General features: G+C 38.1%; 1 protein-coding gene across 1 annotated transcript; it reads right to left on the bottom strand.

Annotated features, from left to right (window-relative positions):
- Positions 1 to 35,246: 35,246 nt before the first annotated feature.
- On the bottom strand, positions 35,247 to 36,669 carry LOC149248403 (expansin-A10-like). The gene is made up of 3 exons (XM_089456040.1): positions 36,537 to 36,669; positions 35,692 to 36,016; positions 35,247 to 35,559 (listed from the first exon to the last, which is right to left on the bottom strand). The coding sequence occupies exons 1-3, from the start codon at positions 36,667 to 36,669 to the stop codon at positions 35,247 to 35,249; spliced, it is 771 nt and encodes a 256-aa protein (XP_089312166.1).
- Positions 36,670 to 72,089: the final 35,420 nt, after the last annotated feature.

Genomic DNA, 72,089 nt, shown 5'->3' with positions numbered 1-72,089 from the left:
TGTGGAGGAAGGTTTTGTTGATGAAGTTGCGGCACCATTTTCTAGTGGATTCATAACAGAAAGTCATGGCAGGAATCAGGCAAGGAATGGAGTAGTTTCGCCAGGTCCACCACTGGATTCTGTTCCATCAATTCCTCCCAAAAGCCCAATTTCTCGTGTCGTCTGTAGAATCCCTCTGGAACAAATCAAGGTGATTCTCTAGCCATCTCTTAGCACAACATGAAACAAAGTGACATTGGTGTGGCACTGTCACCATCTTCGTGAATGTGCAAACATTTCTCAATCTTTTTTGTTCCTCTGTTCCTTGCATAAACCCTCTCTGTTCCTTAAAACCCTCTATGTTCATGTATATACTTTTGAATACAAATTGGCAAAACCAAAGTAATTAAGGTATCAAACCGATGAGTCATGATCCTTATATGAAAAAAAAGAATGGCTCCAATCTTAAACCAATTCCACGAGCTAAGCATCAAATCTACATAACATACCAAATCCTGGTAACCCCACACGTAGCCCAGAACTCTAGTTTATAGCCAAACCACAAAGGGAAGAGCCTACAAGGGGTGTAAGTGTATGCGTGAACTAAAAAGAAACCATGATTGTCGTCCTCCAGCTCTGAAGAAACCAGAAAATCTGAATACCACTTTCTTCCAAGGAACTCTTCAAACCACTGTTACAAGGCTGGCAGATAGAGGAATTCTCCAAAGCTTGAGATTTCGATAGACACGAAACTGCTTGCAAAAATAAAAGCAACTTTCAAACTGCAGAGCTACCCAAACCCTAAGCTGCGAATAAGCATCAATGAAAACATAAAATCCACCGAGATCTTGAAAATTGGAAATCCACTGAGATCATGGGGAGGCCACCTCTTATAGAATAAAGATTATGGTCTTAACCAGATGTCTAGTGAGGCCAGGGGCTCGTTTTCCTTGTAACCGCTTTAGAGGCCAGAAAAGAAATCCAAATGCCTTGACTGTATGTTTTCCAAAAGCCAATGAGGATAAGGAAACGTCAACATTAAATGCTTTATCCTACTTCTATATGATATTTTCCTGGGGAGCTTACACTTTCATAATAAATTTTATTGCAATACATGTTTTGCTATGTATCGTCACTTGTTGTTCAGGTTGTGGCGTTGGGGAATTACATAATTCATATTGTGCTAACTAATATTTTCTACGTGGAAATAATCCTTATACCCTCTCTTGGAGTGTTGTGTTTATTACATTGGTGAAAACATTGGTTGCATTAGTGGCAAATATTCACTTATGAAGGCAAATCTAGTTAATCCTCCTCCATATGCTTAAAGCAATCAACGGTGAACGTTGTTGCATCCTCAAGATCGACAAAACCTCAGAAGCATCATATACATGATGTGTATGCTAAGACGATCCCCAAAATGTGATTTAGTCAAAGTCTAGAGTACTTCCAAAATCTGAATCAAAACCACGTCAACAATCCCATGAAAAGCTCGAATAAAATTTGCCAAAATTTTCAAATGAATTTGGTGTCTAAAACTCCTAAGCCTGTAAGTAAATTGAGTTAGCTCCATAAATTAAAAAAACAAATCAATTTTGAAGCTATAAATCAACTTTAAAACCCTCTCAGCCTCCTCAAAATATATTTTGATTCAAGCTTAGGCCCAAAATCCAAACAAAATATTAGACGGGTCTTAATAGAATCTCATTTTAAAATAGAGGTTGATACTTCAAACCCTAGCCATTTGTGTGAAGGAGGAAATGGCTAAAGATGAATTCAATTTTCTTAAAATATGGCTTAGATCTACCTGCAACAAATAGATTAGATGATTGAATTCGAAATCACATCCTTTCCTCTTTAGATATGTAAAGTGAAACAAAAGATATGACGACCCATGGTGTTCCACAATTTTTTAGGGGTGACAAGGTTTTAATGTTGAGATAAAGGAGTCCTCCCCATGATACTCTCATGCCAAATGTTGATATGCTCATTATTTATTGGAAATAAAGTTAGTTAATATTAAGGAGGGAAAACAACATTGATAATCCTCTAGACTTGTGAACCTTTTCTAACTTTTATGACCTGATCAAGGAAATGACGTCACACTCCTAGATTCTTCTTATGAATGACTCGATTCCACCAATCATACATACTTGAAATAAGCTATCAAAACAATTTATATTCCATTTCTAGATAAGGGATTCTACCATGATGATATACATGAAAGTTGATAAGGGCCAACCCTAAAAAAGTCCTAACACAAAAAAATGCATATAGAACCCATTGCATAAAGGATAAACCAACAAATTGTTGATACATGTGGATATCCAAGCAATGAATCCTGTATTAAACCCAAATTTCTAAAGGAACCCAAACATGAAGCTATGCTTGACACAATTAAAGACATTTTCCATATCCAACTTAAGGATCATCTAGGTTTCCTCATTATTCATACTAAAGGGGATAAATTCATGTATAAGGATGATATTTTCCATAATTTGTCTCTTCCTCACAAAATCACCTCGGGATTCTAAGATAATCTTAGGGAGTATACTTTTTGATATATTAGCAATGATTTTAGACACAAATGGATTATTTTCATGCATAATATTTGTACTCAAGATATCTTGGCTCCTAGTTTCAATATATAGGGTGGCATAGGGGTTATATGCTACTTCTTTGATCTTTTCATTTGGACTTAGTGTCTCTCCTTCATTGGTGCTGATTTCCTTGAGTTTCTTTTTCTTCAATCATTAAAGAAGGAGTGACTTATTCCTACTCCATGAGAATTTGATTTCCCCATAGTTTATATTTGAGGTAGTTGATCTCTTTACTCACTAATTGATATGAACCAACCAACCACCAATGAACCAACCACCGACTTGCTCTAAATTGAAGAAACAAGGTGAAGAAGGAGGGATCTTAGAGCTAAAAATTATTGAAATGAATAAAAAAGAAAAGTACCATAACCATATTGTTTAATCATATAAAAAGTGATTTTTTAGTGATCTAATCCAACATAAGATATAATTTGAGAAGACAAAGAGGTGTTGCTTTCTACGAAGGAACTATGTACCAATAACTGATCTAGTTTAATGCATCTAGGGCTGAGACATCTATTGGTCCATGTAAGTTTCCCTTTTTTGACCAAGATATTATATAAATAAAGCAAAGGAATGTGGTTCTCCATTCTCTATATGATTGGATCCCAAAAATCCCCCCTCACGTCCCTCCACTTTACTCATAGTGATGAAGAATGGTGTTAAAGTCTCTTTCTACAATGTAATTTGAACCAAAATCTTAATCCCTCAACTCCATCATGCATTTCCAACATTCTACTTTCTCATGATAAATTAAAGGCACATAAATATTAATTACATTGAAATAGTGTTAAATGATAGATGCGAGAGGCTTTTCACTAACCAATGATGAAAATAGCTAACTCGATATAATTTAAAAGGGAATAATTCCAAAGGGTATAAATTGTTGGCATGTCTATGTTGCCTTTGATGTCACTTGTTGAAGTCACACACTCATGTGTCTATATGTCAAGTCTTGAATCTATTGTATACCTATTAAAGGTGGCCATACTAATGTAAAATGATGTCATAAGTATCCACAAGATTCTTAGAACTAGTGGTATAGTGATTGGCAATGAATGAATAAGCAAGAAAATTGGGAAAGTATCTAACAAATATGGTTAGAGTACGCATCAAATTCCCCATCCTTGAATGAAATGGTGGTTTACATAGGGCTCATGAGAGAATATGGGATGGAGGGTAGATTGGCATGGTCAGAAAATGAGAGAAGGGTTTTATCTACTAAAGGAATATGGGATGGAGGTTATATCTAAGTTCAGGGAGGCTTTTAGGTTTTTTGACAAGGATGGAGGTGGATGTATCACAAAAAAGGAGCTCAACACAATAATGCAATCTTTGGTTCGAAACCCCAATGTATATTGGAAGTGTTCCAAATGTTTTATATTCAATAATCAAGTCTCGAATACAATCAACCACAAAAGAGTAGTTATAATCTGCCTGTAAATGCAACATATTAAATACACCATTCCAAAATGATTTTTCTGAGGAGAATCAAAGAAATAGATGAGTCTGGCTATCCATCACCTCCATACATAGTAAACAACAACTAGGCCCACTCTTTCCTTTACGACACATTGTCTCATGCCAAGATGAAGCAAAAAATATACATTTACTGATATTCTTAAGCATAGCGAAAATATGAAGCCAATATACATAGATTCTCTGAAGGACTACTTGAACTAGAGTCAACTTGCCTCCTAGGGAGAGCCACCTCTATGCCCATGATAAAAGTTTATAGTGGATTTTCTCTATAAGTAAACTCCAATCCTTAATTCCATAACAATTAGGTTGGAGCATAAATCTAAGATTTTCAAAATCTGCATCCAATGCAGTGGAGATAACACCAAAATTATGATAAATCTCTAGTACTAATGCATCATCTCGGTAAGAAGAAATCATATGAGATTTATTATTATTAATAAGGAGTGAAAATACCGATCAAAAGAGGTCAATCTACCAAATAGTAACACATCATCGACAAATATCAAAGGATTAGTTGTGACTTGTCTACTACACAATTACATTTAATCCATCTACCTCCACACCTGCAACCAAAATTATTACCCTTGTGAATTTTGTGACTAATTCTTACACAATCCAATATTTTATCCTCAACGTCTTCTTCTCGCAAAAGTTGTCATAGATACTTTTAAGTAGGGATATTGTCTACTAACAAATATTCTGTAATTTGCCTCCACCATCCTTGTAGAAATTATGGTGTAGAGTTGCAACTACTTATGAACTTTTAATCAAAATCACAAGACACAAACCTACTCTGTTTCTCTCTTGAAGTTAGTTCACACAAGTTAACATCATCCAAGTTGTCTGTTGATGTGGAAATTTGAATTTTTCCAATTTAATCAAGGAAAAATCAAATTGAGAATTTCTTGCTGCATTTTTGAACACATAGTTCGTTGGAATATATTACTTTCACTATGAACTTGGCATAGTTCCCATGTTACGTTCATCAGGTTTTGGGCTGATGTGGTTCTATGTGTTGTGTATATAAATAATATGTGTCCAACTCTTGCTATTAGAAACAAGACTCCCTATGAAATGTGGTATTGCCACATTCCTTCGATGAGGCATCTCAGGGTTTTTGGTTCCTCATATTATGCCTTCATACCTAAGGAACAGATAAAAAAAATCAGTGCAAGGAATCACAAATGTATCTTCTTTGGGTACTCATACCTCCAAAGCATACCATCTCTATGATGAAGTGAATAAGAAGTTTATAATATCTAGAGATGTGATCTTTCTTGAGTCTTCCATGATTGACAATGTTGTTGAGTGGTAGCTTAATTGTTTGGATATATTTGAACATGCAAAGTATTTTCAAGAGTTTGATAGTGATATTCCACATCTCCTTCTCTTAGATCTATAATTTCTAAGAAGAACCTTGAAGAAATCAGGTTCAAGGAAATTCCTTCACCTGCTTTGTCAGGAAAGAGCTAAGAGACTATTGGCAGCAGGTAGCCAAATCTGACAAGTGGTGAGGGTACATGCAAGATACAAAGCAAGGATTAATGCAAAGGAGTAATGCAGAGGAGTGTAATGACTACATACATATCATCAAACATCTTTCATCCCACTTAGGATGCCTTGCATCATGCCTGGTTAGTCATAAGATCATGTTGGTCACAACCTCAATAGCTTAAATAAACAAGTGGTAATACTCTTCATTTTCTAAGCTATGTAATAAACAAGTGAAAGGGAGCAAGACACGTAGATCAAACACATGGAATGACTTTCAGTTCTTGCAACCATGAATGTCATTGAAGACGGAATGATACGACAATGATAAGCAAACTTTTAAGCTACATTAAGAGGTGTATTTCAAAAGACACACTTTGTTTTCCATACCTAGCCTCCAAAGGGTTATGCATCAGATGGAGTATTCATGCGGTCTTAATATTCTATCATACGTTGGGTTTCTTGGTCAGCTTATTTTTCTCCTCAGCTCCTTGAGAGTCATCTATCATGTCATCTTTCTTCGTGGCCCATGAGAGACATAATTATGTAGTTTCAATGCGCAGTGACTGTTGCGGGATGAGGCCTTGGGAGGACACATTTACACAATTTTAGGATGTAAGAAACTACTTGGGATGAGGCCCTGGGAGGACACATCTATGCAATTTTAGGATGCAAGGCAGACTTGGTAGTCAAGGGACAAAACTGCACAGTTTTTGGAGACAGTGGGTTCCAGCTGAGGGAAGGACACTAGAGTAAACCACTGTGCATTTTTGAATGGTAAGGGAGGTTGGGATTTCTGCACATTTCACAGTTCGAACAAGTAATGGAAAAGCTTAAGGGTTACATATGTGAAGTGTGTAGTTCAGGAAAGTTGGATGAGGCTAGGTTGCTAAGGAAACTTCGAAATTTAGCTAAGTGTGGGATCAGTGGAACTTATGTGAATAGTGATAAAATTTCACTATGATCACACACTTGAAAACTTATCGATACAACATAGACCATCCAGAACATATAACACATACTTCACTTAATGAAACAACCTTTGTGGCAGCTTATGGCAAGTGCGGCTTCGATTATAGACTTTGGGAGGATAAAGGTGACACTTGTGTAAGAGTGTGTGAAATGAGTGTTAAACATGTCTCATTCTCATAAATATTTCCCCTTGAAGCAACTCTTCGAATGGCTTCCTGAGTGCTTTTTCTATCACCTTCTGCATCTAGGATGGAGCTAACATTATTCCTTATCTTTCTGGCTGTCGTTTGCTTGTGAAAAAAAACTGAGTTCTTGTCACCCCCTTGTAACCATAATTGTCTCGACTTGAGCCTCCATTTTGTTTCCTCTTCTCTGTTAACTCGGTATAGCTGTAAGTAGAGTTCATTTTCCTGCTATTTGTTCTCTTGGGAAAGGCCATTATCCTCTATTTCTCTTTGGATACTCTCCAGATTGTTCTTAATTTCTTTTTTTACCTTCTCTGGTTGTTGATACTTTGTTTTAGCCCATTCTTTGATGGCTTGTTTTGTTTTCCGTAGTTTTGTTTCCCAAATGAAACCAGGAGAGCCTTCCACGTGTTGGATCCAAGAGCTGTAAACAATTCCTGCAACTGTTGGTATATCATTCCAGAGAGAACTGTATCTGAATGGAATGGGCTAAGTGCCCTATGATTTTCCAGCGTTAGGGTTATTGGGAAGTGGTGGAGCAGAGCACGTTAGAATGTTAGCATATCTGACAGAGAAAGCAGAGGGAAGTGTAATATTGATGAGAATTCTGTACAACTGCTCCATGATGTTACCAACACCCATCCTGCGGTTGTTCCAGGTGTATCTAAACTTTTTTGGAGGGACATCGAGAACATCATGCTCCTGCATGATATTTTCCAACTGTATTCTATATGGATCAGGCATAAAACTGCCTCCCCTTTTCTCATTGGTGTGGAGGATTAAATTAAAGTCACCTCTTAGAATAATTTTAGTGTTCTCTTCTGCATCCAGACTGTCTTTTAGATCATGCCAACAACTATCCTTATCTCTGTAGTGATTCGGCACATAGATGTTGTAGATGATAATGGCTTGTTGATCTGCTTTATTTTCCAGAGTTGTTTTGATCCAGTGTTCATTTATTGTTTCCGAAATACAATTCCATATACCTTGATTCCAAATTGTATCTATTCCTCCTTAGGCTCCTCTTTCCTCACTAATGCTTCCTCTATACTGTCTCTGCTGCTCAATGAATTTATTCATTTCCTTGTGGTTTTGTTTTGTTTCTTGTAACATAATAATTCCTGGCTTCTTAGAAATGATAAGATCCCTTAGGGCTGCTACCTTAGAGGGGTACCCAAGTCCCCTGATGTTCCAAGATAATATTTTCATCATTGGATATGCAGTATGCGAGGAGGAGCTCGCCCCCCTTGGTCCTTGTTGATTGCTTTTTTGTCACGCTGCCCCAAGATATAAGTTTCTATGGGTGTCTGCATTCCCATTGCTATGTCCTTTTGGGTGTTCTCATCCTTGTGTTGCTTAGCATATTTTGCCTGGGCCAGGTTTCTTGGAGGGTTCACTAGAACCCCTGTGATCTTTAGATGAGCTTCTGGTGATTCTGTTGAGGGGAGGATCAAGAAGAGGCTGAGAGGAAATAGTAAGAGGCAATGAGGATTCGATAGTGTCTTGGGGTTGGCTTTCAGGGAGAGGTGGATCCTGGGGATTAGGAGGTGAGTGGGGGGATGAGGGGTCTTCTTCCTCCAAAGATTTGAAGGGGTTTGATGTAGAGGGTAATGGCTCAGTCAAGATGGGAGGGGGGAGAAGGATGCAGCTTGGATTTCTGGGGGAGGCTTTGGTTTTGGGCCAGACTATTTGGGGTTTGCTTTCCTTTTTTTGACTTGTTCCCATGTGTCTTCACTAGCTTCAGCATTTTCATTCATTTCATTTTATTTTAGTTTACTACACCTATTAGAAAAATGACCATATTCATGGCATACCTTACATTTGAATAAGATTTTTTCATAGTCCAGTTGCTAAATCTGGGTCCACTGGTCCACGTTGATCTTGATTGCTTATGAAAGGCCCTTTCCTAAGTTGACTTCAACACAGATCCTTGCACATGCGTGCATGTTTTCTTTTGGTTCACATCTGTCAATGTATTTTTCGACAGCATTCCCAATGGCTTTAACTGGTTCATCTCCCCAGCAATGAAGAGGGAGATGGGGCAAGCGAACCCAAACCGAGACTACATTAGGTATATCCATTTCTGGGTTGAAGTCAGGGGACCATCTGTTCAGATAGAGACCTCTCAAATCCATGAAGTAGGGACCATTTCTAAAGATGAGATTCCAGTCTTCTTTGGTTTCAAATAGGAATGTGTAGTAACCCCTTCCACAGAATCTCATTGCGATTTTTCCTTAGATGCTCGCGTTCCAGATGTGCTCCACCCATTTTTGTACAACTCTGGGAGAGCGCCACAGGCCAGTAAATTGTCCAACTAGACCTCTCTCTACTAGAGAGATCGCTACCTTCCTTGGGAGACAAGGGGGGAGGGAGATTTCTGGGATGTCAACCAGTTTCTTGATGAAATTTGAAGCTGTGGGTTTGTTTCGGATGGTAGCATTTTCAAAAATGAGAGAGGCAAAGATCTCAGCATGGTCTTCATTTTCTTGCATCTTGGAGGGGTCAATCCCAGCCATGGAAAGGCTAGAAGGGAGCCAGTCCCAGCACTAGCTGGAGGAGGAGGGTAGAGCCTGACTGCGGGGGTGCCAAGGAGGAAGATTGGAGGCTCAGTAGCAGGGGCTGCCAGGCAGGAGGCCCGCAAAGAGATGCAGGAGGCGAGGTTGCAGGGGCGCGGGAGCTCCGGATCAAAAGGTCGACATTTGAGCTTGTACTTTTTTGCGCCTTCTGGTGGTGTGAAATTTCTCCATGTCTCTATTATCAGGTTATGAAAATCGAGGTGATTCAGCCAAAAGGTTTCAGAGCGAAAGGGCTTGCGAACATTGTCTCCCAGCCCTTGCCAGTGAAGCCTATTAGGCCAATGGTCCGAGCGAGAGAGTGGAAATATAGAGGCCAAGAGATCCCTGCCAAGATGTATTGCATTATCAGAGATCAGGAATCTATCTAACCAAGATGAAATTTGGTGGGCATCTGCATGCTTGTTGTTCCAAGTATAAACGCCATTGTTGAATTCCATATCTATAAGCCCATTGTTATGAATGTAGTTTTTGAAGTGCGTGCTTTCACAGTCCAACTTGATCCGTCCTCCTCTTTTTTCCTCCAATATTGTAATCATGTTGAAGTCCCCTCTTGTGATCCAAAGTGGGTTGGATCTTTCTGAGTTGATCTGAGTTAGGGTGTTCAGTGTGTCTACTTTGTTTGTTGCCTCCTGGGGGAAGTAGAAATTAGTTAAGTGTCCATGAACATTTGTCCCTGTTAAATGAAACTTTACCTGAATAAAGTGCTTACTGGCATGTATGTTGGTAAGTGTTATAGCTCTATCATCCCAAACGATGGCTAGCCGTCCTAAGGCTCCCATGGCTTCCACCACCACTTCTTTGCTTCATGGCCACACTTTGGCAAGGATCTGATCCAATGTTGTGGAATTACACTTGGTCTCCTGCAAGAAGAGAATTTGAGGTTTTTCCTGTTGTAGCATGTTCTTTATTAATCATCCCTTCCCCAGGCTATTGAGCCCTTTGATGTTCCATGAGATGAGCTTCATGATTCACGATTGGGAAGGGGATTATAATATTTGGTGAACTTGGAGTATCTTCCATATTCCACTAGCATCTCCCCTATGCGGATGGTTCATTGAAGATCGGTTTTCCATCCTCGTTTCTTGTTGTCTTTGAGGATATTTATTCCATCCCACTGGCTACCAGTTTGGACGCCTAATGATCTTTGCTTCTGTTCTCTTGAGAGAATTACTTCTAAGTTCTCTAGTTGTCGCTTAGGAATTTTGTCATATTCCTTTTTCTTACAAGCCTGTTCAAGTCCCAGTATATCTAGATCTCTGATGTTGAAGCTCTCCGGTTCCTCTTCCATGTGCTGTACTATTTCCTGCTCTGCCTCTGTATCATCTACAATCGTGAGTTGCATCTAAGTGCTATCTACCTCCATACCTTGAGCAGTCCTTTTCTGCATGTTACTGGGAGAGGGTGTTTTGGTGTCCACGGGTTGCTTAGAAGTGAGGGCTTTCTTTGAGCTTGATGGAGCAAAATGGGCGGAAGTCTTAGGAATGGCTTCAGGTTGTTTCTGATTATCTAAAATATGAACCTTCGGCTGGAGCAGGATTTCAAAGTTGTTGCTTGTTGAAGGCAAGGAGGTGCTGGTGACAGGTTTTTTTACTGAGGTAGAGGGATTTTTATGGGTCTTTTTGCGATTGGGAACTTTTGCGAACCCATCTGGGTTGGATTTGTCCATTGAAGGGGTGGTCATGGATTTCATGTTGGAGGGACAGTCTCAGAATAAATGGCCCAAGGCGTGGAATTTTCGACAGCGAAATGGTACATGCTTGTAATCTATTGTTTGTAACCATTCATAATCATCATGGTAGAGGGTTACAACGTCCGGGAGTGCTTTGCTGAGGTGCATGTATATACAGATTCGCACATAGGAGGTGTATCGATTCAGCTTTGTCTCCTCTGCCACTTTGATGAATTCACCTAAACCATTCCCAATGTCTCGCAAAGACTCTTCGTCCCAATATTACGGAGGGAGAGAATAAAGGTGCAACCACACTGGGGCCCAGCTCAGATCTTCTTTGTTCGGGTTAAAGCACTCGATCTATCCTCTTAGGTACAACCCTTCCACGTTGAAGAAATATGGTCCTCCATCCAATACCCTGTTTCGATCGTCCAGACAATTGAAAATGGTAGTAAAGAAGCCCTTATGCCCTAACTGCAGTGTTATATGCCCTTTTGGCTTCCATTTGGCTTTGATCTAGCCATGCAAAGCTCTCTCCGTTGGCCAAAGGCCTATGAACTTTCCTATCAAAGCATGATCCCTCATAAACTGGATTTGAGTGTTGATGCGCTGACTTGGGAGCTCGATTTTGGGTCTGTCAACTGCTACCGGCTTGCAGGTGTTTGACGTCACTCGTGGTTCTTCATTTGTGTTGTTATTTGTTGGCGTATTTTCATTCTCTATTGTTGTATCTTCTGGATGGTCCATCCTGACATTTTCAGTCTGTCGCAGGTTGTTTTCCGTATCGACAGGGGTGGGCATCATGTCCTCCCCCTGAGGGGATTCCATTACATGATAGTTGTTCCTTATTGTGTTGTAGCTGCCTTATGGTTGAAGGTTAATAGCAGAACGGTGCAGTCTGTGAAGGTCTACCAGTTTTAGAGCAGCTTCAAACCCTAAGCGCTCCACTCTCCATTTTCTGTTTTTGACATAAACAGTTAGTTTTTATTTAAAATTCAGGAAATAAACTGCTGAGGACTTTAACACTGAAACCCTCTATTTCCTTGTTACAGTCTGCAAGGAAAGAAGATTTTTCTTTTGAATAGTCCGTTGAATGAGTTACACTCTGAATGCAGATAGAGGCTTGAAAAAGAACTTGATTTGGTTTTAGAATGGTGCCTTGAAATTCCGCTGCTTTTGCTTTCCCTGACATAGCTCTGCTTCCTAGCTTGCAGAGAGGAGATCCAACACGCCAGAGTGCCGGATCATCCCAAGAGTCACTGCATTTTCTTTTTGAAATTTCTAGCGGAATGTTATATAGTGTTCAAGAATGCCAAGAGCGGTAAATTGACCTTGAAAAGGCCCTCGTGAACTCCCCAGCACCTACGCAGACGTAGCAGTGAGTTCCAACGATGAACAGAGATTGAAAATGCCATGGTTGCATTCTAAATTTTCCCTTGTGGATGAGTCCGTGTTTCCTAACAGTAGCCAACTCAAAATGGTTCGGTCCCGAAGTCTGGAGAATCTAAATCAGTGAAATGCTCAAAGGAACAAAGGCCCAGACAACTCCAAAATTAAGGAATGCTGCAGTCCGATTCAACATCATTTACTAACAGAGATCTCCTACTCCTGAGAGAGCCTATGTTGGCTGCCAAGTCCACCTATGAGTTTAACTTCCTCAGAACATGATAGAAGGAGATTTTGTGGAACTTGGGCAATAGTACTCTGATTTTTTGTAGGATGGGGGCTAACTACACCTGAGAAGGGATATTTTGAGAGTTCATAGCTTGTATAATTAGTCTGGAGTCTCCAAAGACTGAGATGGAGAGGAAATTCCTCTTGATAGCCAGATTTAGACCCTGCCACAAAGCAAGAGCCTATGCTCTATTGTTTGTTTCATGCCCCAGACCCCAAGCAAAGCACGACTCAGTTGAGCCACCTGGGATTAAGATAACTCCCCCGCCACCCGCCTTTCCTAGGTTACCTTTAAAGGCCCCATCGAAGAATAGGTAGTCATAATCCAAAGCAGATCTCCATTTGATGAATTCCTATTCTTCTAGACAAATTTCCCAATGAGAAGGGGCTTTCGCAGGAGGAATGGATCTATTCTGATGATTTGGAACAAGCTCTTTTAACCATTTATCTTCCTCACTGTCCAGAATCATGCCATTTCTTATGGCGGGTTTTGTTTCTAAGGCCTCCCCCAATAGAGCTTTCATCTTACTGATAAGTCTGACCCGGTTACAACTCTCCTCCCTAAATATTATGTTTTTCCTCTTCAACCAAAGTTTCCAACATGTGAATTTGGGGATCCACATCCAGCCAGTCTTGAGAAGGCTTTTTTTGGAGAGACAAAATGGGGATAACTTGGCCCAGTTTCTTAGTAGGTCCTGAATATTTCTCAGAAGCTCTATTTTGTCAGGTCCTAACATCAGGACCCCCTTCCAAACTTCTTGAGCAAATGGGCACAATAAGAACAGGTGGTTAGTCGTTTCTTCATCCAATGCACAAAGCGGGCACCTAAAGGGACCTTCCATTCCACGCTTCCTCAAGTTATCTCTAGTGAGGATACTTTTATGCGCCAAAGTCTAGCAAAAGCAGTCAATTTTGGGGAGAGCAGGAAAAGACCAAATAAATTTCCATTGAGTTGGCTCTTGGGGGACGATAGGGATAGCCATCATACTTTTGTAACCTTCTGCTACTGAGTAAGAGCCTGAAAGAGAACCCCACCCTATTTTGTCCTTAGAAGAGGCCTTTACGGGAGATTTTCCTTGGAGAAAATCCAACAATAAATTGGCTTCACCATCCAGCCAATGAGGGACCTCCCCCAAATTCCAACCATCCCATAGACTTTCTGCATCATTTGTCTAATTGTAGATGTCGCAAAGGGTTTCCAGATTGCTGGCTTAAATCCAAGCTCTGATATTTTCCAGTTCTGCCATCTGATTCAAGGGCTGATCTCCAAGAATCGGATCTTCCCAAATTTTTATTTTTTTCCCATTACCTGGGATCCAATAAATCTTATGACTGAAAGGTTTCAAAGTTGTGAGACAGAGTTTGAAAATTGGTGATCCTTTGGAAATTCTAGGAGGCTAGTCCAAGCACCTCAAACGCTGCCAAAATATTTTTTCCGCAGAACTCTCTTGCTCCAACTAGGATTCCCAGAAACAATGTTCCAAAGGAGCTTGGAGCCTAGAGCAAGATTTTGGCTGCCAGATTCCACATTTGGAGACCTCCTTCCAAGAATGGCTTCTTAATAGTGTCCCAATTAACTAAATGGAGCCTTCTTTCATTATTTTTCCCTCCCTCCCACAGAAATCTTCTCAGGAGACCATCCACTTGACTAATAAAGGTTTTAGGGTCTAGTAGAATGGAGTTCTAATAAACTGGGAGACTTATGAGAACAGATTTCATAAAGATTACCTTCCCAACATTATTCAACTATGAGGCTCCCCAAGCTTGTATTTTGAGTTTTAGCTTGTCTAGCAGGGGCATCCAGTGAGCTACCTTAGGATTTGATTTGAAGATTGGGATCCCAAGATACTTAAACGACTCCCAAGCCAGGGTTATTTCCATTTCTAATAGCCTTGCTGTGTTTGTCATTGAGAAATTCCAGCCATAGATCGTGCTTTTTAGATAGTTAATCTTGCTGCCCGAAATCTCCCTATAAATGTCCAGCTCTTTCTTGAAGGTTCTAGTAGAATTTATGCTAGCTCCTCCAAGCAATAATGTATCATCAGAAAACTGGGCATGATTTATGTCTTTAACATTGTAAGCCATTCTCAGGCCTGGCAGAGTTTGGATCTGTTGATAGTAGTCTAGCTGGAAGCTGAGCACTGAAGCTTGAATGGCGTAAATAAGTGGGGACAAAGGGAAACCTTGTCTTAGCCCCCTCGAGGCCTGGAAAAATTCTATTGAACAACCATTAACCAGAGGCACTATCCAAGGGGAGGCAATGCAGGCTTTCACCCAAGATATGAGAACTTTTAAGAAGCCAAATTTCTCCATCACAGAAAACAGGAAATTATGTCTCACCCTGTCAAAGGCATTTGTCAAATCTAGCTTAATCACCATGCCTTTCTCTTTTCGATGACAGCTTGAATGAATTGTTTCTTGCACCAGCACAATATTGTCAAGAATCTTTCTCCCTTTTATGAATCCTCCTTGGTTTTCAGGGATGATGACCAGCAGAATTTTCTTAATACGGTTGGCTATTATTTTTGTAATCAGCTTATAACTTGTATTACACAAAGAGATGGGCCTGAATCTACTGAAATCACTATCGCCTTTGTCTTTTGGAATCAAGGCAAGGAAGGAAGAGTTGGTACTGCCTCCAATCTTGGTGCAGGTCTGAGATTTACGGATCATTCTCAGAACGTCTTTTTTAATTGTAGGCCAGCAAGTCGGGTAGAACCTTGCAGTGAACCCATCAGGGCCCGGGGCTTTATCTAGATCCATGCAATCCAAAGCTTCTTTAATCTCATTCATACTGATCGGAGCAGTCAGCATAATATTGTCAAAATCTTGAACACAGTGAGGAATAAGATCAATCGGATAGGCTTGAGAATCAATAGGAGGGTCTTTCGTGGCAGAGTAAAGATCTTTGAAGAAGAAGGAGTGGGTTGCTTGCTTTATGCCTTCAGAATATTTAACCACAGTGTTTTGATAGTGAATTTCATTTACTGTTTTGAAGTGCTTGCGTGCTTCAACTTGCTTATGGAAGTAGCTTGTATTTTTGTCTCCGACCTGTAACCAAAGATTTCTGGACTTCATTCTCCATAACTCTTCTTCATCCCTACTTGCTCTATGGAGATGTTTTTGCAGCTCTACTTCTTTTTGAACAAGGATTTGAGTTACATCGGAATTCTACATTCTTAATTGATGGCCTGCTAAACTGTCATGCATCTCCTTTCTTTTGGAAGTGGGCATTTTAAACCTTTTAGCCCACTCCTTGAGCTCCTTTTTAAGTCTCCTCATTTTTTCTTCCCACACAAAGAAAGGGGATCCTTCATCAACTTTCGAGTTCCAGGCCTCGGATACCACCTCCTGGAATCCTTCTTGATGAATCCATAGAGAACTGAGTCTAAAGGGAATGGGGCCAATATTTCCATCCAAGGAGAGCTCAAGCATAATGGGTTTATGGTCAGAGGTGTAGTTTTGCAGAATTTTAGTGGCCATTCAATCACAAGTCAAGAAGGAGGATTGGACTAGAAATCTGTCCAGATAAGCAGCAATGTGGCTGGGGCCTATCCTTTTGTTTGACTAGGTGAATTTCCCAGATGTGGGCATGATATCCTATAATTCCCAATCTAAAATGAGGTCTTCAACCCATTCTCTAGCTGGGTCCCTGACCAGCGAACCCCACTTTTTCTCTTCTGCAGCTAGCGTAACATTCAGATCACCTGCAATAATAATATTTTCTGGGTTGTGCAAGAAAAGATAGGACTGGAGCGAGTCCCAACAATTTTTTTCTCAGATGGTAAGACTGGAGCATAAAGATTGAACATACTTACTTGTTGGCCATATTCTTTATGGAGGAGCTTAGTGAGTAGCCAATGGGGGCAACATTATTCATGAATCAGATCATATTTGGAGTTGTCCCAAAAGGAGGCAATCCCTCTAGAGGCGCCTCTAGCGCTGACTACTCTCCCTTGGCCTTTATGTCAGAATGCTTTGCTTGCTTGGAGGAGTAGAAGGTCCTCTAGTTTTGTCTCCTTGATGAGAAGGATCTCAGGCAAGTACATCCTTACAATGTCTTTCAGAGCTTCTTCTTTCAACCTGTTGTCTAACCCTCTGCAATTCCAGGAGACGTATTTCACTATTTACTGGATTGGAAGGTTGTGGCTCCTTTTGGAGCCTGACCATGCTTGCACCTAGATCTAGTATTCATCATTCCTTTGAGAGTTTTCTGAGAGCCTTGGAGAACATCCAGATAAGTTTGTTCCTCTCTCTGTTTGTTCTTGGACTTTCGACCCCTGGCTGACTTGATAGGAGTGACTTGCGAGCTGTCTAAATCTGAGACTCCATCTTTTGAATCTCCTGTTTGGTCAATTTAGTGTGTCCTAAATTGCTACATTAATTATCAATCCGGGAGTCGTAGACTGATGAAGTGTGGCGCACTATATGTGCAAGACAGCCTCTTTCTTATCTTTTTGTAGTTTTCAATTCTTATTTTGTTTTGGGGGTTTTTATCTTCGTTCATCTCCTAATATGAATGGAAATCCTATTCCTAAGTTTTAAGAATACTCTAGAAGGCAAGTATGGATATAGATTTTAAGGCAATTGTGTCCTCTATAATGATTTCCAGAACTTAACACTTCAAAGGGTCTTAGAACATACTAGTGATGAAATTGATACTTGAACAAGAATAAAAATGTGTTGCTATTTAAATCAAGCAAATAATGAACTACTGATCATGAAACCATTATCTCTACTGTTGTCTAAATACAGAAAAATAAATTAAGCTATTGCACTAAAATAAATCAAAAATTGCAATCTAGTAAAAGTAAAATCAATTCACCCCGGATGCGGGTGGTTGTTAGTACTATAAGGCCCATGGCTTGTCAGCAGGGCAGGTGTCCGCCCGGACAAGCCACGTACACCCTAAGGACACGCCATAAACACTCGGGCATGCAGCATTCAAGGAGGGTCGTTAATACAGGTTGCAGAGCCGTCCCCTCGACATTCATTGCCAGCTTTGAAACGCTAACCATGGCTCTTCAAAGCCTGACGCTCTCGGACATTCTCCCGCATTTCTCGCCTGCACCGGTTCTGATCTTGAAGGAAGTGGCAGAGGCTCAATGCTTCGGCTCACTGTCAGGTTCTGAGAGTGATTGCGACGATTCTGGTGCCATCAACCAGGGCAATTGGAAAGCTTCCCGGAATTTCAGTTGTGAACCTGGTCGTTTGGAGGTGCTGCATACCTTCCATCCGCAGTCGTGTTGGGGAATTGGGAGTCTGGTGCAGGGGAATAATCCGTGTGTGCACGCCCGCCATCCGCTCTCCTTCAGAATGCAGCGTGAACGGCTTCGGGGTACCAGTCGGCGGGGCAGTTTCAGTGGAAGAGCCCCTTCTCCTTCCTCCTCCATTGAAGAGTCCTCTGAGCTTAGAAGACCAAGAGGAAGGCCTCCGGGCAGAAGAAGAGTTGCAGCCCCTCCAGAGAGAATGGAGTGCGGGCACACTGAGCATCCGATGGTTAGATATCGCCTCCCCTGCACTCTGGCCAATTCTACCTTCTTCGTCACAGTTTCGGTTGAGCATTGCCGAAATCTGTGGGGTGATGATGACGCTCCTCGTGCTGACCCTCCGCGGATTCCTGGGGTTGTCCCGACTGTGGAAATGGAATTTCCGGCCGTTGATATGTTGAGGCCTGTTCATGATCCTGGAGCTGGTCCAAGCGAGCCTGTGCAGCGCAATGAAGATGGTCCAAGCGAGACTGTGCAGCGCAATGTAGGTAAGGGCAAGGCTATTCTCCAGCCTCCCTGCTGCAAGATGGAGGATGAGCCACAGACTACGGATGAAGACTAGTTCGCGCTCCAGGTTTCTCTGCATGATTTTTCACTCTGTCAGCTCTCCTTGCGACCACATATATTTCTGTACTCAGTCTTTTTGTACTTCTGTTCATCTCTGTGATGGTGTCGGTGTCTATGTGTTCCCTCTGTTATGGTGTCTATGTGTCCATCGTGTCTATGGTGTCCATGTGTTGATTATGTGTCTATGTTGTCTCAGTCCATGTGTCGGCTACATAAGTGCCACTCTGGTTCCTGCTTTTGTAACTCTGATATGAACAATCTGGTGTTTACAGTCAGTCCCAGGACTAGTTTTACAGGGCCGCGGCCCTGGTGTAATACTGAAAATGTAATTTGGCTCTCGCTGTAATATATTTTAGATCAGTCTTATTTAGAAAAAAAAAAAAAGTAAAATCAATTCACATCATTCATAGTCCAATACCTTGCCATATAGTCTAAGCTATGGCTTTCAGAGATAATGTCAATGATATGAGCAAGTTGATGTCTAATTGTAGAAAACTAAAACTAAAATCAAATCACATCATTCATAATCAGATTCCTCGCCAGTTAGTCTAAGCTATGGCTTTCGGAGATAATCATCAATGATATGAGCAAGTTGATGTCTAATTGCAGAAAAGTAAAACTAAAAACAAATCACATCATTCATAATCCGATTCCTTGCCAGTTAGTCTAAGCTATGGCTTTCGGAGATAATCGTCAATGATATGAGCAAGTTAATATCTAATTGCAGAAAAATAAAACTAAAATCAAATCACATCAATCATGTTCTGATACCTCGCCAGGTAGTCTAAGCTATGGCTTTCAGAGATAACATCAATGACATGAGCAATCTGATATCTAAACTAACTACTAAAGCAAGTGAACAAGACTGGAATCAAAGCATAACTGGAATTAAAAAAAAAACTAAGAAAAGCAAATTCAGCAGAGAGGCTAATTCCATGTCACTAGTTATTACGAAAATTGCATGAAAAATTCCCGAGCCTACTCTGTCCTGAAACATACACACACTGTTCAGCATTAATAGCACTATACAAAGCTTGTAAAATCATAAACAATAATCAAATGTTAATATCATAACAAATGAAATATATACACAGGTGGATAACTATGAAACATGTGCAATGGAAATAAGGAAAAAATACGTAAAAACTATACAGCAACAAGGAAAATGAAACCTCAGCATACAGGGGCCCTCTGCACAGTCTCGGTCAACAGGCTATCAATCCAAAATTATGTTCACACAATCATATAGAAACAGAGTCTCTTTATATATCAAAATAGAGGAAGAAATCCTCTCGTTACCACAGTAGAACTAGTGTCACGGCACAGTAACTTTAGCAACAAAATTACATTAACAAAGACTAACTGTATGCATATAGAAACGCGTTATTTATAACAAAAACTTCATAACTATTTTCCTGTGAAACTACGTCAATAGAAGACATGTAAAAGATAGCGTCCATGGATTTAGCAAAATGGTTGCCGAGATTATTAAATCTATCAACTGTGGTTGTTGGATTCACATCATTGGGCACTCTACAGCTATCAGCATTTCCCCAGGGATCTAGGAACGACCACGAATCCTTCACGTGCTTGAAGACGAAGTCCTTTTGCTGTAGGATTCCTCTGTTTGACCACCGCTTGACCACCTTTGACCACAACTTTCCTTGATGAATCCGGCTGAATCAATAGGACCTGATCCATGTCCAGGTCATTCCTAATCTACACATGTGTCTTGGTTTTCCTGATGACACCTGCAACCTGGAGTTTAACAAAAACAACTGCGGAAAGTTGAATCAGCTGTGGAAAGTGGCTGCATTCCGTAGCTCATGAGAAAAATCTAAGTCAAATAGCCAACACAAAAACATATTCAAAAAACCACTTAAGTGCTCTTTTAGAATCAATATGCAATGATTTTGATAGCTTATGAGGCTCCAGGTGAAGGGAAAAAGTCTAGGAAAGTGTGTAGGAGATATGTAGTTTCAGGACTCAATATACCCCCACTGTGAAGGTGTTGCATGTCCCCATGCAACCAAAACTTTGACCATCCTCCTTTTAGTTCATGTGTTTTGAGACCTCTGCCAATACATCTAGCCTTCTTTTCTTCTTTCTTGGGACCACTGCCATCCTCGGCTTCCTCATTAAACACCTGAATTTGAGGTTGATGAGAACCTACTCAACCTCCTGTTCTTTTTCTTTAATTTTCTATTTTTCTTCTACCATAGCCCAAGATGAAACATGGTGTTGTCGTGAATACTCTTATCTAACCTGCTCTATTCTTTCAATGTTTCATTTTCTCTTTTTATGTGTCTATTTAAGACCTCCAGCTCAAAAACTTCCTGTTTTAGTGATTGGATTTGAGCTTCTTGAGTTGTATTAGTTTGGGCAGATGAAGTGCCATGGTCTGTGGCTATTTTCTCCAAGATATCAATATAATCATACATTTCTTGCTGGACTAGATCTATCTCAAGTGTGGTCTTCCTTGGGTTGTCCACAAAATCTAGTTGAGAAGGACTATTTTCAAAATCTAGCTGAGGAATAGGAGTATGGTGTGGGCCATGGCCAGGAGGGATTTTTGAAGGTTGTTCCGGTGTTTCTCCTACTAAATCAATAAAGTGGGGCCCTTTCATTTGTACCTTCCTCAATTTTCCTTTAAGTCTAGGGCTCCTCCTTAAATTTTGTGAACTAGTGTCTTCTTTCTCCACACTCTATTTTTCTTTCCCTTTTCTCTTTGCTGCAGCTGACTGTTCCTGAAGGTAAACTAGTCTTTCAGATAGTATTTGGTGGTCCTCTTCTGAGGAAGGTTCTGGGGTTTGATAGACATCCTCAATATTTCTTTTCCCTTTTGATTTTCTTGGCTTCTTACTCTCGGTTCTTTCCTTCCTACTTTCAGACAATTTTTCTTCCCTACTAGTTTCTTCAACTATGTTAGTAGGAGTGTCCTGAATTCTATCACTTGTTTTCTTTCTTCTGCTTCTCCTTGATGTGCTGCTTTCAGGGGTTTCTTGTGGATCTTGAAAGAAATTTCTAACTAAAAACTGCTCCCAGGTGTCCTTCTTTTCCTTCAGTTGTTTTTCTATCAAAATTTTCACAAGGCCATGATGCTACAAGTGGGGTTCTACGTCCCCCAGATTCTTTTGGACGGTGATGAACATTTTCTTCAGGCTATTTAACAAGAAGTATGGCAAATTAATAGTTTGGTTTTCTAGAAAATTCATCAGCAACCGGGTGTGGTACATGTACATTGACCTGAATCGTCCCTCACAAGTAATGAATTTTTGGATTACCAATAAAAGACTGGCCCATTTTCCTTCTAAGCAAAGACAGGGATTCCACATTTAAAAATAGTTACATCCATACCTGGATTTCGTAGGATAACCCTCCATGCTCTCTTGTCAAAGCTTTTATTTTTTTAACCAGCGTTCTCCCTCTTGTGGGAGTTCGGTTGTAGCTGCTATGGATGCCTCTGTGGCTGAGAATTTAAGGTCTCCTACCTCAGCTTCCACGCCATCAAAAGCCCTCGCAAAAGTATTTGTAACTTCCTTGTTGTAGCCTCTGAATTTCTGAAGGAATTGTAGTCACCGTGCCTTCCTTAACATACTTTTTAATTGTGGATACCCTTCCATAAATTTGGGCCCTTCTGGCTCTGCCCTCAACAAGAGACCCATTCCTTCCTCCTGTCTTAAACACGTCTGTGTGGGTATTGGATGAACGGAGGTGAGACAGCTGGGTTAGCGGGGAATGGACAAGATTTATGGAGAAAAACCAGTGACTGTAAATGGAAAATAGAGAACAAGTAGCGGGAGTGAGTTCATGGAGCGGAGTGGAGGCTTATGTGAACAGGGTAGGAATGCAAATGAGACTTCAATAGAATAGTCGGGGAGTAAAGTGAGCGCGACAGAGTTTTAAACTTGATGGCCATGAAGTAGACGTAAACATGCTCACGAAATGGCTGCGAAATTTGTACGGCGAAGAAGGGTCGTGATAAAATCGACCACATCCCCATAATTACAGGTGGAGTGTTAAAGTATAGCCAAACACGAGTTAAATCCGAAGGCTTGATCATGAGGTCGTTTGAAAAATAAATGCAAGGTTCGTGGAGGAATCATATAAAAGTCATGGAACGGTTATGGACGCTATCAATGCCAATCATTACATATAATGGAGCCGTGGTTTCATAACTATATAAAATGTGCTCTAAATGCTATTTGTAATAAATCTTACTCATACCTTGGAAATTTTTTCACTTTTCGTCCATTAACCTTTGATCAGCTGCTCCCCGTTGATGTTTTTAGGTGCCTCATATCTTCAAAATAGGTCCTTGGTCACACCTGCATTTGATTTTCATGATCAGTTAACTAACATCTAACTGTTAGTGTTGAAAAACAGAGTGATGGCTGCGGAATCAGCTTCTAGCTGCGGAAACTAGGTTCATCTGCAGAAACTGACACAATGATCATATGACTGGATGGAGATGGATAAATAATGATTGAATGAATGAAAATGGCCATAAAAGGAATTTTATTGATGGAATGAGATGATGAAATGAAAATGAAATGAAGTGAAGTGAAATGAGGTGAAATGAAGTGAAGTGAGATGTCATGAAACTATGAATACAGTGAGAGAAGATTTTTTTTGGAAAATATAGGGCGTCAAGAGTTCTTGATTTTCGCCCTGTATTTTTTGTATAAGACTGCCAATCAGTGATTCATTTTCAGGCTTATACACATTTTTTTTTTAATTATTACTATAAAAATAGAAAAGAACAAAAGCTAGGCTGGTGGAGAAGAAGGATTCTTCTTCACCAGCCTTATTGCAGAACTATCTTGAAAGATTTTGACAAATTCCTCTTTTGAGAGTGGCTTATGGTGGATCCTTAATCTGTGGCCATTCACAATAAGAGGAGTTTGATGTTCATCAATGGTTTTGATTCTTACCACTCCAATGCTAAAGTTTTTGTTAATCTCATATGGCCCAAGCCAATGAGTCTGAAATTTTCCTTTAATATCTTTAAACTTGGAATCAAATAGCAATGCCCAATCTTCTTTTTGAAACTTTTTGTCCTTGATGTATTTTTCATGCCACTTAGCTCTTTGATATTGAACTAGATCAGTTCATAGGATTGCCTCTTCTCTGATCTCATCTAGCTCATTCAACTGCTCCATTCTATGCTTTTGGGCTTCTGATAGATCCATTCCCAACTGAACTGCCATCTTGAAAGTTTTGGCTTGGAACTCAATGGGGAGCAAGACTTCTTTGCCATAAACAAGTTCATAGGGAGAATGTCTTGTTGTATTTCTCCATGTAGTTCTGTAGGCCCACAAGGCTTCAGGAAGCCTTTCTGCCCAATCTCTTCTGTGTAGATGAACAGTCTTGGTGATGATGCCTTCAATAACTTTGTTTGTAGACTCCACTTGTCCATTTGCTTGCAGATGGTAAGGAGTAGATTTTCTGTGCTTGATTTTGTATTCTTCCATCAGCTTTTCCACTAGGTTGGATGTAAATTGACTTCCCTAATCTGTCACAATTTCTCTTGGAACACCAAAGTGAGTAAAAATATCCTCATAAAGAAAGCTAACAACTGAATGCTCAGTAGCAAAAAATAATGCTTTGGCTTCTACCCATTCAGTGACATAATCAGTACATACCAATATATACTTTCTTTGCTTAGATGGTGGGTTAATAGGTCCAATGAAATCTAAAGCCCATTTTTCAAAGGGTTTGATGAGTACCTGTGGTTGCATTGGCATTTCATTTGAAAGGGTAGGTTCCCTACTCTTTGGCAGCTGTCACACCTTTTAACATATTGTTTTGCATCTTTGAAGAGGGATGGCCAATAATATCCTAAAGAGAGGATTTTATAGGCTGTCCTTTTGTCAGAAAAGTGTCCGCTGCATGGTTCATCATGACATGCTTTGAGGATATCAGGTATTTCATCTTCCCTAACACATCTTCTGATCACAAGATCTAGCCCTGTTTTAAACAATTCGTTAGAAATCCATGAATATTTTGAACTTTCCTGAATAATCTTTCTTTTTTCACCAATAAATAAATGTGGAGGTAGTTTCCCTGTAACCGAATAGTTAGTTATATCTGCATACCAAGGGGTCTTTGTAGTTACTGCAAATAAATATTCATCAGAAAACGTATCCTCTACAGGAGAATCTTCTTTAGTATTTTGAATCCTAGACAAGAAATTAGCTACTGTATTTTGTTTCCCTGGTCTATTCAACACAGTAATATTGAATTCTTGTAAAAGTAAGAGCCACCTTGTAACTCTGCCATTAGTAATAGGTTTGTTCATTAGATATCTAATTGCAGAATGATCAGTATGAATAAAATTTTTATAACCTGTTATATAATGTCTGAACTTTTTGATTGCATGAACAACAACTAAGAACTCTTTTTTAGTTACAGTATAGTTCAACTCAGTGGGAGTTAAATTTTTATTGGTATAGTAAATGGCATAAGGAACTAAATCTTTTTGACCCAACACAGCTCCTAAAGCTGTATCTGAAGCATCTGTAGAAATATGGAAAGGAAGTTTCCAATTTGGTCCTCTCAAGATAGGCGCTTCAGATATTCTTGTTTTCAAAGTTTCAAACGTTGATTGGCAATCAGGATCCCATTTGAATTCACAGTCTTTTGTAAGCAGTTTGAAGAGTGGAGATGCTCTTTTAGTGAAGTTTTTTATAAATATTGTACAATATCCAGTAAATCCTAGAAAACTTCTAACATCTTTTTGACAATTTGGAATAGGCAATTTGGAGATGACTTCACTTTTGATGTATCAACTTTAATCCCATCCCTTGAAATATGATGTCCTAAAACAATACCTTCAGTAAACATCATAAAGCATTTTTCATGGCTTAATGAAAGGTTTGTCTCTTTACATCTTGTAAGGACTTTTTCCAAATTTTCTAATGCCTCTTTAAACCAATCACCATAAACTATAAAATCATCCATATATACCTCTACACAATCATGAATTAGATCAGAAAAAAATCCTAGTACTCCTCTTTGGAATGTTGCAGGTGCATTACATAATCCAAAAGGAAGCACTCGATAAGCAAAAGTTCCCCATGGACAGGTAAAAGTTGTCTTATCCTAATCCTCAGGTGCTACCTGAATTTGATTATAACCACTAAAACCATCCAGAAATGAAAAGTACTTTTTGCCTGCTAATGTATCTAATACTTGATCGATAAAGGGAAAAGGAAAGTGATCCTTCAAAGTTTCTTTGTTCAATTCCTTGTAATCAATGCATACCCTCCATTTACCATTCTTTTTGGGTACTATAACCGAAGGAGAAACCCATCGGCTATCTGAAATTTGATAAATGAAGTTTACATTGAGTAGTTTTTGGAGCTCTTCTTTCACTATATCCCTAAGATTTGGATTCATTCTTCTTTGAGGTTGTCTGATTGGTCTACTATTTTACTCGATATAGATATGATGGATGCAAGTCTTAGGGTCAATACCTTTCATATCAGTATACTCCCATGCAAAGGCATTAGAATGTTCTTGCAAGATTTTGGTTAGCTCTTCCTGTTGTGATTTTTCAAAGTTTTTCTTGATATTCAATGTTTTACCTAGAAGAATCTCAATGGCAGAAATACAAAACTCTTCCATAGAGTAAAGAGACATTTGTCTTGATGATAAGTACTCAATATCAGAATCTAACTGAAATTGTGTGTGGTCATATTCTGAAGATGTTTCAAAATTTTCTAATGTTTTCAAAATTTGACTATCTTCACTAATTTCAGAAATGGTAAAGACAGGTTGTATACTGTCCTCATCATCGACCCATTCATTGTCTCCTACTTATGTAACTGCTTTTGCTGGAGGATACAGATTGAATTTCTTTGTCGAACTACCATCAGAAATGTACATATCTCCAGATCTACAACTAGTGAAAGCATCAGCTGTGGCTAGCCAAGGTCTTCCTAAGATAAGTGGGTGCCCTCCTAAATTACTCTTGGGAGTCAAAATCATGAAATCTACTGGATATTCCCAAGAATCTAAGGAGACTGAAATATCTTCTAATACACCATCTAGTTTGATTATTGATCTATCTGCAAGTTGCAGTAAGGTGGGTGTAAAAAGAAGATTAGGAAGTTTAAGTTGTTCCATAGTCTGTCTACTCATAATGTTGATAGCAGGCCCTAAGTCAATCAAAGTGTTTGGAATTTCTATCCCATTTATATGGGTCTTGACAATTGGACTACCTGGATCTACATATTTCTGCATGGTAATTTTTCCCATCATGATATCTGCAATTTTTCCTACTAGGTGGATTCTTCTCAAGTATCTCTTGGTTTCCTTCCTGGTCTCTTAAGACTCAACTCCTTTATTGTTTTTGCTAGAATAGGAATCTCTCTAATGGCTTGTAGCAAGGGAATCTTGATACAAACATTCTTTAATTCATCTAGAAAATCATAGTCAGGCAACAAGATTGGTTTTTCCACCCCTTTGTCAATTTGTAATCTTTCAAGGAAAGGAGGTGTGGATGAAGATGGAGGTTGCTCAACTATAGGAGTTTTGGGGGTTGACTCTTTTTCTTTTTCTTTTTGAATGTTTGGGTTCTGAAGAGATGCTTCCTCGAAACCTTTATTGGTTTTAAGAGAATCCTCCTCAGAGGTATCTTGCTCTTGAACATCTATAGAAGGTTTTTCTAAAACTCTACCAGACCTAAGTTGTACATCATTGAGAGGAACAATCATATAGGTAGGAAATTGTTGTCCTTCTACCATGTAAGCATTCTGGGGATTTTTGTTATTGGGATTTGGCAATGGCTGGGCTGGTAGTTGACTTGTCTTTTGTTGAAATGGAAGCAAGAGTTGAGAATTTGGATTTTTTTGAGAAGGTTGTTGTTGTGGAAATGGTAATGAAAGTTGTGGGTTTTGATTTGGAATTTGTGGATTTTGTTGATTTTGAAAAGATGGAGGATATTGATAAAATTGAGAAAATCTCCCATAAGGATTTTGCATCCCTTGTGCCCATGATTGGTATGAATTTTGAGATTGGAGCCAAGGTTGTTGCCAAGAGTTCCAATCTGGTGGGAGCTAAAAGTTCATAGGATTGTTAAATCCTTGATTTTGTGGCCCCTGCCATGGTCTTCTTGAAACAAAACAAAGGAATTCTACTGAATTTGGATCTTCCTGAAAGACAGCTTTGAGCCCAGGAATTGAAGGACAATCCTTGGTCTCATGGCTTTCTGAGCAAATCACACATGTTTCTACAACTTTTGCATCCAAGGGACATTCCCTTAAAGCATGTTTCTTTCTACATTTTGGACAAAAGATGGCTAAGGCTTCGGCTTCTGCTTTCTGTTTGTTTTCTATTTTAAGGGTGTCTATTTGTTCACTAAGGCTCCCTAGAATATCAGTTTTGAACTCATCAAGCATATTGCCAATCTCTGCACTACTTACTGATCCAGTTGCAGATTTGTTTGCTCTAATAAGAGAAGGATCTTTAGGCCCTTTTCCAGTTTTAGATTTTCCCCTTGAGAGATGGACACATAGTTCTGTTATGTCATTGAGTGGAAGTTGGGAAATCTCCCTTCCCCATCATGTTTAAAATATCTATCCATTCATCTCTAATGGCTTTTAATAGAAGGGCTTTCAAGGCCTCCTCATCTAAATTACTCATTTTTTCTCTCTTTATGTTGTATTGAAATCTTTCAAGTAAATCCTCCAAGTTTTCATCTTCTTTTTGCATCATCTTGAATACCTCATCCTTATGATTGGTGGGCATGCAATAATCCAAGTATCTATCCAAAAAAATTTGTTTCATATCATTCCAAGTCCTAATAGATTGAGTGACTAATTCCATAAACCATTTCAAAGTAGCTCCTTTCAATGTTGAAGGAAACAATTTGAGTTTTTGAGAGTCTTCCATATAGTCATAAGTTCGGCACAAGACTTCAAACTCAAATAGAAATGTTTCAAGATCCTTACTTCGCAACCCATAAAAGTCTGGAAGGATAGATGGTGAAATGTTTTTCGTTTTTGTATGGGTTTCCTCATCGGCTATAGGGAATCCAAATGAGTTATCTCCATCCCTATTTCCCCCATTGTTACCTCTACCTCCTCCATTGTTTCCTCGTCCTCTACCTCGACCTCCTCCTCCAAATCAATTTACTACTTCCTCTGTCATGATAGTTTCCTTAGAGTTCTCAGAGTCCTCTGGTTCTTCTATTAATGGCGAACGAGGAAGAATTTCTCCCTCCTCTTCTTCAGGTGATTCTACTTTTTTTATTACAATATGTTCCCCTGTAGAAGTGAAGAAAAGTTCTTCTCCTAGGTCAGATTTAATGGATAGTGTGGGAGAGTCTCCTAATTCGATTGCTACCCCTAGAATTCCAGGAATTCTAAGGCCAGGAGTGTGATTCGGAGATGATGGAGGTGTATCTTGTCTATGCCTTGAAGTAGCTGGAGTTGTGAAAATCGAACTTTTGGCCCTAGCTATAAACCTTCCCCTAGAATCTCTTGCTCTATGCATGTCATTTTTTTACTTTTATTTTTTCAAGTCGGGCTAATAATTCTCTTTTTGATCTTCCAGGTCACTCTAAGTGCAAGAAGAGAGCATAATCAAGAAATTATTGAACTAACAACTCTCTTTTCTGATCCTCCAGATCACACTAGGTGCAAGAGGAGAGCATACTTCAAGAAGTTATCAATTTTTCCCTTCTTTTCTTTTAAGAGATTGGCTACCTAGTTACACTTCCCCGGCAATGGTGCCAAAATGTTTGGTCAATTTAGTGTGTCCTAAATTGCTACATTAATTATCAATCCGGGAGTCATAGACTAATGAAGTGTGGCACACTATATGTGCAAGACAGCCTCTTTCTTATCCTTTTGTCATTTTCAATTTTTATTTTGTTTTGGGGGTTTTTATCTTTGTTTATCTCCTAATATGAATGGAAATCCTATTCCTAAGTTTTAAGAATACTCTAGAAGGCAAGTATGGATATATATTTTAAGGCAATTATGTCCTCTATAATGATTTCCAAAACTTAACACTTAAGAGGGTCTTAAAACATACTAATGATGAAATTAATACTTGAACAAGAATAAAAATGTGCTGCTATTTACATCAAGAAAATAATGAACTACTGATCATGAAACCATTATCTCTGCTACTGTCTAAATACAAAAAAATGAATTAAGCTACTACACTCAAATAAATAAAAAAGTGCAATCTAGTAAAAGTAAAATCAATTCACATCATTCATAGTCCAATACCTCGCCAGGTAGTCTAAGCTATGGCTTTCGAAGATAATGTCAATGATATGAGCAAGTTGATGTCTAATTGTAGAAAAGTAAACCTAAAATCAAATCACATCATTCATAATCTGATTCCTCGCCAGTTAGTCTAAGCTATGGCTTTCAGAGATAATCGTCAATGATATGAGCAAGTTGATGTCTAATTGCAGAAAAGTAAAACTAAAATCAAATCACATCATTCATAATCCGATTCCTCGCCAGTTAGTCTAAGTTATGGCGTTCGGAGATAATCGTCAATGATATGAACAAGTTGATATCTAATTGCAAAAAAGTAAAACTAAAATCAAATCACATAAATCATGGTCTGATACCTCACCAAGTAGCCTAAGCTATGGCTTTCAGAGATAACATCAATGTCATGAGAAATATGATATCTAAACTAACTACTAAAGCAAGTGAACAAGAGTGGAATCAAAGCATAACTGGAATTAAAAAAAAAACTAAGAAAAGCAAAGTCAGCAGAGAGGTTAATTCCATGTCACTAGTTATTATGAAAATTGCATGAAAATACCAGGGCCTACTCTATCCTGAAACATACACACACTGATCAGCGTTAACAGCAATATACAAAGCTTGTAAAATCATAAACAAGAATGAAATGCTAATATCATAACAGATGAAATACATACACAGGTGGATAACTATGAAACATGTGCAATGGAAATAAGGAAACAATATGTAAAAACTGTACAACAACAAGGAAAATGAAACCTCATCGTACAGGGGCCCTTTGCACATCCTCAGTCAACAGGCTATCAATCCAAAATTATGTTCACACAATCATATAGAAACATAGTCTTCTTTATATATCAAAACAAAGGAAGAAATCCTCTCGTTACCACAGTGGAACTAGTGTCATGGCACAGTAACTTTAACAACAAAATTACATTTACAAAGACTTACTCTATGCGTATAGAAATGCGTTATTTATAACAAAAACTTCATAATTGTTTTCCTGTGAAACTATGTCAACAGAAGACACGTAAAAGACAATGTCCATGGATTTAGAATAATGGTTGCCGAGATTATTAAATCTATCCACTGTGGCTATTAGATTCGCATCGTGGGGTAGTCTACAGCTGTCAGCATGTCCCCAGTGATCTAGGAATGACCACGAATCCTTCACGTGCTTGAAGACGGATTCTTGTTGCTGTAGGATTCCTCTGTCTGACCACCGCTTGACCACCTTTGACCATGGCTTTCCTTGATGAATCTAGCTGAACCAATAGGACCTGATCCATGTCCAAGTCATTCCTGATCTACCCACATGTCTCGTTTTTCTTGATGACACCTACAACCTAGAGTTTAACAAAAACAACTTCGGAAAGTTGAATTAGCAGCAGAAAGTGGCTGCATTCCGCAGCTCATGAGAAAAATCTAAGTCAAATAGCAAACACAAAAACATATTCAGAAAACCACTTAAGGTCCCTTTTTAGAATCAATATGCAATGATTTTGATAGCTTATGAGGTTCTAGGTGAGGGGAAAATGTCTAGGAAAGTGTGTAGGAGATATGTAGTTTCAAGACTCAACATCTCCCTTAAAATCGGAGCCCGGACTGATGTGCTCCTCGTTTTCTTCTTTTTCCCCTTGTTCATCCTCTGATGGAGGAAGAGTTGACTTTGCCTCTGCTTCTTTCACTTTCTTCGACGGGTCTTCTGGTTCCTCTTGGGTTCCAATGGCATCTGTCTTTACCCTAGAGGAAGAACCCTCTTTTGGAACTTCTTTGGCTTTTGGTTTAGGCTGGGGCTTCACCAATGGCCCTGAATTTTTCTTCTCAGTTGGTTTTGGGACTACCTTGCCCTTTTTTATTTCTTTCCATCCTTGATCTGCTGTTGTTTTTATAGAGGGCCAATGTCCCATAAATTGTCCTGCCAACCCTCTGTCAGCCAGAGCTAGGGCGATTTTTATCGGTTGGTCTTCTGGCAAGGCGATCTCAGGAATTTCCTCCAAGTTTTTGATGAATTTCAGGACCTCTGGAACCAAACGTTTCTTCCCTTTCTGTGAGAAAAATCTTCTGAATGCTTCTTATGAAGAGATTGGTGGGGAGGGAGAAGGCTCCCCACCCCTAGACGCACTCATGGCGGTGGTTACGCTCCTCTGCGATCGCAAAACCCAGATGCGGACGTTGCACCAGCAGCAGCACTGGCCGGAGGAGGGAGGCAGAGCCCGATTGCGGGATGCCGGGAAGGATTGAGAGCCCAGCAGCAAAGGCTGCTAGGCAGGGGACCTGCGGAGGGCTGCAGGGGCGCGGGAGCTCCAGTTCAAAACGCGCGTGCAGATCACCCTGAAACTCAGCGCTGCCCTCCAATTTCATTCGAAGTGAAATATCGTATTAAATATAGGCTTGATCTAAAGTGGTCATTGTATTAAATATAAAGTTTTGTCTTAAAATATTTTTGTCTGAAAATTCTTTTGTCTTAAATATAAAGTTTTGTCTTAAAATAATTTTGTCTGAAATCGTTTTTGTCTTAAAATAATTTTGTCTTAAACTATTTTTGTCTTAAATATAAAGTTTTGTCTTTAAATTTTTGTCTCAAACTACTTTTGTCTTAAATATAAAGTTTTGTCTCAAAATATTTTCGTTTAAAATATTTTTGTCTTAAATATAAAGTTTTGTCTTCAAATATTTTTGTCTCAAACTACTTTTGTCTTAAACTATTTTTGTCTTAAATATAAAGTTTTGTCTTAAAATATTTTTGTCTCAACCTATTTTTGTCTTAAACTCTATATTTAAGACAAATCAACTGATATTAATTTTTAATGTAAAATAACTAAAATAAAAAATGAATTTTTGAGACAAAAGATTTCTTTTGTCTTAAAAAAATGTCTCAAAAGTGCCCTTGGTGTAGTAGTGTGTTTAAACCTTATACTTTTAAAAAATATTTGAACATCAAATTTAAATAAATTATTGAAGATCTATATGAACTACATTATGTCTATATCAACTTTATATATATCTATATATTGAAAAAATGTTAAAATGAAATATCTTAATGTTATATATAATAAAATATTCATGCATACTTGAAAATATATTAATAACAATTTTTTTTAATGTGTAGTGATAAAATGTATTAATTTTTATGTTATGTAAACTATTTTAAATACAATTTAAAATATAGCATTTAAATGTATAATTTAAACAATGAAAAATTACGCATTGTATTTTACACTCTAAAAAAATTTTGCATTTCAAAAATTTGATCCCGCTACACTCATATTAAACCAATACTTAAAATAAACCTATACAATACTAATTATAACCAATAATCCAATATATTTGGTCAACAAAATCATCACAGGTTATATTAATTATTAATTATCTCTTTAATGGATTTTGTTAGAAAGGGACTAATTATTGTTCTATTAGTTATCTATTTAATGGATTTTGTTAGAAAGGGACTAATTATTATATTATTGTGTTGACAACTAGTGTCACGAACGACGAGCAGCTAGTTATTGGTAGTTAGAGATACAAGTTTAGAATGATATGCAGAATCATCTTATATTTAACGAATCTTGTTAAAACAGGAAAATAACCTCAATTGCATTAAAATAATCATCAATTCAATCATAATAAACCAGTTATAACCGAAATGTGACAAGCTTACGATTAAAATGAAACTCATTCAGGGAAACATACAACTGCTGAAACTATTTCGATAAGGAAATCCGAGAATACCTACCAGGAAAAGTCTGGATACCTAAGGATAGAACCTCAGGATATCTTCGTTGTCCCTCTTCTATAATTTTGCACAAGCTAGTTAGTACCAACATTCTGCCTCATTTGACTGTCAGTGGCAACTTCCCTTCCTCTATTATAACATTGTTTTTCTTTTGAAGGAAAACCATGGCCGAATCTAGCAGATCCCATTCCAGGAACACCACGAAGGCTCTTGACAGCTAGTGAAATAGGTTGCTTGGCTGAGATTTGTCTGTCAACATAATTTGTAACTCTAGATTCAATTGGCTTTCTAGTTCGATTCGATACGATAGTTTCCTATGCAATTGAAATAGAAAAACACACCCTTCATTTTGTAAATATTTATTGCTTCATTCATATTCATATATCCATGTGAATCAAAACACTCTTGTGAAGCCATAGACTATTCTGTAACAGTGAGGGGAGCTTATTGCTTAACCCACAGAGCCACTCAAAGTGGTACTCTCACTGTGCTCGGAATGGCAGATACCTGAAGCAATGGAGTGATGGCCAGTTGAGTGAGACGAGCATGCCTGCAGTCCAACAGTCCAGCAATCTAATGGGGTCTAGGTGTGTGCAGTCGTAGGGGAGGAGGACGGGGAATCCAGCAATAATTGAGTGACAAATCGAAAAGATGAAGATGAAATAACAAAAGGACAGTGAATTGAAACGGTAGATAGTAGATGAAAGTAGATGTTGTTGTCACAGGTGGTGAAGACAAGAAGAATTAGTGGAAGACAAAGGATGGTTAAGGAAGAGTGAAGTGGGTAGTACATGTGGTGAAGAAGGAAAATGTGGTGAGGGAGAAGGAAATGGGAAAAGATAAATGGTTAAGCTCTATGTTAGGTTATTGTGAAAATAATAATGTATCAATTTAATTGAAAAGAAAAAGATAAAAAATATACGATGGTGTGAGATAAATTTCAAATATATATTTAATTATTTTTAATAATTTAATTACTACTTTAAACACTTTATTCTAAAATATAATATAATTAACTGCAATGATTAATTTTTAATCAAATTATTTATAAAAAATAATAATTACTTATATGCCCACTTTTATATATATGTTTTCATAATATTTGTTATTTTTTATAATATACATGTTTTCATTTTTGAAGAATTATATGCCCACTTTTATATATATGTTTTCATAATATTTGTTATTTTTTATAATATACATGTTTTCATTTTTGAAGGGCTTCTTTAGATAACTAAAACATCTTTAGATAACTAAAACGTCAATAGGTTACGTACAGGAATTGCATTAAACACATAAAAAAAATTAAAACGAAATAAAAAACATAGATTTTCAAGACAACAAAGTATTTAATCCAATTATTTTTTTTCTTTAAAAAATATTACATAATAATCAACTGTTTTTAATATTTTAAAGAGCATAAGATAAACATCATCTAAAACATTTTAACCTTCATTAAAAGCAAATTATAAGCCGTTAAAGCAGAATTCAACGAATAGGAATTATAAAACATGGCAAGAGAACTCAAAAGATAGGAATAATGCAAATATCACAAACAAATAACATGAGAGGCCGAGGAGAGGAAATTAACTTTCTGCGGGCTAAGCTTCTCCACAGCCACATAGACATTCTACGAAAACTCGCTATGTTAAATGGTACAGTTTATAACCAACCCGATTTACAGTGATAATATGAGAGGATCAGTACGGGAAACGTTGATGCTTGCAACCATCAACATTTTATTAGAACAATGCTCTGAATTCGATCAGAAATGTTTGACCAAATCGCCAAATAGCAGCGAACGCCATTCATTTAAACTGTTCAGACGCAGCGAATGTTTGTCCAAATTTCCAATCAGCTGGGGCGACATTGTACATGGTGAGCGTTTTTCCACTGCTTATGGTCACTCTGAAAGATAAACTCTGTCCATTCAGATAAGAATTGCTTTGCCAGTTCGCTCCCCAGTTTCTCTTCATGGGTTCCCATTCGGTACTGTTTGACCCTTTTATCCACGCTGCCTTCACGTCACCTCTTCCCCCAACATTACTTAACAAAACCAGCTCAAAGTAGTCATGCCCATTTATTGTGAACTGTATTCCTCCCTTCTTCTTGCATGGGACCCTGCATCGATTCCGTCAAAATCACGCAGTTCAATTATAATATATATGACAGATCTAATCGAAAAACGCACCATGGAAATTTCATAATTGAAAGTGTGTGCATTGGGGTAATAGTAAATTATGAACTATATACCTTCTGTAGAGAACAGGCACAATGCCGGCCTTGTATTGAGCAATCTGCAAGAAGGCAGGCTGTGACATGTCGAAATGCTGAAGGGGTACATTGCACCACCCTCCATTGTCATTGGGCAACGCGTTATTCGGCGGGCAGAAATTGGTTGCAGTGACGATAATCGATCTGTTTCCACGGAGACACCATTGAGGGACTTTAGAGGCGTCACACTTAATCTGAAAGCATGCTCCACAAATCTGGCCATCATTGAACAAAGCAGTACTTAGGGCAGCAGTGTTGGTGCCATATCCATTGCTATACAAATTCCCATACCCACATGCACCTCCTGCGATACAAGCAGATGATCAATTTGTAATTAGATGGTAAAATTCTTTTTTGTTTTATTCTAATTACTTATTCCTTTTATGTTTATTTTTCTGTTTCTAATTTGTACATCAATTTTTGACCATTTGGTAGCTAGGTTTTTTATTGAATAGATTTTAGTACTTCTTACAATCTCTATTTCTATCTCCTACTAAGGGTAGGAGGAGGGCCGTTACTCTGTTGACCTGACATGTGGCACTAACTGGTTCCCACATGACATTTACATGGCTACGCCCTACCTTATTTTTTAAACTTTTTATTGAATTGACTCTTTAATCCATCTCAACACTATTTATTTATTTTCCTGGTTAGATCAATTCTTTGTATGCTTGTCCCAAATGATAAATTCCAGTGGTGAGTTCAAAAAATTGGATATTTGATTATTTCAAAAGAATTTGTTTTCGAAAATTAAAAAATATACAGTAACGAGTATAATCACGAAGGACCATGTCAAGGAATTTTTAATATTAAGACTCACTCACCCATTGTTTGAGATGCATCGCTCCCACCATAAAAGGTAGCATGAGCAGCAGTCCATCCTGCAACATTCATTGTGAGAGATCGCAGCATGATAAGCATAATTAATGCTGTTGCACCTAATACCCTCAATGCCATTGCAATTGAATTACAGTATTATTCTATGAATCAGATAGACTACTCCCTGATTGCTCACTGGTGTTTGAATAGTTTGATTCAAGCTCACATTTATAGAGAAATTTTGGAGTGGTCTAATGAAAGCCCGGTCTCCGTAGCTTCAGGTGTAAATGTACAGCGATCCTATTACAATATATTCACGTTGAGTATGGATGCGATTGACGTAAAAGTGAAACCAGTATTTTAAAGGACAGTTTTCTCCTATTTTGAAGCTTCATCGACGCCTTCAATTGCAAATTGTGTGTTTGTATATGGAATCAATTTAAAAGCGACAAATTCCAGCCGGCGCTTATCTTCGTTCTCTTAAACATTCTAGAAATCTTTCAACCGTCGCTAAATAGTATTCTCAATAATTGTACGATGACGGCGGCCTAGGAGATCTTCAGCAAAAACATAGCGCCAATTTTTTTGTATTTTTAATTTCTAGTGGATATCGTGAAAAAACCTACTTTAACATAGACGCTCAATGACAGCTAAGGATTTCATGTTATTATGATATATTTGAAAACACAAATCCAACCACAAGAGGATTTTATAATATTCGACTTTGAAATTAAAATTTTCTTCGCATAATAATAATAATATAAATTCACCATTTTATATAGCACTTTTTTATTTGTGAAATGTATCCTAGATAAAGACTCTCTTTAATAGCTTTGTTGCTTCTTTCATTTGTTAAAAGTGAATATATCCTATCCATTTTTGAGGATGTGAAGATATACTTCTAAAAAATGAACAGAATTTATTTAAATCAAATTATATTAAAAATAAATAAATTAAATTCTAAATACGTTTAAATATAAAATTTTAATGATTGAATAACCGTAGAAAATGGGAAGACTATTGAGAATATATTTATATATAACCTAATTAAGCTTTATAGATAGCAAATCTAATAAGTGGTATCAACCCAATAAGATGATGGTTTATATTATTGGGAAAAAATAACTTTTATTTGTTTTAGTTGTGATGGTTGGTTTATATATAAAGGAGTTTTTTATTATTGTTGATGATGGTTTATATTATTGAGAAAATATAACTTTTATTTGTTTTAGTTGTGATGGTTGGTTTATATAAAAAGGAGTTTGTTATTATTGTTTAAGAGTTGTTAAGATTTAGATATTTTTATATAAGTGTGTGGTTGAGATATTTTTTCAACTAGGTGATTGTATGGTTAAGATAAAATTTTATCTTAAATCAATACTTGTTACATACTATGTGATGTTTAAATTATGTGATGTTTAATAGAATAGAATGTGAAATTTTATGTACAATTTAATTCTCAAATTGGTATCAAAGCCAGTGTGGGTTTGGGCAGGGGCGTATGGAAAAGAAGAATAGGAATAGTGTTCTGTATGATGATGTTATTTTTAATCTTTATCGTTTGTCCATAGGTTTGGTTTGTTAAGTTTTGTGTAGTTGATTCAAAAGAAATCGAGTTACAAGTGTTGTTGGTCTGGATTGTGGGGCAACTGTCATGTTGTGTATTGAAGAAAGTCAACTAGATGTGACGGCCCTAACAATTTTGGTTTGAAGTTTGTGTGGAGACACTGCCTGTGGTGTCGTGCATAGTTATCGTTGAAGTGTTGGAACACCCATGTGGAGGACTCGGACCAACATTGTTGAGTTCATGTCGGAGCAGATCTATCGTAGCTTGTGCTTAGAATGATGTTGAGACCACATTGAAGAACCATGTTACACACCGTGTAATTGCACTACCGAATGTTTAGAAGAGCAGTATGTTGGAAAGGCAGAGGAGAAAAAGCATGAATTCACACATAAAACATGAGCTGCTGCTCTTCTACTAATCACACAAAACATGATTATTACAATGAACCTGGTGAAGGGTATTTATCCTTTTCCAACTAGCGACTTGCCTAAAATATCTTGACATGCACACACATTTAACTTAGTTAACCCACACTCTAAATATGGACTACACTTAACTCTTTATCCATCGTTAAACTTGACTCAACGCTCAACATCAACACTCATTTAATTGACTCTTTAATTTTAGCTAATTCCACATACAAGAGTAATTACAATTTCTAACACTCCCCCTTAAATACGACCGTATGACTCAACATGACTTAACTATCACACAAACATGCCTGCTGGTCTATGTCTCAACTCGACTTACAATGACTCAAGAATTTTACAATTTTGCATTTTCTTTTTCTCTGCTTCCAGATTATATATCCTTGAAATTACTTCATTCTCTGTTGAACTTTCTTGATGTCCGCTTTATTCACTTGTTGTTTTTTGCAATTTTTCTTTAACTTGTCTTAAACTCGTTCTAAAAAAAATTAAATCTTGTCTTCTACAACTTCCTCTTCAAATATTCGTTTAACTATGGACTGATGCCATAACACTGCATCTTCAAACTATCTTCTTTGCTTTGCTACTTGTGCTTTATATTACTGAGATTCCTTCTGCCATATTTATAGATAGCATAATCTTGTCTCTTCTTGACTCCATTACTGAAAAATGGTTTTAATGCATTCATCTTTGTCTTCAGAAAAATCCATATCATTTTTTTCACTTTCATCATTAGGTACTGCTATTTTTTTTTCTGTAATCTCCAAACTCAATATCATTATTCACCATTTCATTCAATTAATTTATTCTAGCTACTACTTTAAGATTCACATCAATTTGTTTTATTGGTTTCTGAATCCATTCTTCAATAAGCTTCAAATCTACATCAAATTTATTAACGATCTTACTTTCAACTTCTACTCCCATTCTATTTTGAACATGTGCATATTCAAAAACAATGTTAAAAACATATTTTGTACGACTCTCTTCAATGAGAGCTTCCTACTCTACATCTGTCTTCTTTTCAACTGCATGGAAGTTGTCTTCCACTGTTATGTTGTTAGTGCATGTTGTTAGTACATCATATTGTCATCAACTGTTGCTAGATGACATATTTCTTCATGAATAGTTCCAACTGCTTCATATCTTGCTACTATAGTGGCAGCTTCAACCTTTAATTTTTCATCAAAAATGGCACTTATCATATTTCCACAATCAATCCTTGTTTTAAAGATGACACCACATCATCAACATAATGCTCATCCATAATATGGTGGGATATCTGAGCATGCATGTGCTCATTGTCAATTTTATTGACAATTTCAACTTCACCAAATCCATCAACTGCGGTTGGATTCAAAAATGCACATATAAATTGGTAGTCATTAGCCACATGTGTCTCATCACAAAGGGATTCACCATCATCTGTATCATCCACATTACAGTGGAGTCCTTGAGCATTTATATGACCTTGCTCTGCTTCACACACAAAGGCTCCTGCTTCTCTCTCTCCAATCTTTGTTGCATATTATTAATCCATATGCATTCTTGCATAATGGGTTTCAATTTTATGGTCTTGACAACCATCATCCACTTTTGAGTGGGATTTTCCAAGCTCTAGTTTCCTCTCGGAGTCTTGCTCATCTACTCTCAGACCTGCGATTGACTTCTTTGCTTGTGACATAACTTGTTGTTTCATGTCACTCTCTCTTGCACCAAATTCTTCTCCATCTTTTGCTAAACTTCTCAGTTCCTCGGCTATGACCTGAACCTTTTTAAACATGGCAACAATACAGGGAAAATTTTAAGAACCCCCCCTAAATTTACATGTATAATAAATGGGCGAATCTCCATGGTATATAGGAAAAATGGAAGGCGATTTTATCAATAATATGATATGTATATATAATTTTTTGGCGAATCTCTCACCAGGCATGGCAAATATTTTACTCAATTATAAAATCTTGTGTTTATTGAATACACAAATGAAATCATTGCAATTCTTTAAAATATCTTTTGAAATCAAAATTACCAAAATTACATATCGATAACCTAGTGGGTGTAGGATAAAATTCACACGTGCCATTCACAGAAAGCATGAGAAAACACCTAATACTATATAGAAAACCAAGAAAAATTCAAATTCATCACTTCTAAGGACCTCGTAACCACCCTGCCAATACACAAGTATGTTCATGTTTGCAATTAGAAAAATTACCCAAATTGCAATCTGTTTACTCCACTTCTAGGGACCTCGTAACCACCCTCAGGCACAATACCGGCCTCGTATTGAGCAATCTGCAAGAAGGCAGGCTGTGACATGTCGAAATGCTGAAGTGGTACTTTGCACCACCCTCCATTGTCATTGGGCAAGGCGTTTTTCGGCGGGCAGAAATTGGTTGCAGTGACGATAATCGATCTGTTTCCAGGCAGACACCATTGGGGGACTTTAGAGGCGTCACACTTAATCTGAAAGCATGCTCCACAAATCTGGCCATCATTGAACAAAGAAGTACTGAGAGCAGCAGTGTTGGTATACAAATTCCCATACCCACATGCACCTCCTGCAATACAAGCAGATGATCAATTTCTAATTAGATGATAAAATTAGTTTTTGTTTTATTCTAATTATTTATTTATTTTTATTTTTTTTTGTTTTTAATGTCTACATCAATTTTTGAATTGACAAAAAATTGACTCTAGTACTTCTTACTATCTCTAGCCTTGACTAAAGGGTAGCACTTCTTATTTTGAAGTGATGTTCAATGTCTTATTATGGAAATGGGTTTTAAATTTTCACATTTTTTGATTTCCTTAAACTTAAAACCCATGACATCATTGTACTCATCTAGTCCAGACTTTTCTAATGATATGCAATTTGGCCCAATCAAAATCCCAGAACAGAAGATATGGCCGCTCAATGATGGGCTTATCTGTTAGCTGCATGTAGCACCAACATGGTCCCCACATAGCTACTCTATAGCCACTTGATTTTTTGATTTTTTTATTGAATTGACTCTCTAAGTTATCTCAACACTATTTATTTTCCTGGTTAAATCTGTTCCTTTATATTTATCCTATGATAAAGTAATGGGTTAGAGAAATTAGTACCTGGTTCCAAAAATTAGTACCAAATAACTGATATGTGATTATCCCAAAAGAATTTGTTTTCAAAAATTAAAGAATATATAGTAAGTATAAGCATGAAGGAGCATGGCATGCCATGTTAAGGAATTTATAATATTAAGACTCACTCACCTATTGTTTGAGATGCATCATGTAATGAACCCAGATTATGTAAATGTGAAAAGTTTACTGTGGTAAAAGACAGTAATACAGTTGTTGTTTATGTTTTTAAAACAAAACTGTGACAAACTATTTTTTATTAAAGTAATTTAAATATTTTTTTGAAATGCTGGCAGCCTCTAGGAGGTGGATCTTAAAGAAAGAGATCAGTTATAATAACTGATGGAAACTACCCTCCAAAACAGGAAAAGTCCTGGCTGTAGGGAGGAAGTTCTGTGCTGTGGGGACAGACAGAAGAGACTTTTTTCCAAGAAGAGGAAAAAGGAGAAAGAAAAGAGAAATTGGTTAAGTCTGGTTAGGACCAGATAACCAGGCACAGAGTGCACAAATCTTGTTGAGGGCTTGAGGTCTGCAAGATGGCTCGGGGGGAGAATTCCATCTGAGGGATGGATCTCATGGCTGGGTGGACGAGCATAATTAAAGTTCAGGTGAATTGTTTTGTTTGAGAACCATTCCTGACTCTGGCGAACCAGGTACGGTTTCAAACTGTGAAGTCTCTGATTAGAAATAAATATGCGGTGAATTTACAGTAGTCAAACAGGAAAACATGTCATTCATTTTTCCTAGATACTGTCACCATGATTAACATAAATGTACAGATGTAGTCTTTAAGCTAAGAGACAGACTGTCAATTAATAACATAGATGTACAGAAGTAGTCTTTAAGCTAAGGGACAGACTGTCAATTAATAGACAGGGTCTGAGCTAGTATCACGGTAAACAAAGCTACACATAGATATTTAGCCAAAGACTGAATATCGGTACGAGGAAGGGTTAACCAAGATCTGGTTATTGAGTAACGGACTTGACACACCCTTATTAGCCAGACCAAGGCTCTGTTTAATAACCGAAAGGTTAACAGTAAAACAAACAATATTGAACACTTTGATAGAAAATCAATTAAATACTGTAATGTGTCGACGGAAATGAGGATTAGAACCTCTGAATCTGAATAGAGGAGCACCGACTGTAGTCAGATGCTACCCCGTCGACGGAAGAATAATAAAACCTACTGTTACCTGGAATAAACAACTGAAGACATGGAAATGAATAGATAAGTTATTCTAGATATACAGAGTTTATTGATAAACTGTACAAACAGAGAACAAGAATCATTTTGTATTCCTTAACCCTTGTACTTAAGTCACAGCGTTAGCAGACACGGTAACAAAGAACCAGTTCTTTAGAACGATAAAGGAAAAAGAGGTATACATTTATATATATACAATCCTGTGCATGCAACTTCGAGAAAGGGTTCCCATTTATATATACAAAATCCTGTGCATGCGACTTCGAAAAGGGGTTACATTTATACATACAAAATCCTGTGCCTGCAACTTCGAAAGGGATATACATGTATAAATACAAGAAATGCTGTGCATGTAACTGCAAAAGAAAACTCGGACATACCTAGGGTGCGACATTTCCGTAGGGAAAAGGGAAAGAATAATATTGTTTACAGCCACCGAATGCATGTTGTACAGGTTAGCAATTATGAAGGACACATAGTAAAAACAGAGCGAGTGATTGAAGCTATCATTGTAACCTGAGATTATATATGCGATTGCAGTCATGTAAATAAACAAAACCAGCAATAATAAGATAAACCCCATGTTCTGTACCAAGACTAATGAAAATTCGAAACAGAATCATATAAGACGCAAGCGTAAATTGCCCTGAGGCTTAAACAGTTTCACAATACCATGTATCTAATTACAAATAGCACCGAATGGTAAAACCCTGAATGGAAATTAAATGTACATATTTGTTTGAGGGAAAAACCTCAGAAGAACTGTTGCCAGATCTGTGCGCTGAGGCCAGATCCGCAACCAATGTCTGAGAATAGGTGTAACAATCTAAATTCGGGTGCGCCGCAAGGGCAGCACTGTATGCCAAGTGAAAAACCGTGAACATATGTAAAAGAACCCAGGGTTCCGTTGTGAACAATAACTTAACAACGATTCACTGATATGACCAGACCACAACATGGATGCAAACCGTGAGGGTTCTCTATGGAGAATACCTCAGCGATTGGAACGAGGAAACCCGCGTTGGAGCGGCGGTCTGCATCAACCATAAAACCACAGTTTAAGACCTGTAACTTCGAGCTCTGGTATGCAGGCAAAGTGTCAAGAGCTAATAACCTACCTGTGACCGAGAGGGTTGAACCACCGTGAGTAGCCACCCTGGTCCCGTCCGAGGGGTTGCATGAACCAGCTGCACATCATAGCAATGAAAAGAATCAAACAATAAGAAATCGTTCAAACTAAACAGAACTATTAATGCATACTGTGAAATTGTTAGCCTAAGGCCAGTACCTGAGATGGTTGGGTGACAAGCATTTCACAGCTCCTGGAGCGTTTGAAGAATGAAGGAGTAATGTTGGTGAGATCGAACCTGAGATGGAACACTGGACCGGAGCCGGGAAGACTAAACACGCAAATGAACCCCGAGACTATAGGGAGGTGTTTATGTATCAGCTCGAACCCTTGAGTGCATCTTAACCCTCCGATTTCAGGATGAGATCCAAGCCGTCGAAGCAAGGCGGGAACCAAAAGCGTTAAGACCGAGATCTCCGTAACCAAGGTGTCACATGGCCAAAGGAGCCAGACCATGCCACCTGCCTCGGTAAGGACTGATGTCTTTAAGGCAAGGGTGAGTTGGCACCTGCAAAGACTGCGGCAGGACCACCAAAGGCCGCGCCATATTAATATACATAGCTGTTGGTAGACTTACAGCTAGGTTCTGCCATGAGGGTAAGGCTTACACCCAAACCCAGTCGACAACACATTATATTGCCGCGTAGCATTTTGTAAAACAAAGGTTACCACAGAAATACAAACATAGGAAATGACCTGTGATAATATATTGTGTAAAGTATGTGTATGTTCGTTAAAAGTAAATGTGCATACATAAATACAGGGTGTATCTTAAAGTGTATCGCCAGCTTATTATGTTATGCATACCTTAAATTTTTTTTTATTATATATATGTGGACATAGGTGTGACAAATTGGTATCAGAGCCCAGTTTCAACACTGTGGCCTCAAGCAAAACATGTTTCACTGTGCGGAAGCGTACACCATGCACACATATGTAAGTTAATAATTTACTTAACTATTTTTCTGTCTATTTAGGGGCGAAATACAGAATTACAACAGCTAACAGTTAAGCCGGAAAGGGGACGAAATGCAAGGAACCGGCAGTAACCCTCGAGAGAATCCAGAACTGTGGGTACAGTTGGGTGAGGAAACACGAAGTACCAACCTTGCGATCCTGGAAACTTTTCAGGAGTTGAAAAATGAGATGGCACGGTTGCGAGAAGACAATGCACGTTTGACGGTTGAACAAGAAAGGATTTTGAAGAGTTTGTCGGACAGGCAAAATCCACCTCTATCTAACCCCAGTGCGGAACAGCAGAGGATGACAGAAGAACAAAACTATCAGATGGAACCTGAAAATTCAGAAGGCAAAGAGGATCATTCTGACAATGTACAGAGCAGCAAACTTCAAAACGTCAAAGAATGGAGCTGCAGGGGGAATTTCAAAAAATTAAACCCCCACATTTTGATGGCGAACAGGAGGAAGCAGCTGAAGCTTGGTTAATAAATATGAATAAATATTTTCAGCTGTACGAGTATGATCATAACTTGAAGGCGAGATTAGCTATCTTCCAGTTACAAGGTAAGGCAACCTTGTGGTGGGAAGAAATCAAGATTGTCAAGGGGGTAAGCGAACGGACCATTACCTGGGAGAAGTTTCAGAAATACTTCAAAGAAAGGTACCTGACTGAACGCTTCTACGATGAAAAGGCAAGAGAATTCCATGATTTAAGATTGGGACAACAGACAATGGACGAGTTCATTAATCGCTTTACCTCTCTGTTACGTTATGTACCTTATATCAAGGAGGAGAAAGCCAAGGTCCAAAGGTTTGTGAGCAGCTTACCTTCATATATAAGAGAGAGGATTGAGTTTGACAATCCTAGGACCATGGATGAGGCTATTCGTAAAGCAAGGATCTGTTACCAGCAGAATAAACAGAAAGGAGATACTTCAAACAAAAAGTGGAATGAAAGAAAGAGTAGTCGGATGGTTGGAAACAGCAAGGGAGGTCGCAGCAGTGGAAGTAAAGGAGCTGGTAAAGGATTAAATAGTAGATCTGTTGCAAAGAATGCACCCCGATCTAGGCCAATGAGTGAGTCTAGAGTAAGTGAGCAGCCTGCTAGACCAGAAGGTGAGGGGATGACCAGACCCGCAGTTCAATGCTGGGGCTGTGGAGGACCTCACTATGTTAAAAACTGCCCACAGCGAAAGGGGACAGACCAGATATCCCAAATTCATGAAGCATCGACCGTTGGGGACGTGGCACGCAGTGTACCCAGAATTAATGCAGCCTTGGAGGACTGCCAAGCGGAGTACCAGCCATCTATGGTTGAATTTGAAGGTAAAATTTCAAACCTTTCTATAGCTGTTCTTATTGATCCAAGAGCTACTTTAAGTTATGTTAGCCCAAAGATAGTAGAACAGTGTAAGTTACAATCTGAAAAGTTCAGAAATCCGTGGCTGGTCCAATTAGCTACAGGAGCCAAGAGACGAGTCTTGGCCAAGATAAATAATTGCTCTTTAACCATAGCAGGGCAGCCAATAGTGGCAGACTTAAACATACTACCGTTGGGTTCATATGATATCCTAATTGGGATGGATTGGCTGGAAAAACACTGGTCCTTAGTGAATTGCAAGACAAAAACCATCTACTATAAGGATGACCGTGGAGAGCAGCAGGAGTTACAAGGAATCAAACATCCTGTACAGATTCGACCCATTACAGCATCTCAGTTAGCTAAATGCATCAAGAAGAAATGTCAAATTTATGCTATTCAGGTGGGTTACGCAAATCAGAAGGATAAAACTGCTATGCTGGGTAGCATTCCGGTGGTACAGGAATTTGCAGATGTTTTTCCCGAGGAAGTACCGGGATTACCACCTAAAAGAGATGTGGATTTCACCATTGAACTGATTCCAGGGGCAGCACCCGTGTCACGGGCACCATACCGTATGAGTGTACCAGAACTAACAGAATTAAAAATGCAACTGCAGGAGCTGTTAGATAAAAACTACATCCATCCCAGTGTATCACCCTGGGGAGCCCCAGTGCTATTTGTCAAAAAGAAAGATGGGACTTTTCGGATGTGCATTGATTATCGTCAGCTGAATAAGCTCACGATCAAAAATAAATATCCTTTGCCTCGGATCGACGAACTTTTTGATTAGGTGAAGGGAGCGACGGTATTCTCTAAGATCGATCTGCGATCTGGTTATCATCAGATCGGAATTAAAGAGGAGGATATCGCTAAGACAGCTTTCAGAACGCGGTATGGACATTATGAATTCGTGGTGCTACCCTTTGGGCTGACCAATGCACCTGCTACCTTCATGTGTTTGATGAACAGTGTGTTTCACCGGTTCTTGGACAAATTTGTGTTGATATTCATAGATGACATTCTGATTTACTCCCGATCAAGAAAGGAGCATGAGGAACACCTTAGATTGGTGTTGCAAACTTTGCGTGAACATCAATTATATGCAAAGTTTAGTAAGTGTGATTTCTTCAAGGAGGAGATACAATACTTAGGCCATGTAATCACAAAGGAAGGAATTGCAGTAGACCCTGAGAAAATCAGAACTATAATGGAGTGGCCCATACCAAAGGACGTGGCAGATATTAGGTCCTTTATGGGGCTAGCGGGTTATTATAGAAGATTTGTCGAAGGCTTTTCTAGGGTAGCATACCCTATCACCTCCTTACAAAAGAAGGGAAAAGTATTTAAGTGGACCTCAGAATGTCAGAAGAGCTTTGAACAGCTCAAGCACTTACTCACCACCGCACCCATATTGAGTATAGTTGATCCTAATAAGGATTACGTGGTCTGCACTGACGCAAGTAAAGAAGGCGTGGGAGGAGTGCTGATGCAAGAAGGAAGAGTCATTGCATACGAATCAAGGAAACTGAAGGAACATGAGCAGAAATACTCTGCTTACGACTTGGAGCTGGCAGCTGTTATCCATGCACTGAAAATGTGGCGACACTACCTTTTGGGAAGGAAATTTCTGTTGTTAACAGACCACCACAGCTTAACAAACTATTTCAGTCAACCCACCTTAAATACGAGACAAGCTCGTTGGGCTGATTTCTTAAGCGGGTTTGATTTTGAAATTAAGCATTTAAAAGGGAAGGAGAACCGGGTAGCTGATGCTTTGAGTCGAAAAGTACAATGCGTGTGCAAGATTTCGGTTAGTAAATGGCAGAGTACCCTACTTGAAAGGATAAAAACAGCAGCTGATCAAGATGCTGTTTACCAGCAAATTAAACAGCAAGTACAACAATTTTCTGGTAAGGAAACACAACAGGGGTATGAGCTGGATAATGCCGGAATGCTGTATTTTAATAAAAAGCTGTATGTACCCAATGAAGATAATCTTAAGAAGCTGATTCTGGATGAATTTCATGTCAGCCATTATACCGGGCATCCGGGTTACCAGAAAATGGTTACCGCACTTCGGAAAGAATATTACTGGCCAAAAATGAAGAAGGAGGTAGCTGAGTACCTAGCGCGATGTCTAGAGTGTCAACAGATTAAGGCGGAACATTTGCATCCAGCAGGGCTGCTACAACCCTTACCCATTCCGGAATGGAAATGGGAGACTATCTCCATGGATTTTATAACCGGATTGCCTCGAACGAAGAAAAATAATGATTCCATTATGGTGGTAGTGGATAAGTTAAGTAAGGCAGCACACTTCATACCTGTGCAATCAACGTATAAGGCTGTGCAAATTGCTCATATTTTCATGCAAAATGTATTCAAATTGCATGGACTTCCGAAGGTAATTATCTCTGATCGTGATGTTAAGTTCACATCAACCTTTTGGAGGACATTGTTTGCTGAACTGGGAACACAGCTGAACTTTAGCACAGCTTATCATCCCCAAACAGATGGCCAAACGGAACGAGTGAATCAGGTAGTGGAGGACATGCTGAGAGCATGTGTTATGATGAAGCCAACCCAATGGGAGGAATATCTCCACCTGGTCGAATTCGCATATAACAATGGGTATCATTCCTCAACACAGTTGAGTCCTTTTGAGGTCATGTATGGGCGGAAGTGCCGCACACCCTCAAGTTGGGGTGGACCTGAGGACAGGTTACGAATTGGTCCTGAAATGCTCAAGGAAATGGAGGATACGGTAAAAAGAGTGCGTACCAATTTAAAAGCCGCTCAGGACAGACAGAAAAGTTTTGCTGATCGAAAGAGAAGATTCAAAGAATTCCAAGTTGGGGACCATGTGTTTGTAAGAATCCAACCCAGAAGGAGTACCTTGCAGTGGAGCGGATGTGCCAAACTAGCACCTCGCTATTTTGGACCTTTTCAAATCTTGGCAAGAGTGGGGCCAGTAGCTTATCAACTCGCCCTACCAAGCCATATTAGAATCCACAATGTTTTTCACGTGTCCGTATTAAAACAATACGTCTACGATCCTAAACATGTGATTCAATGGCAGAATGTTCGGGTAAGAATTAATCTGGTCATTCTAGATAAGCTTTGTTCCTAAACTGGAAATAACTAAATCTGTTGCTGATTGCAGGTCGAGCCGGAAGGCGAGGTTCTGGTCGAACCACTGACCATTCTCGACCGGAGAGAAGTGCGGCTGCGGAAACGGGTTATTTTCCAAGCTAAAGTGCAGTGGCAGCACTATGGGCCGGAAGAGGCCACTTGGGAGGATGAGGAACTCCTTAGAGAAGCTTACCCGAATTTGTTTAAGGGAGACAGACATCGGGACGATGTCCAATCACAGGAGGGGGAGATGTAATGACCCCAGATTATGTAAATGTGAAAAGTTTACTGTGGTAAAAGACAGTAATACAGTTGTTGTTTATGTTTCTAAAACAAAACTGTGACAAACTGTTTTTTATTAAAGTAATTTAAATATTTTCTTGAAATGCTGGCAGCCTCTAGGAGGTGGATCTTAAAGAAAGAGATCAGTTATAATAACTGATGGAAACTACCCTCCAAAACAGGAAAAGTCCTGGCTGTAGGGAGGAAGTTCTGTGTTGTGGGGACAGACAAAAGAGACTTTTTTCCAAGAAGAGGAAAAAGGAGAAAGAAAAGAGAAATTGGTTAATTCTGGTTAGGACCAGATAACCAGGCACAGAGTGCACAAATCTTGTTGAGGGCTTGAGGTCTGCAAGATGGCTCGGGGGGAGAATTCCGTCTGAGGGATGGATCTCATGGCTGGGTGGACGAGCAGAATTAAAGTTCAGGTGACTTGTTTTGTTTGAGAACCATTCCTGACTCTGGTGAACCAGGTACGGTTTCAAACTGTGAAGTCTCTGATTAGAAATAAATATGCGGTGAATTTACAGTAGTCAAACAGGAAAACATGTCATTCATTTTTCCTAGATACTGTCACCATGATTAACATAAATGTACAGATGTAGTCTTTAAGCTAAGAGACAGACTGTCGATTAATAACATAGATGTACAGAAGTAGTCTTTAAGCTAAGGGACAGACTGTCAATTAATAGACAGGGTCTGAGCTAGTATCACGGTAAACAAAGCTACACATAGATATTTAGCCAAAGACTGAATATCGGTACGAGGAAGGGTTAACCAAGATCTGGTTATTGAGTAACGGACTTGACACACCCTTATTAGCCAGACCAAGACTCTGTTTAATAACCGAAAGGTTAACAGTAAAACAAACAATATTGAACACTTTGATAGAAAATCAATTAAATACTGTAATGTGTCGACGAAAATGAGGATTAGAACCTCTGAATCTGAATAGAGGAGCACCGACTGTAGTCAGATGCTACCCCGTCGACGGAAGAATAATAAAACCTACTGTTACCTGGAATAAACAACTGAAGACATGGAAATGAATAAATAAGTTATTCTAGATATACAGAGTTTATTGATAAACTGTACAAACAGAGAACAAGAATCATTTTGTATTCCTTAACCCATGTACTTAAGTCACAGCGTTAGCGGACACGGTAACAGAGAACCAGTTCTTTAGAACGATAAAGGAAAAAGAGGTATACATTTATATATATACAATCCTGTGCATGCAACTTCGAGAAAGGGTTTCCATTTATATATACAAAATCCTGTGCATGCGACTTCGAAAAGGGGTTACATTTATACATACAAAATCCTGTGCCTGCAACTTCGAAAGGGATATACATGTATAAATACAAGAAATGCTGTGCATGTAACTGCAAAAAGAAAACTCGGACATACCTATGGTGCGACATTTCCGTAGGGAAAAGGGAAAGAATAATATTGTTTACAGCCACCGAATGCATGCTGTACAGGTTAGCAATTACGAAGGACACATAGTAAAAACAGAGCGAGTGATTGAAGCTATCATTGTAACCTGAGATTATATGCGATTGCAGTCATGTAAATAAACAAAACCAACAATAATAAGATAAACCCCATGTTCTGTACCAAGACTAATGAAAATTCGAAAACGATATCATATAAGACGCTAGCGTAAATTGCCCTGAGGCTTAAACAGTTTCACAATACCATGTATCTAATTACAAATAGCACCGAATGGTAAAACCCTGAATGGAAATTAAATGTACATATTTGTTTGAGGGAAAAACCTCAGAAGAACTGTTGTCAGATCTGTGCACTGAGGCCAGATCCGCAACCAATGTCTGAGAATAGGTGTAACAATCTAAATTCGGGTGCGCCGCAAGGGCAGCACTGTATGCCAAGTGAAAAACCGTGAACATATGTAAAAGAACCCAGGGTTCCGTTGTGAACAATAACTTAACAACGATTCACTGATATGACCAAACCACAACATGGATGCAAACCGTGAAGGTTCTCTATGGAGAATACCTCAGCGATTGGAACGAGGAAACCCGCGTTGGAGCGGCGGTCTGCATCAACCATAAAATCACAGTTTAAGACCTGTAACTTTGAGCTCTGGTATGCAGGCAAAGTATCAAGAGCTAATAACCTACTTGTGACGGAGAGGGTTGAACCGCCGTGAGTAGCCACCCTGGTCCCGTCCGAGGGGTTGCATGAACCAGCTGCACATCATAGCAATGAAAAGAATCAAACAATAAGAAATCGTTCAAACTAAACAGAACTATTAATGCATACTGTGAAATTGTTAGCCTAAGGCCAGTACCTGAGATGGCTGGGTGACAAGCATTTCACAGCTCCTGGAGCGTTTGCAGAATGAAGGAGTAATGTTGGTGAGATCGAACCTGAGATGGAACACTGGACCGGAGCCGGGAAGACTAAACACGCAAATGAACCCCGAGACTATAGGGAGGTGTTTATGTATTAGCTCGAACCCTTGAGTGCATCTTAACCCTCCGATTTCAGGATGAGATCCAAGCCGTCGAAGCAAGGCGGGAACCAAAAGCGTTAAGACCGAGATCTCCGTAAGCAAGGTGTCACATGGCCAAAGGAGCCAGACCATGCCACCTGCCTCGGTAAGGACTAATGTCTTTAAGGCAAGGGTGAGTTGGCACCTGCAAAGACTGCGGCAGGACCACCAAAGGCCACGCCATATTAATATACATAGTTGTTGGTAGACTTACAGCTAGGTTCTGCCATGAGGGTAAGGCTTACACCCAAACCCAGTCGACAACACATTATATTGCCGCGTAGCATTTTGTAAAACAAAGGTTACCACAGAAATACAAACATAGGAAATGACCTGTGATAATATATTGTGTAAAGTATGTGTATGTTCGTTAAAAGTAAATGTGCATACATAAATACAGGGTGTATCTTAAAGTGTATCACCAGCTTATTATGTTATGCATACCTTAATTTTTTTTTATTATGTATATGTGGACATAGATGTGACACATCACTTCCACCATAAAAGGTAGCATGAGCTGCACGTGAGTGCATGACGCGTTAGTGGGGGCGGTAGGCTTTCGCTTCCCCAGTCAGGATCGATTCCTGTTCCCCTAGTCAGGATCGATCGATTCCTGCCGGTGCTGCGCGTTGCTGCTGCAGTATTTGATTCAATGATGATGTGAGTGTTTTGATGTTGACGTATTCTGCACGTATTCTGTTTGCTTCGGCAATATTGTATGATGAAATTTGCTCGCTTCGGTAATATATGATGTATTGTGATTGTTTAGCGGGGATTCGCTCGCCCACTGAAAAAAAAAGGATAGCATGAGCAGCAGCCCATCCTGCAACATTCATAGTGAGGGATCGCAGCATGGTAAGCATAATTAATGCTGTTGCACCTAATACCCTCATGCCATTCCCATCGAATTACAGTATTTTTCTGTGAATCAGATAGAGTACTCCCTGATTGCTCACTGGTGTTTGAATAATTTGATTAGCTCGCATTTATAGAGAAATTTTGCAGTGGTCTAATGAAAGCCAGATCTCCGTAGCTTCAGGTGTAAATGTACAGCGATCCTATTACAATATATTCACGTTGAGTATGGATGCGATTGACGTAAAAGTGAAACCAGTATTTTAAAGGACAGTTTTCTCCTTTCTTGAAGCTTCACCAGCACCTTCAATCGCAATGTGTGTTTATATATGGAATCAATTTGAAAGCGACACGTTCCAGCCGGCGCTTATCTTCGTTCTCGTAAACATTCTAGAAATCTTCAACCATCGCTACATAGTATTCTCAATAATTGTACGATGACGGCGGCATAGGTAGATCTTCGGCAAAAACATAGCGCCAAAACTTATATATTTTTAATTTCTTGTGGATATCGTGAAAATGATAAAAACATCGAAACCTACTTTAACATAGACCCTTAATGATTTGAAGGATTTTATAATATTCGACTTTGAAATTACTATTTTCTTCGCATAATCATAAGAATATAATTTAATATAAATTCACCATTTTATATAACACTTCTTTATTTGTGATTGTACCCTAGATAAAGACTCCTTAATAGCTTTGTTGCTTCTTTAATTTGTTAAAAGTGAATATATCCTATCCCTTTTGAGGATGTGAAGATATACTTCTAATAAAAATTAGAATTTAAATAAATCAAATTACATTAAAAATAAATAAATTAAATTTTAAATACATTTAAATATCTTATATTTAATTTTAATGATTGAATAAGAAATAGCTAAATTGTTGCTTTTAAATATTCGTTTCTAACGGTAGAAAATTGGAAGAATATTGCGAATGTCTTTACATATAACCAAATTAAGCTCTATAGATATCAGATCTAATAAGTGGCCTTAACAAGTGCTGCCAGCAGCTGTAGTCCCTGTCATGAAATGCTAAAGGCACAATTGTTTGATAAAAATCATCAGATGGAGCAATTTTTTTTAATATCAAAATAAAATAAAATGTAGAAATTTAAATAAATAAATTTATATATATATATATATATATATGAATTTTTAAAAATATATATTTATCTGTTTTTTCATATATCTTATTCAAAATGTATATGTATTTGCATTCCCATATATTTTACTTTTTACCATTATTGAAAACAATGTTTAATTGAATATAAATTAATAAAATAAATTGTATTTATAAATAATTAAAGTAGTAAATATAACATTAATATTTTATAAAAAAAATTATAAACTTCTCAACATAAAAAGTCTTACAAGACTTTCCAAAATTTACTACAAATAAATTTTACTATTTCTAAATCTTACCACAAATAAATTTTACCATTTGAAAACGATTAGTTGCAAAAGGTATAACTATTTGGAAAGTCAATTAATTCATTGAAAAGTGTTACACAAGAGTAATAAATTTTACCATATTTTACCGTTTTGATACAAATAAATATTCCGATAACTATTCAGAGAGTCAATTGATTCATAAAATGTGTTACACAAGAGTTTCCAAAACTTACCATAAATAAATTTTACCATATTTTAACGTTTTGATGCACATAAGAACTTGGAGGATTCAATTAATTTATTCATTCTGACTCTGATACCAACAACACTGAGCTATCATTTCACTAATAATAATGTTTGCTCTAAGGTTACAACGTACCATATGCATATAAATATTTATATTCTGTAACATATATTTATATTAAATATAAAGTAATTAGATAAATCAAAAAATAACATAAGTTTCGGCAAAGCGCACTATTATGCATCATTTAGAATGTAAATGAAATATGAAAATGAGAATGTAAATCAAATAATCTCATCCTACTCCTGAGCATGTTAATTGTCATCCTCAAATCTTCAAATGACCAACAGTTGTTCTCGTCAATTATGTGGCCCCCCTCTAAGTTGCTTCACCTAAAGAAGAGAGACTTATAACAAAAGTATGATTTGTTTGTGCCTTGCGATTCTCGATTGATTTGTTCATTTTTCTTCCCTGGTAGTTATGGAAAATTCACACTTGACTGACAACCCCTGGTTGTTCAAAATAAAGTTGTTGCCCTTTTTTTCGATTGGCTTGTTCATTTTTCCTCCTTGATAGTTATGGAAAAGTCATACTTGAGTGCCATGCTTAAAAGGAAGTTGTTGCCATCATTGTTTAGATTTTTGACTAGTTTGTTCATTTTTCCTCCTTGATAGTTATGGAAAAGTCATACTTGAGTGCCATGCTCAAAAGGAAGTTGTTGCCATCATTGTTTAGATTTTTGACTAGTTTGTTCATTTTTCCTCCTTGGGGGCTATGGAAAACTCAGACATGAGTGCCAAACCCCTAATGCCCAAAAGAAAGTTGTTGCCATCACATGTTTGTAGTGACAGTGAGAGATATCTTATCTCCAAAAAGTATTGAGGGAAAAAATATCCAAACATGTTTTGTTGCCCCAAATACTGTGAAAAATATAACATGGTTTCACATAATAGATATAATTAATGTAACATAAATGACAATATAAATAATAATAATAAGCAACATTTCCCTGAAAAAAGAAAGAAAAATAAACTGAAACTAATTTTACATGCAGTATTTAAAAATGGAATGCAAACTATGAATGGAAGATATTTAGTAGAGTAAGTATCGAGAAATAGCAAATAAAGGTGCATGAAAATCTCAATAGCAATCCTAAGAAGCCTATTCTCTACACCACTCAATGGAATGCAAACTGTGAATGGAAGATATTTAGCATAGTAAGTTATAAAGGCCACCAGTTAGCTCATCGAGAAATAGCAATTCGATAAATAGCAAATAAAGGTGCATGAAAATGTCAATAACAATCCTAAGAAGCCTATTCTCTACACCACTCAATCTTCTCTCTGCGTATTTCAGCGAATTTTTTTGATTTCCATAGGTCTCCTCCAAAATGTAAAGGTGCATGAAGATCTCAATAGGAATCCTAAGAAGCCTATTCTCTACACCACTCAATCTCCTCTCTACATATTTTAGCCAAGATTTTGATTTCTATAGGTCACCTCCAAAATCCTACACAAGCCCTTCATTGAAATACTGATTTGCACAACAAAGAAGTGTAAACAACAACGATTTCCCTTGATAATGAAAGAAAAATTGAGTGTTTTAACGTTGACTAACATCATAATATTGAAACTCCTAAAAGGTATATGCAAGCAAGGATGTAGAGCATGTTAAGAACGTGGCATGATAATCATTATTTAATTAAATTACTAATATAAGATAGTTGATTAATGAGACTTCATGTTACATATGTGGTTATTTGTTCCCATATGCATGAATAACATGTGTTGGTGTTTTCGTAAAATCTGTTATTTTGCTTTGTTTTTCCTTTCTTCCCACTTTGGACCGTCACGTTTATCTCCTCCATAGATGGCCATTTATATGTTCCTCACAACTATAAGTGTCTCTAATCTCTATGCAAGCCCATTTATAGTAGTGAAAGTAGAGTAAGTAGTATGGTAGCATGGGAAAGAACTAATATGTAAATATGGTGGTTAATTCGCTAGTGAAAGGTGGAGCGGTGTCCAATCTAAGATAAGGAAAATTCAATTCTATTTCGATTATGTTAACAGATGGTCACGATATTCTGAGGACCAACAGTTTTCTAGCATGACCAATGGGACCAAATTGATACACCTTGATCATGGCAATGCTAGAAGAAATAAATGCATTCGACTAAAAAAATGAAATGAACTGGTAATAGGAAATTAGCTCTGTGTTCTTAGTTTCTTAACACATTCCAGAAACATTTTAGGATGTTTCTCTAGACTAGATGTTAGTAATGGTAATTGGAAATTCCCTTTCCAATTTGCAATTGGAGGGAAACTTTAAGTTCCCCCTCTATATAAGTAACTTGGCAAGAGGAACAGTAAATTAAACTTATCAATTTTCAGGAGTAACTTGGCAAGAGGAACAATGAATTAAACCTATCAATTTTTAGGGATGTTATAAGGAGAGGCACATATCCCCATTGACAAGTAGGAGAGGTAGTTGTCATTGCGAGGAAGCTGTCTTAATTATAAATGTGATAGTAACTATATATGTGAGGTATACCGATAGCACAATGGTAAGGCTGTTTATCAACTTAGATTACTGTTGCACATGGAAGAGCGTAAGCGCCTGTGTAGCATGCCTATCCAAAGGCTCAGAAGAAGAAAAGTGAAAAGTGACTGCCGAAGCAGAAAAGTGAAGTGATAGAGCATCAGTCTTCTGCAACATGGTTATGCTGGTGTGCGCTGGTTATGTTTCACACATGGTTAAGTGTTTTTTTTGGCTACTCCAGCTTCTGGGTGCTATTCAAACTATCTTTGTCTTGTTATTCCAATTATCTGAAGCAAATCCAACAAATCAAAAACTTGCTACAATCTAGTAATATGAAACAATTAAAAGCATCAAGGTGTTGTTTCAACAACTAGCTACTCCAATTAATAAAATAAATAAAAACATAGAATATTTGCAAATTATAGTGTATACCTTCACCTATTCAGTTATTTAAGAACCACCCCTTGAGTTGAACCAGGTTTTGGTGTTGCATGTGTTCCATTGCTCAAATCTCTGCCACGAAGCCCTTCATTCCCTCTGTGAGCTCCTTCATTATAAATTTGACTACGATTTCCTGGTTGCTGCCAAGGAGAATACTCTGTAAACCTTACCAAAACCACCATTGCCCAATACCTTTTGATCGCAGAACCCATTCCTAGCGATGTTGTGTTCTCCTTCTCTGGTCCATCTACTTTTCTATGCTCCATCTACTTCTGGAGTTGTGCCTAGAAGGAACCTGAAAAACTTGACAATGGGATAGGGTAGCCATTCTTAAAACAGGGATGGTCATCCTACTCACTTCACTAGAATGCTAGATAGTGTAAGGTTCCTTCGCGGAGAGTGAATCATTATTGAACTGTAATTTTATCTCACTCTTTATCTCACCATTTCTATTCTCAGGATAGGCTACTGTTACTGAAGCTCAGCTAAGCTCCTCATTAATCTAGTAACTTGACAGATGGCTGATAAAAATGCAATGTTGTATATTAAATGAAATGAAACCCACCGGTTAGCTCTACGAAAGAGAGTCTGAACGAGTATATTCTGGCTTTGTAGAACACTCTACATTGCTTATGTACATTACACAATATATAGTAATCACAGATCTAGGGACGTTATAACCATAACCTAAAAAATAGAGACTAATTCCTATCCTGAGGTCTTGTGAACCAACTCACTATTCTAAGATATTCTCCATTATCTCTAACACTCCCCCTTACTGGAGAAGGGGTTCACAAATATGCCTAACATCACCCTAAACATTTCAAACTTTATCCTACCAAGGGCTTAGTTAAAATTTCTGCAACATTATCACATGTATTACCATATACCAAATGGATTTCTTTGGATTGTACTTTCTCCCTGATGAAGTGGAATTGTGTATCAATATGTTTAGTGTTTTTGTGGAACACCATATTATTAGCAAGTTTTATTGAACTCTGATTGTCACATCTAATTTTTGTTGCGTCTATCTATTCTTCCCAGACATCCTGGAGAATTATCCACAACCAAACCACCTCACACATTGCTGCACACATGGCTTGATACTCTACTTCCGTTGAAGACAAGGAAATTGTGTTCTTCTTCTTGTTGCTCCATGTGATCACCCTAGATCCAATGCTGAATGCATAACTTGTTATGGATCTGTGATCATCTACATTTCCATCCCAATTTGAATCTGCAAATCATGTCAATCTAACATCAGAAGAGTCAATGTAAATAATACCGTAATCTACAGTACCTTTTCGATACCTCAAAACACTTTTTGTTTCATTCTAATGGCTTTCAAGTGGCTTGGAAATATATTGGCTTAGCATACTGACTGCATAAGCCAAATTTGGTCTAGTGGTGGTTAGGTATATTAGATTCCCAACCAGCTGTCTGTAAAGTGTCGCACCTGCCTCCTTCGAGCCATCTTAACTCTGCAGTTTAATGTTCTATTGTAATGGTACTGCTGCAGGCTTACACTGATCCATCCTAAATCTCTCTAACAAGCCTTTGACATAATTTTCTTGGGACATAAATGTTTTTCCTAAATCTCTCCATATTTCAAGACCCAAACAATATCTTAATTCTCCAAGGTGTTTCATTTCGAATACCTGTGACATTTGTTGCTTGATTTCTTTGATCATATATGTAGCATCACCTATAATGATCAAATCGTCTACATGAAAAGAAATCACCACTATGCTCCCTTGTTCATCTTGCATGGTGTAAAGATTAGGGTCATTTTTTCTTTTGTTGTAGCCAAATTGTAGAAAAATGAATCAATCTTTTCATACCAAGACCTGGGTGCTTACTTTAGTCCATAAGTTCTTTCTTCAATCTATAGACTAAATGTTCTTTCCCTTTCTAGATAAACCCTTCAATTTGCTCTAAATAAACCTCTTCTTTTAGTTCTCCATTTAAAAATGCAGACTTTACATCTAGTTGGTGTATCATCCAATGTTTCTTAGTAGCTAAAGCAATTAACATTCTGATAGTGTTTAGTTTAATTATAGGGGTGAAGGTTTCTTCATAGTCTATACCTTATTTTTGTGAATACCCCTTTGCTACCAATCTAGCTTTTAATTTTTCTATAGTTCCATCTGCATTAATCTTCAGTTTGTATAACCATTTACAACCTATGGTTTGTTTTCCTTTAGGAAGTTCAACTAGTTCCCAAGTTTTGTTCCTAATTATTGATTCATATTCTTTTTTCATGGTTGTTTTCCATTCTCTACATTCATTTGCTTCTTTATAACTAGAAGGTTCAACCACATTCATCATACTAGTTATATTCCCTATATCTTGCAGGCAATTGAGCTTTCCTACCTGATCTCCTAAGTGGTGGGGTAGCCTCAAACCTTGTCTAATCATCATTCTCTTTTTCTTCCTGCTACTGCTGTTACTGTTGTATCTATTGCTGCTGTTGTTGCTGTTGTATCTGTTGCTGCTATTGTTGTTGTTGTATCTGATGTTGTTGTTGCTGTTGTTCATCTTCTGCTTTTGTCTGTTGTTGATCCTGATTGTTTTCTACTTCTTCTTCCACCAAGTACGGAATATCTGATTCCTCATTGTTCTTATCAAATTCTTCATGATCCTGCTCATGGAATATGACATCTCTACTAACAAAAATCTTGTGAGTAGAGGGACTAAATAATCTATAATCTTTATATTGTGAACAATACCCTATAAAAGTACATTTGATGGCTTTTGAATCTAGTTTTCTTCTATCTTCCTTTGGAATATGGGCAAATGCTTTAGATCCAAATACTCTTGTATTTTACTGCAGGCTTAAATCCATATAATGATTCATAAGGAGTTTTAATTTCAGGACTCTTTGTAGGGCTCCTATTTTTCAAATAAACTGCAGTATTCAATGCTTTAGCCCAAAAACCATTCGAAAGATTCTTACCTTTCAACATGCTCCTAGCACATTCCTCTATTGTTCTGTTCTTTCTTTCAATTACTCCATTTTGCTGTGGAGTATGGGGTACTGTGAATAGCTGCAATACTCCATGGTCTTTACAATACCTGATAAGCTCATCTTTCCTATATTCTCCCCTTTGATCGGACCGGAGAATTTTTATCTGCTTCCCTACTTTATTTTCAATAATATTCCTGAACTGCTTAAAGTATTTAAATGTGTCACTCTTATTACTCAAGAAATATACCCACGAAAATTTTTTGCAGACAATAATAAACAATAAAAAATATAATGCACCTCCTAATGATTTTGTTTGCATGGGTCCACACAGGTCTATATGCACTAATTCAAGTATATCCCTCTGTTTCTTTTCTACTCGAACAGGGAATTCTTCTCTATGCATTTTTCCTAATGTACACACATCAAAATCATTATGTACTTGTTTTAGCATAGGAAGATCTCTTACCATTTCCTTCTTCTGTAGTAACAGCAAATCATTGTAATTGATATGACCAAATCTCTGATGCCATAGCTCTTCTGTAGTCAAACTCACATCTGTCAAGGCTCGAACTGGTGCAGGTCTTACATCCAACTTGTATAGACTTTCTGTTCGGATTCCTGTAGAAATTGTCTTCATGCCATCTAGTATATCTTTAATATAACAGTTAGATTTAAAAAATTCAACTTTAAGATCTTGATCTATAATCATGGATACAAAAATCAAGTTCTTTGTTATACCGGGCACATACATAACATTATAAATTTGTCGTATATTACCATTAGGTAAAATGACAAAAATTTTCCCACATCCTTTGATCTGATGACTTCTATCATCACTTAGGTAGATTTGTGCTCCATCGTTGATTTCTTTAAAATATTCAAACCATTGCTTGTTCCCTGTCATATGTGTTGATGCTCTCGAATCCGCATACCAGATGTCTGCATCAACATTCTCATCACGATCTGCCATAAAATTCTGCACATGATTTTCATTCGTAAGATGACCTGCATGTCGTTTCTGCTTCTACTGTTCTTCATGATATTTCTTCTTCCTGCACTCTCTAGCTATATGACCCAGTTTTTTGCAATAAAAACACTGAATTAAAGATTTGTTTCTATTCAGATTCATACTTTGGGTCAGATTTGGTCTTTTCTATGAGCTTCATCTATTTTGTTGTTGCGGATTTCTTTTTCCTTTGTAGAAGTTCTTTTTCGCCATCAATGCAATATTATCACTCTAGGGCTTTAGAGTCGACATTCAAACTTCAGGATTTTCTCTCTCGCATTTATCCCGGTGATGAACATTTAGTAGTCATCGGTCACAACATTCATGGTAATTGTTACAAGATCTGTATCATCAACTATATGACCAATGTCTACCAATTTGTTCTTTAGATCTTTGATCCTTGCTATGAAGGCAACAACTATTTCATTCTCCTCCATCTTCATGGATAGGATCTTGCTCTTCAGAAACAGAAGACGATTTGTATTCCTGATCTCATACAGATCCTTCAAAATTCCGCAAATTTCGCTTGTAGATTTACTTTCTCTAATATGTGGTATGATGCAGTCTTTCACTGACATCTTTAGCAGCATACTTGCTTTACCTTCATGCTTCTCCCAATATGGGACTATTGCGGATCCAGTTGTTGGCTTCTGTTCATCCCCATTTGTAATCATCCAAACACTCTGCACTTCTAGCAGAGTTTGCATCTTGAATTTCCAATTCGCATAATTAGAGCCATTGAGCTTGTTATTCTCATTGAAGCATGCTTCAAACATCTGACTATTCATCTTGGCGATTAAAACAAATTTGATAGGTAAAAAAATGTTATATTTACCCCAGATCTGTGACAAAGACAGATAACTAATCTTCAATGTTGTTTCACCTTGCAGCACAGCCACAAATCACTGTGGCTTCCTTCAAAGCCTCCAGACAACCTTCTGTTGTCAGCCTCTGCAGCCTTCTCTCGGCCTCCACGGAGCCCTTTTGTTGTTTACACGATCGTCGCATATGTACACCACTTATCTGAGACATCATTGCGATGTACACCACTTATATGAGACGTCATCATAGCTAACCATGATTTTGCAATTGCCGCGCTTATTCTCTTGAAACCTGTGATGATTTCGGTTTAGTCACACCCTCCTCTCAGCATACAGGTTCCTCAGCCTTGACTCTCTGATACCATGATAAAAATCAATGTTCTATTAATTAAGTCACTCTTCAAGTAAGATACCTGGAGAGTGCCCAAGCACTTCACACATACACACAATGTAAAATTAGGAGAATAGCCTAGTATATATAGGCTTTCTCACAATCAGGGTGGTTTGAACCACTCCCTAGATATTAGGATCTAAGATCTAAAATTAGAGTCTCAATCCTATCATCACTATAACAGAAATCTAAGTTTAGCTTTCATCTCCAAAATCATTTACCTTGTTTTGTGTTGTTGACATGGGATACATCAAGGCCCTCCTGTGATGAGTCGCTTCTTGTTTACATTAGCACATCATCCAAGAAGTTGACTTAGAAACACCCCTTTAGTACCTTGAGGTTTGCATACATCAATGGCAGGTTTCTCGCTTTTTACGATAGGTTGACATCAATGGCCTTTGACCGAAATACTTTTTATGGTGTTCGACATCAAATCATTTATTCACACCATGCGAAATGTACTATAGTACCTTGAGGATCATTATCATTATCGGTGATTCCTCTCGCATCTGTTAACGACTTACATCATTGGCTGGTAATCAGACAATGTCTTCCCATGTTCAAATTTAGATCATCTATTCACATGGTTAGACTTGTACTTGAGCGAAATATTGAATGAGTTTAAAGACCCTGGATCTAGTTACATCCATCTGGGCTTCGATATTTTTAGGAGTACTAAATCAAATGTACAATGGCCATACATTCATGGTCATCCACTCATGGGTCTATATCTGTAGATGAATATATTTGTACATGTAATGAAAGTTTATAAGCTGAGCATGGGTATGCCTTCCCTCCGCGAGTTCATGAGAAAAAATCAAATTATCATGATATATGTATTGTAATTGATGTAGGTCACCTTCCGCTTCGAAACCTCCTCTCCACATGATAATGCATTTCACTCGACATACATGTTTATGACTTCATGCTTTAGGGGGCAACTATTACAAATCCATTTGGGCACAACAACCCCAACCTAAAGATCAGTACTATTAGGGCCCATCAAACCCTAATTCAGTTGTTACATGCACTAAAGAAGTCAACCATTAGAATGCTTAGCTTCCCAAGAAGTTTCATGACTGAAATCATCCAGAAGTTGCCTCTAAGAAGATCAGCATAGGTAGGCCTTCATTAGGGTGCACTGCAATGCAAGCCATACACTGATAGGGTGCTATGCAGTGCACTTGGTCCCTCTTTGGCCTATGCTAGGTGAATTTGAGTGAATTTCCATTGGAGTTTGAAAGATTCCTTATCCATTGGATGCCTCTACTCCTTTGAGCTTGTATTTGGATGAGGAATGGAGTTAAGGAACATCAATCCCTTATCCCTTCATCCATGGAACTAAATTCTAAGTTTGGGAGGGCATTCATTATCACCATTTATGGCATAACTTCCTTCATTCACCTACAAAAAGACCACTCATCTAAGTGATCAGGGGCTGGAAATTATTGAATTATAGGGAGATGTTTTTAGTATGAGACTTGAGTTGATTTCAAGTATTGTAATGATGTCAAAATGTCTTGCCTGTTATGAGGATAAGATGTGATTGAACTGGAGGAGTGATGTTGAATAGAGCAATGGGTTGTAACTCTTCCTTTTACTAATAAAGTGTTCAAAGCTTTTTCCATATGCTTGTGTTATTCAATTATGCTTTCATATGTGTATCATGTACTTGATTCCATGCTATGTTTAATCAATATATCATTATGATATGCTTTGATCATTTTTTGTCTTCTGTGTGCAGCTACTCTTCAAGTGGATTAAGTACGGGGAGGAGCAACATAATTGATCAAGGGAGATAAGGAGTAAGCGAAAGCCACAGGTAGGCTTGTTTGCCTCTTATTTAATCTATTGATCATAGGAAAAGTAGAGAACTCTTTAAACTATTGTTCTAGACTTAGCTACTAGTTTGGGGGTTTAAGCATTTATCTGTAGACACTAAAACTTCCCAAAACAAATTGGTGACTCTGCTGGGGATTGATTATCCATCTCAGTAGCTTATTCACCTCCTAGAAACCTTGACATACTTTACTTGTTGTAATTCAGCATTTTGCATTTAATTTTGGTCAAAATTTGAGGTTATATGACTCTTGAGTGGCCTCACAGGAACCAGCGCAGGCTAGCCTTAGAGACAGTGCTCTATAGCACAGTTAAGCCTTCTTTGACCTGCACTGATTAACCTTGAAATATTTCAATCAGCGCAGATGGGCCCTCTTTGACCTCCGTTGATCAGTGCAAATAGGGCCTCTTTGACCTGCGTTGATCAATTTTGAAATCATTGAAATCAGTGCAGGCTTTAGTGAGAGACAGTGCTCTGCAGCGCAGTTAGCCCTTCTTTGACCTATGCTAATTAACCTTAGGTAAAATTACCACCTTTAGATTGTGTTTCTGCCAAAATTATTCTGATTTCTTTCTTGCTGAATGTCAATGATGTCATGTCTCAGAAAATTTGTTTTCATCTCCTTAGTTAGCCCTTCTTTCATTGGATTGATTAATGTTTCTTTAATGTTTTCTTTGTCATTATCAGTTTATAGTCAAATTTAGTTTTTGTTTGATTGATCTTTGTCGAAAGAAAGTTTCATAAAGTCGTCTTCTCCTTCAAAAGTTGAATTGTCGTAAATTCTTCATTCATAAAAGATTGATTGACTGATGTGTGCATATGATTAATCTTTGTTCGAAAGAAAGTGTTGTAAAGTCATCTTTTCCTTCGAAAACTGAATTGTCGTAAAGCCTTCATTCATAAAATATCGATTTATTTATATGTGAATATGGTTTCCCTTTTCGTCAAAAGTGTTGTAATTCCTCATTTCTTTGAAATCGAAAGTGTCGTAAATTCTTCCTTTCCTTGAAAAGAAATTGTCACAAAATCGTCATTTTTATGAAAAGAAGTTGTTGATCAATTGTGCATATTTCCCTTTTGTTCATCATAACATTAAGGGATGTGAAAATAAAAACTTGCATCATTCATATTGTAGTTTGTGAATGCTTGAAAGGAATAGCTAGGGAAATTTCATTAGTTGTGCTCTTTGCTCTATCCCTACTAGCTAAGGGTTTTCATTGTTAAATTGAATGGAAAGAATGCTTATCATATTAGTTGCATTTAAGGAATTGAAAACATACATCAAGTGGCGAACCCTGAAAGGAAAATTCTAAAGAGGATCAACTTAAAGTTTATCTGGATTTACCTAATGGAGCATTGTCACCAAATGAAAAACATTTAGAGGTCTGTGCTAGAGACATGTTCTGAAGTCGTAAAACAAAGTAGTTGTCACTAACTTGTCTGCAATACATCCCCAGTGTGATACCTAATTCCATGTATGTGAGTATATCATATCTCGTCCACATACCTTCGGGTATATAGGAAGGTGTTACAGTACGTAAAGTATATGGGATTGCTCTCACTGTGCAGTTTTGCATTAGACAATGCCTATATGGACTGGGCCTCCATGTACCTTCGAGTATATATGGAAGGACAAGTCTAGGTTACTATCCATCCTTAGGTAATGAAGTCAGCCACCTTGTACACTATGATACACCAAACACATCATTCGGGGAGATTTCCTGCTCGTACTTCATGGTTCGCCAAGAGGTATTATGTAGTTCACAGTTGCTGGGTAAACATTTGGCCTAGATTACCCTCTTTTGTTTTGTTATGTTACTTTGATTACAATAAAATTAGTTGACCACAGATAACATTCTCCACTCTCGCTCCCTAGTTGATCTTAGGTTGAAACATATGGCAACAAATCCAGAGTCCACCGATCAAGGAATTCCTTTTGATGGGAATCCTAGTCCTTTTCCTTCTTTCGGAAATATTAGTGCTCCATATATGACTACATTGTCCCTTCTGGGATTTACCATTGGCTTGCCAGTATGGTTTTTTTCAACATCATTGGTTCAAAATGTCGTGATTTCTCTGCAATCAAGTGCACCTCCAACTGGAAAAAATCAATCTCCAATTGATCCTAAAGTTGACCCTTTGCCTTCTTCATTGGTTGTTTCTTCCTCCCCTTATTCCTCTTCGCCTAGTGAAAGTATTGGTACTAATAACCAGGTGGCTAAGAAGAAGAAGAAAGGGAAGAAGAAGAAGAAGAAGAAGAAGCAAATTCAGCAAAGGGCCAACCAAGCAACCATTTCTTTAAATGCAACATCTGATGAGAAATTGTCCATCAAGCCTCACAAAGTTCGATATCCATGCAAACTTTGTGTAGGAGACCATCTTCTTCGAAATTGTCTTGATATTCCTAATATCTTAGAAGAATGGTCTTCTTGTTCACATCATCCTATGTCATCAAATTCTGGAGATCATGTTGGTGACACACCATCAACTAGTAGTAGTAAAGTTCAAGGAAATAAGGGTAAAGTTATGTTTCCATGTAGGTTATGTGAAGGAAATCACCCCATTCACCTTTGTCCCTATCTGGATGAAGCCAAAAGAGTGTTGGATAATTGTCCTTCTTCACCACAACGACTTCCATCTGATTACAAGAAACTCTCCCTAAGTCCTTCACTAGTTGATGAATTGACTGACCAAAATCAACCATCGGTCAAACCCACTCTCTCTGAAAGTGAATGCTATGATTCTATACCCGACCCAAATCAACAAGTTGAGGTAACAATTGACCAAATTTCACCTTCAGCTAATTGTACCTTTCTCGAAGGGAGTGAAGATGATACCACTCAAATTCTTTTTGTTTCTTTAGATTCTAATGAGCTTGGGGGCAGTCCTCCTATTCCATCAAGACAGGAGGAAAATCCTCCAGTTCTCGTAACTCAAGGGGTTAATTCTCCCATTTCTACGGTACCCCCTCCAAGTAGTCTAGTCACTTCCTTTGATTAGAATCGACTGGCAGGATTCCACCTTCCTTCTTATATGCCTTTGCAAATCATAGTACAAGTTTGTAATATGATTGTATTTGGCACTATTATAGATGAAGGTGCATCAGTGAGCATCCTTTCCTCAACTGCTTGGCAAGCGCTCGGTTCACCACTGCTTATGCCTATTACATAGAATCTTTTGGGTTTTAACAGAGGAACCAGTCAACCATTAGGGATCCTCCATTAGTTACCTATTACTTTGGGAGGAAAAATCATTTATCTGAACGTAATGGTAGTCCCAGGCCCTTTAAATCATAACTTACTACTTTGGCACAACTATGTTTATGACATGGGAGCTATTGTTTCAACACTCTTTCGAGTGACTTGTTTCCCACATAAAGACAGAATTGTCACCGTTGACTAGATTTCATTTCCCAGTCCAAATATGGCTCCCACTCAACCATCTTCCCTAGGTGGTCCTTTTGTACCAATGGTTAATTATGTGTCAACCTTTTCCATACCTACATCAACTGACGATCAATTCAGTGATGTTGTACACCATGTACTGGGGGCATTGGAACTAGATCTCTCCTTCATGGCCTCTTATGAGTTATGAACGAAAAGAAACCAAGGAATATGAGGATAGTTATTTTACTGTGGCAACCTCGTTAAAAATTGAAACAGTCATATGAGGATAGTTCTTGGTCTCGTGTCAACCTCGTTAAAAAATGAAACAAGGAGTATGAGGATAGTTCGTTGTCTTGTGTCAACCTCGTTAAAAAAATGAAACAAGGAATTTGAGGATAGTTCTTTTATTGTGTCATCCTCATTAAAAAATGAAATAGGCCCATGAGGATAGTTCCTTGTCTTATGTCAACCTCATTAAAAAATGAAACCAAGGATATGAGTAGAGTTCCTTGTCTTGTGTCAAGCTCGTTAAAAGAAAATGAAAAAAGGACCCCTGGAGAAAAGTTCCAATTCAAGTCTTTGATTAGATCTCGTAAAATCTCAATCGAGTCTTTCACTTGATCTCATAAAAGAACCTTCATTCCATCCACTTAATAGCCACGAATAGTCTACTTAGGTGAATGTAATGAATATTGTGGGGCATGCACCTAGTGGTAAAGTTAAGTTTCCCTATAGGTTATGTGAAGGGAATCACCCCATTCACCTTTGTCGCTATCTAGATGAAGCCAAAAGGGTGTTGGATAACTGTCCTGCTTCACTGCAGCGACTTCCATATAGTTATAGGAGACTCTCCTTTTTATCATGTTGGGGGCATGTAAACCAATCTCAAGCATAGTTTTTCATTTCAAGCTTATGTAAAAATGAAACTGAATTCAAGCATAGTTCTTTGTTTTAAGCTTGTGTAAAAATTAAACTGAACCCAAGCATAGTTCCCCATGGTTCAAGCTTGTGTAAAAATGAACCCATTTTCGATTTGTAACCCTCATGATTGCCATTCTATCAGCCTCTTTAGTTAGTCAAGCCTTGGTTGTTTTCATCCCATCGCCACCATCTCTTTGGTTGATCATATGATTTCACTTGGTTGATAAAAATTGATATTCCATTAATTAACTGGCTCTCTAGGTAAGATACCTGGAGAGTGCCCAAGAACTTCACACATACACACAATGTACCATCAGGAGAACAACCTAGTATATATAGGATTTCTCACAATCAGGATGGTTTCAACCATTCCCTAGATAGTAGGATCTAATGTCTAAGATTAGAGTCTCAGTCCTATCATCATCACAACAGTAATCTAAGTTTAGCTTTCTCCATTAATTATAACACTCCCCCTTAATAGAGAAAGGTTACTGAAAAAAATAACATATGCCTGTTGGTCTAGTCTCAGCTAGGCTTACAATTAAAAACATGGAAAAACTTGGTAACAGAGTTTTTATTTTAGTCTTCTTGCAGCAGAGCCCATACTTGTTCATTTGTGGATGAGGCTTCATCTTCACTTTCTTTGCCATGAGGTAGTGTTGTATCTTCATGTCATTTCTTCCCTTGTGCAGGAAAACTTGAATTCTTTTTCTTGCCCTTTTTAGAATTATGGCAGGCTCGATAGGAGAATTCCCCTTCTCACTATTTCCGGTGTCAACCATCTGAATGCAAGCGATGTCTTCACCATTCATTACTGCAACTTCTATGTTGATTTCATAAAGACATGGTGTTTCAAGCCATGCTTCAATAAATTTCAATTCTTCTTCAAACTTCGTTACTTTTTCCTTCTTGTTGTTGGTATTATCTGCACACACAGAAATATTAATGGGATCATCACAATTTAAATTTTATCTAGCTTTGTTTTCTTCTGCCACATCTTTGCAATCAGCTTCATCTATCTCATCCCATTGATCTTCAACACTTTGTTCCTCTTCACACCCTTCTTGAAGATCAACTTGTGAATCTTGCACAAAAGCCGGTGCTTGTTGATTCTCGTGGTCATCAATAGAACCACATTGTTTTTCTAAAATTTCTTCTGACTTGAATATACTACCCATTTTAATGCCAAATTCCCACATGAGAAAAATATCATCATCAGAATTAAAAATATCTTCAAATAAAGACATGTTGTTAAAGTCCAACTTATCTCGCTTCAAGATTCTTTTTCGACTCCACACGGTCCTCTAATGAGCTCCAACAACCCCGTTACCATGTAGGCAGGAAACTTCTCCCTTTGGCAACTCTTCAACTGTAGAACCTTTGTAGACTATGGCTTATGTGCCATGCAGGTCTTAGTGCCCTCGGCTCTGGCGACAAGAAACTACATGACCTCTTACAAGTTGGAAATGTTATCAATATCTAATTCTGATGCACATATTTTCAATTGGTTTTGGGATCTCCACAATCATGTTACTCATGCAGGTATTCCTGGCATATCCCACTACAAAGCTTAAGCGATACAATCTGCCGGGAATTGTTCTTACGACCTGGGACATGGTGCTTTCCTTATTGGCCACAAGCTCCACGGCCCTCCTGCCCTGCGGAACTGCAAATTTGTGCCTTGTCAAGGTACTTGACAGCTTTCAAAGATTCAATGGTCCATCCTGGCAGAGGAGAAATGGTATCTTCAACGTTGGGAGGGAGAAGCACGCTGGAGTTGAAGCTTGGGAACATGTAAGGGCCCTCCTCAAAATTGCATATTTTGAACCAAGGGGGAAAAACTCCTTGATTACCATTGCATCTGGCACTGGTCTACAAGCTGGATCTTCTGCAATGCCAAGGTTGTGAAGAATAACGTCAACTACACCTGGATCAGACAAGGGATGTTGAGAGTCGGACACTAGGCCTCCTCCTTTTGCGTTTGCTCGCCCAGGTTGTCCCAAAACCCACAACGTAACATGTTCCTCCAGATCAAATCTTGTGATGGTCTGGGAATCATGTTAACCAATTAAACGACGTTCACTTTGGGAGATCAATGACCGAGAAGGGTGCTCGTGCATCCACCAACGTATATCAGACGGGATTTAGTGTAGATAAAAAAATGGTGCTCTTTCACTATTTTTCAGAGATGGGATGCAATCCATCTCCCTAGATGTGATTTAAGACACTTTGGAATTCTTACTGAAGTTTTCTCCCATAGCGATTCCGCCGACAATTAGATATATTATGTGAAAATGGAATTGGCCCAAACGAAGCAGAGTTTTATGCGTCAAAGCATCAGATACTTCAATGGACTTTTGGAGATTCGACCTTCTACAATATTCAAACTAAACGTTCCATAACAGAAAGCAGCCTCTTAACTCAGCTCAATCCATGATCTCCTCCACACAGCCCCTCTCTCGCTCACACAATTCGGCACTCTTATAATCCATGGTCTCCACCCTGAAGCTCTGATATGATGATAAAAATTGATATTCTATTAATTAAGTGGCTCTCTAGGTAAGATACCTGGAGAGTGCCCAAGCACTTCACACATACACACAGTGTACAATCAGAACAACCTAGTATATATAGGCTTTCTCACAATCAGGATGGTTTCAACCATTCCTAGATAGTAGGATCTGAGGTCTAAGATTAGAGTCTTAGTCCTATCATCATCACAACAGTAATCTAATTTTAGCTTTCTCCATTCATTCTAAGTCTCCCCCTCCAAAATGAACCCATCTCCATTTTTAACCCTCATGATTGCTATTCTATCAGCCTCTTTTGTCAAATTAACCTTGGTTGTTTTCATCCCATCTCCATCATCCCTTTGGCCGATCATTCGCTTTCACTTGGTTGCTTTACCCTTTTTAAGGAACAGTTGCAATGAGTGGTCTTACTATCTAGCCTCTTCACATAAATCAACATGTTTTGAGAAGGTCCAACATTGCCGGAACCAGTTGCTACCCTAGACACCACTCCTTCCTC

Source organism: Pinus tabuliformis, chromosome 7 (assembly GCF_031772625.1).
Source record: "Pinus tabuliformis cultivar Carrire ecotype Pingquan chromosome 7, CPIR1, whole genome shotgun sequence".
Classification (NCBI taxonomy): domain Eukaryota; kingdom Viridiplantae; phylum Streptophyta; class Pinopsida; order Pinales; family Pinaceae; genus Pinus; species Pinus tabuliformis.
This window is presented reverse-complemented; position numbering and strand designations above follow the sequence as displayed.

What these genes read in the sequence shown, in the direction of transcription:
- LOC149248403 (XM_089456040.1), bottom strand. Translation starts at nt 36,669, where the DNA reads ATGGCATTGAGGGTATTAGGTGCAACAGCATTAATTATGCTTATCATG. An exon ending in CGATGCATCTCAAACAATGG is followed by an intron (nt 36,017 to 36,536) that starts GTGAGTGAGTCT and finishes CTTGTATCGCAG; the next exon opens with GAGGTGCATGTGGGTATGGG. An exon ending in GTGCCTGTTCTCTACAGAAG is followed by an intron (nt 35,560 to 35,691) that starts GTATATAGTTCA and finishes GAATCGATGCAG; the next exon opens with GGTCCCATGCAAGAAGAAGG.